The following is a 66,966-nucleotide window of genomic DNA, read 5'->3' on the forward strand; positions in this document are numbered from 1 at the left end:
ATTATTTAAACAAAGAGTGTTCATTGCAAGACTCTAAAGCCAAATAGTTTCTGACAGGCAGACTGAAGGTATCACTTCTGACCTCGTGTGGCTTTGGTCTTCATGACAGATCAGTCCTGTAACCACTTCTATTCATTCAATATTTCTCTGATCTTGATCAAAATGTTTTGTCCTCTGATATAAACGGGAATCTTGACTGATGACACAATTTGTGGGGCTAAAATTTAAGATAAAGTTAAGTTACTTTACGATAAAATTATATTCACCCTCCATGGATGGAAAAAAAAAGAAATGTAGTTCCTACTATTATTGTATGGGCCAGTAAGATTTACCAGGAGCCCAAACTGAGATTACTCATTTGTGTGTGTAGGCTAGAATCTTGCACAAGGGGCTGAACCAAGGTTTGTGGGTGATTTGCTAAGAGTAATCAAATCAAATCAAATCAAATCAAACTTTATTTATATAGCACTATTCGTGCTTAAAAACAATACAAAGTGCTTTACATTATAAAACAATTTACATCAAAATAGATAAAAATAGATAAAACACTAACACACATACACATCCCCTTTCACCCACCCACAACCACCCTCACCCATGCCCTATTTGCCCTGTAACAGTTAAAAGAAGTTGAATGGCCAGGTGCATTTGCACCAGATGTGCACCAGATAAGGAAACGATATTCTCAGGGAGCCTCTACACAAAGGGCTACCCCCAACCAAGACTACCCAGGCCATCACCATGGGGGCCACCCGGGTCCGGGCAGACAGGACCCACGCCACAACCGTAAGGCTGCAGCGCTGGATCCCAACCCACCAGACAGGGACAGCCCCCACTGCAACACCCAAGCAGTCAGAGCAGGTGCAGCCCTTGGTGAAGAGGACCCCAATGAGGAGAGAGCTGGAGTGAAAACAAAAATAAAATCCATTTAAAAAAAAAAAAAAAAAAAAAAAAAAAAAAAAAAAAAATATATATATATATATATATATATATATATATATATATATATATATATATATATATATAAAAATATAAAATAAAATCAATACTAATATGTAAATAAATATATAAATAAATCAAATTAACTAAAAAGATGTAAATCAATATATAAAATATGTAAATAAATAAAATTAACTAAAAATAAGAATAAATATGGGTTAATATAAGAATGTTAAAACTTAGTTATAAGCTAAACTAAAAAGGTAGGTCTTGAGCGTTTTTTTAAAAACATCAACAGTCTCTGCAGCCCTGAGGCCCTCAGGATGGCTGTTCCATAGGCGAGGCCCGTAATACTGAAATGTGGCCTCGCCATATGTTTTGGTACGAACTTTAGGAAGAACTAAAAGGCCGGTACCTGAGGACCTCAGGGTCCGCGAGGGTTCATACCTTAAAAACAGATCAGATAAATAAGAAGGCCCAAGACCATTAAGACATTTATAAACCACTAAAAGAACCTTAAAATCAATCCTGAAATGCACGGGGAGCCAGTGCAGCGACTTTAAAACTGGTGTAATGTGTTCCCGCCCCCTGGTCCTTGTCAGAACTCGTGCCCCCGAGTTCTGCAGTAATTGCATAAATTGGCGACAAGTGCCAATGTGTTGGAGACATTATGTTTACACCAGGCTTTTACACTGAAGAAAATGAAGAAAACAAATAGATAATATATATAAATACAATATATATATTTAAGTTTAAGTTTTAAGTTTCCGATATGGGAGCCGATAACCTTTAAAAAAGCTCACCGATACCGATAAAAGAAGTGGCTGTTTAAACGGAAGCGAAAGAGAGGAGAGAAATGCATGTTTAATAAGAAGTAAGCCTTGTATGGACACATTCTTCATCAAATCGAGAGAGAAAAATGAGGTTGAACGAGTAGTTAAAGATGACGTGGAAGTTAAGATGGGTCTGGATCTGGAGGAGGCTACTGCTAGCCCTACAACAGAACCTGACACTAGCGGCAGCAGCGGGAACTCGCAGTGGATTTATCAGGTCTCTGACCCGGCTTTGTGGGGGACAATCAATGAAAATGCTTGCACTGTCCTTATTGATTACCAAGTTGCTGTCTTTCCCAGCAGGGCAAGCAAATATCCAGCTTCAACCTGTGATAGGGCCTTGGGCGGTAAATTACAAATGATCATCAACCAGATGGGAAAAAAGTGTCCAGAGACTGGATTATCTATTCACCATCCACTGGTAAGATTTTCTGTTTCCCCTGCATGTTATTTGCATCAAACAAAAAACCGTTTATTGGTGGATTCTCTGACTGGAAACATCCTGAACGTGTGCATCTTCACGAGAAAAGCTAACTGCAACAGAATGCTAGCTTTACTTCGGCGCTCATCAACCACCGGGAGTGGAAATGTCGATGCTAAACCGATGCAAGGAGAGAAGCAGTATTTGTGGGAAGTGCTCAGATGGGTTGCTGCTGTCATTCAGGTTTTAAGTGAGAGAGGCCTGCCTTTCCGTGGTGATTTTGAATTACTTGGATCACCACACAATGGCAACTTTCTTGGTGTTCTGGAAGTTATTTCTCCATGTGAGACTTTTCTGGCTGAGCACATAAATAAGTATGGACAGAAGGGCAGGGGCAGGACATCCTACCTACCATCCACCATTTGTGAGGAACTAATTCAATAAATGGGCAACAAAGTGAAAGCAATAGCTGCAGAGATGCAGCAAGCAAAGTACTTTTCTGGGATTGTCGACGCTACCCCTGATCTGTCACAGACTGGCCAGCTGACATTCATCTTTAGATTTGTGAGTAAAAAGGGAAAATAATTGATAATAATTTGCTGGCTTTGAATCAGTTGAAAGTCACACATGGCAGAGTCTGGCTTATACAGTATACTGGCTATGCTTGATGGTTTAGGTTTAGATATTGCACACTGCAGTGGCCAGATATGACAATGCTTGCAATAGCAATATGTTGGAGTGCTATAACGGGCTGCATTCTCATCAGAAGAAGAAGAGTCCATTAATTCATTATATACCCTATGCAGCACATTCTCTCAATCTGACCCTGATGGACATTAAAACAGTGTAGAAAGCTGTCAAGATGTAAGTAATTTTTTTGACCTGGTGCAGTCGTTATACGTCTTTTGTGCGAGTTCCACTCACAGATGGAACGGATTCTTTAATAGTGCAAACATTTAGGTAGACATGACAATGAAATCCCTTTCTTCTGCACACTGGAGATGCATGCAAAGCCCTTTGCAGGAATTATGCTCAAATAAGATAAGTACTCAAGAGCATATCATGTGATCCTCGAGACAAAAATGGAAAGAAGGAATGAGGCCTCAGCACTTTGCACAAAATTGGCCAGTCTGGAGATGTAATTTATGGCACAGTTTTGGTACTGTGTCTTTAAGCAGATTCAAAACAACGAGTGAAGCATTACAAAAGGCAGACATTGATCTTATGACTGGTATTTGTCTGTTTAAATCTTTTTGCTATTAATTCGAGACCAATTTGACCATTTTGAAAAATCTTCAATGAATGTTTCTGGTGTGTGCCAGTTGTACAGAGATGAACTGCAGTGGACCAAGAAACCCAAAGGATATCCTGATGAATCTACACTGCATAAAGATCAGGAACACTGAAAGATCAGGAAGAACACCTGGTAGAAACATGTAACGACAGCCTCGTTAACAGCTTAGAGAAAAGAATGAATGTGTACAACAGCATTAATGAAACGTTTGGAGTTTTCCTGAACATGAATCTGAGCACATTTAACTCTGTTACTGTTCACAAACAAGCTGATGCACTCTGTGCTTTGTATTCTTCCGACTTAGATCAAAACCTGGCAGGTAAAACTATCCAGTTTAGACGTTTCATACAATCATAGAAAGTGGACTGAAACATAGTTTTCAGTCCACTTTCACTAATGTGTTGGTGGCCCTGTGCATTTTTCTGACTCTGCAAGTTGAATCTCAGCTTGTCAGAAACTTGAACTTTGATGACATTGTGAATGACTTCGCTATAGGGAAACCAGGAAAAAGTCTTTCTGAAGGAACATGAACAGAGGCGAGTGACAGATATGGGAAAGAAAGTAAGGAGAAAGGAGAAGCAACACAAGCACCGAGAGACATAGAAGTCAGAGGATAGACACAGGAATGAAACTTGAATAAGTGTGAGAGTGTGTTTGGGATTGAGTCATGGAAAATCTGAAACGTGTACTGTCCTGATGGACATTAAAACAAATATACATAAAAGCCAGATAGTGAAACCACAGTGTCTAGTGTACTGCTATTGGTACCACTGGCTGAGAGATGTTAGAAATGTCTTTTCACAGTGTATCATGGAGTGTAGTGAAAATTATGGAATAAATCGAAATATAAAATTCAAACAAATGAATAATATCACGCAGTTCAAAACTTCCTACAAAAACATTTGATTAATAAGTATACTAGATTAATATTGCACATATTTGTTCATTATATTATGCTGTATAGTATTATGCATTATTATGTATTATTATTATTATTATCAGATATATAGTAGTACTGTTATTATTGTTGGTATGTATTAATATGTAATTGGAGATTATCACAGTATTTTATAGATGTTGTGGTGTATGTGCCTGTAGAAGTATACATATTGTCGCATATAGATAAAATGTAATAAGGTGCATTTATTGCTATCAATGCTGTCATCTATCTTGCTGTGCTGCTGGCATAGGGGTGGTTTTTTAATCAATTGTGGTGGTGAGCACACATGAGTGTAATGTGGCTCAGGTTGGCCCCTCCCTGCTAATCAGCAGGTACCTATAAAAGACACCTGCTGATTTTCTTTTGTCTGCTGGCTGATTCTGCGTTGGTGGTGGTGACTGGCTGCCCTCTGTACTCTTCCTCCTGGCTTGGTTTTACTTTCAGGGTGGTGAGTAGAAACAGGAACTTGAAATGAAAACTAATTTTGTAGTTTTACTAATTGTGTTTTCTGTTTTATAGATCCACCTGCTGCTGTTTTTATTGGCATAATTTTATTGTAGTGTTTCTTTTAATCAGTTTTGTTTGCTTATTTTGCTTTAGTTAAGTTTGTAACTCGACCTTAGTTTTCTTATGTTTGAATTGTTTCCTTTAGGCAGCTGGGAACCATTTGGTGGATGGGCTAGGCACTCATGGTTGGGGACCCTCATGTTTGTTTTTGGTTTGGTTTGATGCACTGGGCATAGGAGCACAGTCATAGTTTGCAGTGAAGTGTGGTTGCCTTTATAAGGTGAGAGGTAGCAACACTCCTTCCCTGTAGGCTGCCCTCCACTGGTGGTCCCAGCTGGCCTGGTTTCTTTAGTTTATATAGTTATTTGGTTTTAAATTGGTCTCAGTGGGTTTTATACCCAAGTAATCTTAGCCTTAAATTTTTGTATTTAATAGTTTAAACTCCCTCACGCGTCTCTTCTTATTCAACAGGAGCGACCCTGCATTTATTTCCTGGAGCCTTATGCCCCAGGTGGCGTTGTCTGGCATTAGTATTAAATAAAAGTTAACTTTCTCATTTTACCTTTTGCTGTTCAGTTATTTTTAAGGCCTTACCACTCTACCACTCAATCAATTTACATGTTTGTGTGGAAGGGGGCCTCTGGGACACTCTGGGGCTCTGCTTATGTGGGTTCTGATGTGAGGACCAACAGGAATATTGGACAGGTGGACTGGAGGCTCAGAGCATTTCACTCTAACTGTTTAACTTTTATCTTTATCACTAAAAAGAAAAAGTGTACAGGGAGATATTCACTTTGGCTAGAATTTTAATCTAATTTTAGACGCACATCCAGCCACTGGGTCACATTTTAGTGAAGGGAGTGAAAATACATTGTATTCAACAGGGAATGTGTTAGTCAAGTACTGATACAGTATTAAAATGGCAATTTACTGAATGTTACATCCAATGTATTTTAATTGAACTAAATAAAAATGTATGATACAAATGAGAAAAATAATACAATCTCCATAAATAATTTTAATGTATATTTGTAAAATGTGGAGACTCAGTGCAACAAATATGAATCCTGCCAGTCAGACACAGGCATCATTAAACAGATGCTAAAGGACAAATCAAGTCAGATTTCTGCATACTAACAGATAAATAACGTATAGATGTAGCTCTGTCATAGCATGAATGCAGTCATAAACAGGGGAAAGAACATCACCTGTCCTCAGACGGTCTTTGTATCAGATGGCTTTAGCATCGATAGATGTGATTCACTGGTGAAACTAGTGGTCTCCATTTTCAGCTCTCGGGGTCTATTGTCCAAAATGATTTAGATGGCCCAAAAAATAGGGTCTATGTCAGGGTGGCCAAGCTCTCGCTTACAGAGGGTGAGAAGCCTGGTCATCCAGGAGAGGCAGAGTAAAGTCACTGCTCCTCCACACTGAGAGGAGCCAGATGAGGTAGCTTGGGCATCTAGTTACGATACCTCCTGGATGCCTCCCTGGTGAGGTCTTCTCGGCATAGTCCTCTGGGAGGAGACCCTGAGGAAGATCCAGGACTCACTGGAGGTATCACGTCTCTCAGCTGGCCTGGAAATGCCTCACGATCCCCAAGGATGAGCTGGCAGATGTGGCAGGGGAGAGGGAAGCCTTATGCACCTGGCCCTGCAAACCAACCAGGATAAATGTAAAAAAAAAAAAAAAAAAATGGATGGATTGGTGGATCCACACTTAATTACAACAGACACACTACCAATTTTTTTTCAATGGTGATAAATATGTTTATGGATTTTTTTTTTTATGCTTTTGAAGAAATAAAAAAAGCTGCAAAAATGAACAATTTTGTCTTTATTTAATCATACTTTGGTTCACTTTTAAATAAAAAAAACAAACTACAATTGTTACAGTACTTGTTACAATGTAGTTTCAGCACATTTGCTTAGATGATTTTCAGCTGTATCTTTAGCAGTCACGTGGCAGACGAGGTACAGCAAATAAACAAGTCCAAAGGTTAATAGACAGAAGTGAATCAGATAACAAATAACATACACTCCAGTTACAACCTCTTTATTGGTCCTGTGAGTTATTTGCTATAAAAGGATCGATATGATTCTGCATCTAAATGAAATGAAATGAAAAATACTTTATTAATCCCAAAAGGGAAATTCAATATTGTAGTATAAAATTAATTTGAGAAGGTCTTGTTCCGGAGGCTGATGGCTGCTGGCAGGAATGATCTCCTGCATCTTTCAGTCTTGCATCGGACCTGAAGAAGCCTCTCGTTGAACACACTTTGTTTCATCACTGGAGAGGGCGTGAAGAATCCTCCATCTTCATCAGCTTGTGCAGCATTCTTCTTTGGACAATCAGCTCCAGCGGCTCCAGAGTTACTCCAAGCACAGAACCAGCTTTCTTGATCAGTTTGTTGATTCTCTTCAAGTCTCTGGTTCTGATGCTTCTACCCCAGCGGATTGCTGCAAAGCTGATTGCACTCTCCACAACAGACTTATAGAAGATGTGCAAACGTTAAAAGATCTTAACTTCCTTAAGAAGTAGAGTCTGCTCTGACCTTTCTAGTAGATCTAGTCAGTATTGCATTTCCAGTCCAGTTTGTTGTCCAGCTGAACTCCAAGATACTTGTATTCCTCCACCACCTCCACCTCCTCTCCCAGGATGGAAACAGTGCTTGGTTTATTCTTGTTCCTCCTAAATTCAACAATCATCTCTTCTGTTTTGCTGGTATTTAATATGAGATGATTGTCACCGCACCATTTAACAAACTGACTGACCAGTTCTCTGTACTCTGCTTCTGCTTCTTGTCTATCACTGATACACCCCACAACTGCAGAGTCATCAGAGTATTTCTGCAGATGACAGGACTCAGAGTTGTACTGGAAGTCTGAGGTGTACAGTGTGAAGAGGAATGGCGAGAGTACAGTTCCTTGTGGTGCACCAGTGCTGCTGACCTCCATCTCAGACACACAACCTTCCAGTCTCACAAACTGGGGTCTGTTTGTGAGGTAGTCATAGATCCAGGTGGTTGTGGAGGTATCCACCTGGAATTTATGGAGCTTCTCACATAACAAAGCAGGCTGAATGGTATTAAAAGTACTTGAGAAATTAAAGAACATGACCCTCAGGGTGCTGCCTGAATGGTCCAGATGAGAGTGTGCTCTCTGGAGCAGGTATATGATGGCATCTTCAACCCCAAGTTCATTACGATATGCAAACTGTAATGGGTAATGAAAGGTGTTTACTTGCTTGTTGAGGTGAGCCAGTAAGAGTCTCTCCAGGACTTTCATGATGTGAGATGTCAGGGCAACTGGTCTGTAGTCACTTGGTTCAACTGGTTGTGTTTTTTTAGGCACTGGAACAAGGCAGGAGGTTTTCCACAGCACTGGGACTCTATTTTGTCTCAGACTGGTGTTGAAAAGGTGCTGGAGAATCGGACATAGTTGTTTTGAGCAGGTCTTGAGAACTCTGGGACTGACACCATCTGGACCTGCAGCCTTGTTCTGGTTCAGTTTCTCAAGTTGCTTCATGACCTGATTGCAGGACACAAACAAGGTGGAGGTCTCAGGATGTCCTGATGTGGAGGGAGATGAAGCTGTGCTCTGGTCCATGACTGAGCTACAGGGTGACAGATTGGAGGCGTGACAGGAAAGCAGTGGATTTATGGAGGGTGTGTGGTCTGTTGGGCTGGAGGTAGGGGGTGAACTGAACCTGTTGAAGAATATGTTCAGCTCATTAGCTCTGTCGAGACCTCCATCAGGCTGGTCCCCCTTTAACTTCAAGCCGGTGATCTTCTTCACACCAGACCACCCATCCCTCACGTTATTCTGCTGGAGCTGACTTTCTAACTTCTTCATGTAGTCATCTTTGCACTTCTTAGTTTGTGTTTTAAGTTGATTTTGTGTTGCCCTCAATAACTCCCTGTCTCCATCCCTGAAGGCTTTCTTTTTGATGTTCAGCAGCTTTTTCAGGTCACTGGTGATCCAGGGTTTGTTATTGGGGAAGCACCTCACTGTTCTTGTTGGGACGATGCTGTCCACACAGAAGTTTATGTAATCTGTCACACAGTCATGGCGTTGATATCGTCTCCATGAGGTTCACAGAGGACGTTCTAGTCTGTAGCCTTGAAGCCTCCTCTAAGAGCATCTTTAGCTTCAGCAGACCAGATTTTAAAAGTCTTTGTTATGACTGGTTGCTGCTGAACAATGGGCTTGTAGGTGGAGGTGAGAAGAACCAGATTATGGTCAGATCTTCCTAAAGGAGGCATGGCAGAACAACTGTATCCATTATTCATATTTGCATAAAATAAGTCCAACATCTTATTTTCTCTGGTGCAGCAGCTGACAAACTGCTGGAATGTTGGTAGAGTTGCAGAGAGGGAGACGTTGTTGAAGTCTCCGGAGATTACCATGAATGAGTTTGGACGCTGTGTTTGTAGCCGAGCAACAACGGAGCTGATGACGTCACAGGCTGTGTCTGGTGCGGTACCAGGTATTATATAAACCGCTACCAGAATAACACAGGTAAACTCTCTGGGTAAATAATATGGACAATAGCTTACACCTAACAGTTCGATGCTCCTTGTGCGTATCTTCTCCTTGACAGTAAAATGTCCAGGATGACACCAATGCTGGTTAACCAGCACTGCAATTCCACCACCCTTTAGCTTTCCGCTGTGTTGTCTACTGCGGTCTGCACAAACCGTTTTAAAGCCCGGTACAGACACATTACAGTCAGGGATGTGTCCATGCAGCCATGTCTCAGTGAAGCACTTAATACTGCACTCTCTGTATTCTTTCTGAGACCTTGTTAGCATCTTGAGCTCGTCCGTTTTGTTAGTTAGCGATCTCACATTACCCATTAAGACGGTTGGGAGAAATGATTTAAATCTCCATCTCCATTTGCTCTTTGTCTCACTCCTGCTCTGCAACATCTTCTCTTTCTTTTCAACTCCATCGGGATTTGGTGTGTTGTTTCACTGATAATCCTGATTTGGGAGAGGCTATTCAGTTGATCCTGATTGTAAACAGGTCTTTCGTCGCCATGGAGACTCATCATAACAAGTCTTGAAAGATCCAAAAATATGTAGAAAAATCTTCCTTGCAGCACACCCTTGGCATGAAATCCTCAGAAAAAAAATACCTAATTTGAGGTAATATCTATGTGAGAAGAGTTTGTACTTCTAAAAAAATCAAGATAGCAAGTTAGAGCCACTACAATTTGCTGCCAACAAACGGCGCAATCTAGAATGCAAAAAAAACCCAAAATAATTATGAAAAGCAGCTACAACTGCTACAAATACTTCTTTCTATTTCCAGTGAAAATGTAAGACACCATTGTGAATCAAGTGGCAGAATTTAGGCCACATGTGACTTTTCACATGCTCTATCGCCATATTACTATTACACATACACATGCCCATACACACAGACCTGTACTTATTTGACTGGCATGTTAAAAATGATTCAAATTTCTAACCAGAAAATTTGGATCTTTGTTCATTTTTATTTCTTAATTTCATTTCTAGATTGTAACTGTGTTGTTATATATTGAATGAATTATACTTTATACTAAATAAAATTATACTTTTTATTAATCAGCTCATTTATCAGAAGGACTGATTTAACCCTCAACTAACTTGTATTTAAACCCTATGGATAATGGAGATATTATTTTATAAGGGTTTGTTTTACACCTTTACTCTTTTGAACTAGTTTTCCTCTCTCTTTATCTTAACAAGCTGGAATTTCATTTTTCTACTCAATGTTACCTTAATGAGTACTTTGCTGAAGGTTATTTTAAGAATAGGCAATTGAAGCACAATTTAGCACTAAGTCACAAACTGTACATGACATATTTCTATTAATGTGTAGAAACATGTACACAGCCAAAGACCATTTCTACCTACAGCCATGGCATGAGATTCACAGTTTAATGGTTCTGCACAGTGTTTAAATATCGCAAAAGAAAGGCCTGATACAGTGTGCACAAATTAAAGGGAAATTGTAAAACGTAAATTCTTTCTAAAGGGTCCACACTATGTAACAGAAACAACAGGGCAGCAGTGCACATAAGCCCTGCAGTATGCTTAGAGCATAAATAAATCTAGGAAAGAATTATATATTTTACCAGTTGTCTCATTTATACATCGTGTTCATTGTTCATTTGTAATTTAAGAAATCTATTAGAACTGGAAAACTATCAAGACATTGACCTGATTTTCAGTTTTATGTTTATTACAGACAGGGTGCTATAAATAAACAAGTCCAAAGGTGCAAAGGCAAAAGTGAAACATTTTTTTTATAAGAAATACAATGCACTACAAAAACAAACTTCTTATCGCGTCAGTAAATGTGATCTGCTATCAAATGATGCTTGTAAAATAATCATGGATTTTCTTTCATCTTCGCAATGACAGTACCCAAAACACCACCACTTGCTGCAAATATTTTCGTCACATTCCAGCTGAAAACCAAACACGACTGTAAATCAAGTGGCATATTTATGCTACATGCAACCTCTTTACTACACCAGCCGTTCTGCTACTTATACAAACACCATGTAAGACTGTATCTGTTAAACCACCATATTTCTCCACAGAAAAAACAAGAAACATTTTTTTCTCCATTTCCATCTTTATTTCTTGACTTCATCATTAGATATAACAGTGTTGTTAACTTTGCCCTAGTTCCTTGAACTATAATCCCTATGTTTTGCACATTTACAGGAATTACCAGGAAGCATTCGCGGCAAGGTTACAAACACAGCCAATCAGGATCACGGTTCAAAAACAGCCACAGTATAAAACTCACAGTCAGATGCAGCTATGCATTGAATCCAGACACAACTTTCAAGGTAGGAAAGGAAATAAATTGCAAGAAGAAACTGAAAAAGTTGCATATCTTGTTTGTTTTTACCTGCAACATATATCATATCTTCTTTAGGTCACAGTATGTTTTTGTGTAGTCTAATAGTGGTAATGAAAAAAGTGCTAATAATCCTTTTTTGCAACTGTCTTTGTATCAGATGAAGTTATTGCTTCTGCTGGTGGTGCTGACATCATACACTGCAATTCCTCAAAGTAAGAAAAACAAAATGTCTACTCTATCTATCTATCTATCTATCTATCTATCTATCTATCTATCTATCTATCTATCTATACAGCATCTAGAGCCTTCAGAAGGGTGTGTGTGTGTGTGTGTGTGTGTGTGTGTGTGTGTGTGTGTGTGTGTGTGTGTGTGTGTGTGTGTGTGTGTGTGTGTGTGTGTGTATGTATGTGTGTATCCACATATCTATATTTTAGATCTGGTAAACAGGATGTTCACATTCCCACAACAAACCAACACCGCTCATGTGCGGCTCACTACATCTAAACAAGATCTGAGAGCTGTGACTGTCTGTCTTAGGTAATATAATAAAGTAATTTATTTTTTCACAGTGAACATTTTATTTTTTTCTTTAGTATGTCTTTGTGCTTCCTGCAGGACGTTCACAGACATCAAAAGGGAACAAGCATTCTTTTCTTTGGCAACACCCAGTATATTCAATGACTTCCTGATTTTCAAGAAAGGTGGAGGTGATGGGTTTGACCTATACATCAGGGACAAATCTGCTTTGAAGGGCATGAGTGGAAACTGAACACATGGCACTCAGTCTGTGTCACATGGGACGCTGCATCTGGTCTGATTCAACTGTGGCTAGATGGAAAACCTTCGAGTAGATTGTTTATCACCTCTGGATCTCATATACATGGACCTATTATAATTGTTTTGGGGCAGGTATGTTTTAAGCAACACACTTCATAAATCTTTTGCCTTTAGGTGAAACACACAGTGTTTTTCACTAACATAAGAGAGAGATGACCAACATAGATCCTACCAGCACATTTTATGCTCAGTGTGAACATTTTCTGCTGCAGGTTGACTCAATTTTTCATTGACCAGTCAGGTAGTATATTCCGTAAGAAACATCTGTGACCCTTCTCTCAATGGGCAGCTACAAGAAGAATCAGGGGTGCGTCTGCTGCTGCTTTGTCACACCTATTTGTTTTGGGGAAGCCAGACTAATTTTTTCCAAAGCGAGTAAATATTTTGTCCAATTAATTAACGTTCAATAAACAGATCTCAGACAATTCCTTTTGTTTTGGGGATGGAATATTGGTAAGAATTGAAGGTTCCTTTGTCCATTCATTTTTGTAAGCTACATTATAAATTATGCTGCCTGAATCTACTGTACCTTAACTAAAGTTGCCTGCACCTTTTCAGGATCAAGACTCCTATGGTGGTGGTTTTGACATAAAGCAATCGTTTGTTGGCATGATGACTGATGTCCACATGTGGGACCACACCCTTTCCCCCTGTGAGATCCAGCGCTACATGGATGATATCAATTTCAACTTCGGAAATGTGCTCAACTGGGAGTCACTGGAATTTCAGATCAACGGAAAAGTGCTTATTGAAGAAAAACAAAGCTTATGTTATTAGAATGTCTAAAATTAAAATTCTGAGAAGTTAAGGAACTGAGTTCTCATTTTGTTAAAGATATTAATGATGTAAAAATTGAATTCTGGTTTATTTTCTTATCTTTATAGATACAATGTTTCTTTATGCTGTGAATAATTTTAATCCATTATTTCCCTCATTTTATAGCATCTCAGCAGCAGCAATTGTACCTCTTTATGTACTGTGAGCAATTTAAAAAAAAAAAAGAAAGAAAAAGCCACAAATACATTTAAGTGAAAATAAGTCACAAATGTAATATTCTGCCACGGTTTGCTGTTTTTTTTTAAGGTAGAACTCATGGTATTTAGACAAGAAGAGACTAAACTACTTATCTTTGAGGACTTATACTGAATGGATTATACAATTTCTAATAATCAGCTCATTTATCAGAAGGACTGAATTAACTTGATGACACTATATTGTGAAACCAGAGACCATCAGTTGTTTGCTCTTGAAGACACTTTTTTGTTGGATTCACAGCTGATCTCAGCCATGTGAGTTGTCATTTTTTATATTTACATATAAAATATAATCAAAAGGGAAATTATTGTACTTTAATCTCTATTTTTTTGTCTTGTATTTTAAAAGGTAATCTCTCTATTATTCCCAACGACAGTAAATACTACTGTTTTAATAAAAGCCCTTGTACTCTTTTCTCATTCTTGAGTCACAAACACAGTCTCCATCAACAAATGGTAGAATAACAAGTTATTTGTACCAAAGTATAATATCTGATGCATGGTTTAACCACTCATTTCCCTAATTTCATTTCTTGGGTTTTTTTTTTTTGGTTTTTTTTTTGTGCAAACATCCTGCAAAAATAAAATGCATCTGCAACAAGGAGGTGGTAGAAGTCATGTCTATTTGTTTAAACTTTACACAAAAACTATTAGGCTGACTTTCTTTTTCTTTTTGAGAGTGGGTCTTAGTCTACTTGGATTTAAAAAAAATTATAAGTTCAAATGTGTTTTAAAAGTGTCTTATCCTTCCCAGGTCTCTTACCAACCAACCATGACTTATCCTGTCTGGAGACTCGGTCAGACTGCCAGTTTTTTCCCTGTTCTGTATGCTGTCACGACTAGCACTCAATGAGATCTAATCCCTCCCCAGGGTTCATACCAGAGGCTGGTCCAATGCCATTCTCAACAAAATTATGAAGCTGCACGTCCTCTGCAAATAAATGATCATATCAGAACGTGAAGGTGCAGATCAGCCTTTCATGTTTTGCTTCAGCAGGACATTGTAGATGTTTAAGTGCAAAATGTAAATTGTATTTCACAACAGTTTTTAAGTGTATGTTAAAAGCCCCATGTCTTGTCTTGTCTTGTCTTGTTTAGTTTAGCTTTTCTTGTCTTGTTTAGTAAGTTTTCTCCTGTGTTTTCTTTCACAGTCTGCTTCTTGTCATTAGTTCAGCAAACTCCTGTTTCTTGTTAGTTGTTCTCGGTTTTCAGTTTTTCCTTGGCCAATCATTGTTTTGTTTCCATTCCACGTATCAAGTTCACGTCTATAAATTTTTCAAGTACTGTTTGGATTTTGTTAAGATTAAACCTTAGATTCCTGCCTCATGCGCCTGCATTTGGGACCAAATTCGATACCACTGAAGTCATGACTTTACTAAGGAAACCAATGGATTGCATCAAATCTTCTATTTGATTCAATCATCTATCCTAAACGTGTACAAATTGTCCACAGTGGACATGAAAAAGCATTTCTTTCAACAGAAAAAATATTTTCTGTCCACCTTGAACAGCTGAAGATGGAGAGGCAGCATAGGCCACTGGATAAGCACCACCAGTGTAAGCCGTTGATACCTGCTTATTTCTCAATTGTGCCCTATCAGATGCTGTTCCTAATTAAAATAAAATCTAAAACAAAAGTTATGAATCTTTATTTTATTTTCCCCTTGTATCTCTTATTCCACCAAAAATGTTGCTGCTTTGCTTATTCTGCTGTTAAAGTTGCCCAGATAGCATCTGAATGGCTCAGCAAACTTTAGTTTCTCTAGTAACCAGAACAGAAACACTGTTTACATGCAAAGCAGAAATGTGCAAGACCCAATATTAACTGTAAACCTTTGAACCTATATGCTTCAACTGCAGTAGTAATAATAAACCGCCTTAGATTCAAAGTAAAAACATTACAAACCGCAAATCTTATTCATTACCAACTTCCGTAATAGCAATGGGCCTCCCTTACCAATGTTACTTTGGTTTTTTTTTTTGTTTTTTTTCCTGCAATAGTTATCAAGAGCTTAGTCTCCATGCAGAATTGCTGAATTCTTTGGAAATGTTGGTTTTTTTTCTCGTAATTTTCATATCTTAAAAATACATTATCTGGGATCAACATCCCAAAAATCTTCATTAAAAAAAAAGAAATACTAAGAACTTTGACTGGCCAAACAAAAATGTAAATACAGTGCCACAAACAAGTCAGTTGTGGACTTTCTCCGGGGCATCTTCCCAGTCTGGTAATAAAATAATTAATTGGATTAGAAGATGTAATTTATTGCTGTTGCTGCAAAATATGATTACTCATAAATGTGAAGTAATGAGTTATGTTTCGGCAGCAGTTCTTTATCCAAGGCACAAACTCACAGAACTAAATATAGTCATTCACAGTAACAGTAAAATTTAAAGGTCTTTCTTGGGTTTTCAGATGGACTGACTTATGGAGGGTTTTTTTTTATGACATATGGAGTCAGCAAAGGGTATAAATGTGCATGTGGCTCATTGCACTGATAATGCCAGGCATCCATCTGTTGTCCAGACTACTACTGATGCGGTACTGAAGCAATGACCGAAATTGTGCAAACTTTCCTTAATTAATCTGTCTCATATTGTAATCTTTGAAAATTGCTTAGCTTTCATGGTTCACATCTTGTATAATCTCTAGCATGCCAAACCCTGATGCAGCTGTCAGGGCTACTGGGTAACCACTGGTTGTAGAAACTAAAATACCTGTCGTCTGATCATTATCTCCCTATATGAGTAAATTGTACCTCACTTTGATTGGATATATGTATGTGTCATACTGCTTGAATTTTTGCATTAGTATGCTAAAATACAGCTATTCTTGCAAAAGAAAAGGAACAAAAACAGAGGAAAGATAACATAACTTTATTTGATTGCATTTTATGTATAGGTGAAGTTATTCTCATGTGACACATGAGTATAAACCCCTAAAACCAAAGCTATATATATTTATCATAATGATGTTATCTTCAGTCCAGAATCACATGAAAATAAGAATTTCCAGAGTTTTTGTTTCCTTAGAACAAATCATCAGTTCTGCAGGTCATCCTCATTCTTAAGTAAAGCACTTTGAATTGTCTTATTCATGAAATATGTTATTAAAATAAACTTGCTTTTACTACGGCAGCCTTAAAGCAACAAACAGTAGCTTTTTATTGGGCCTTTCCCTTTAATTGTAGGTGAGACTGTTGTGATTTAATATTTGACGCCGCAAGTGTTGTGACCAGGTAAGCTGGATCTGTTGAAAATGTTTATATTTATTTATTCATTTATTTGTTTATTTATTCATTATAGTAGTCTAGAAAATGTAAACTAAGTAAATGATTGTCTAAAAGTGTTGGAAAAATCCACAATGTTTGATCAAAACATTTTCTAGACTTTGAGGTTTAAGTTTTTATGTTTACCAATGTGCTATGCTCCTTTGTTATTTTTATTATTCTCACATAAACTTAATTACTGATTGTCTGAGATTTGAACACTTACCTTGCAGAACACTACAGGATATTAAATTACATAAATTTTCAAAAGCCACCATATGTCTTTAAACATGTCGGTTAAAAGACCCAGGTTGAAATAAAGCTTAACTTAATCCAACATTATAGCATCACTCTGCTTAATGTCTGTCAAGCTAAACAATGTAATGTTTTACTTTTTAATACTTTGCAAGATGGGCTTTAAAATTCTTGATAATTTTGTGGAAAATAATCATGGTAACTACTCATTCATTATAATGATTTTCATATCAGACAGATCAGCTTTATAAGGAAGTTGAGCACTTGCTCAAACCGTAGCATAAGTAATAATGTGGACAAGTTACAAACATCCAGGGACTTCCACAATAAATTAGTCTGCATGACAGGAGCTGCAGTGGCAACACTACTCACCTCATAACACCTCTCTTTTGACACTCCAGCTGAATGAATTAAGCTCTGTGTGCTGCGTGAGAACCCAGAAAAAGACTCTTGTGATCAGAAAGCTGCTTCCTGATGTAATGGAGGGCAACTTTTATCTCAGCTCTCTGAGAGACTGAAAAAACTGTAATGGTTTAATTCAACAGACAATGAGAAATACTTGCTTGAGATTCAGGAAGCATTCAGACGTTTGACTGCATATACCCATGATTCTAAAAAAAAAAAATCCTAAATGCCCAGCTGAGGTTTAAAATGTGGACATTTCCTTCATGTACAAAGAAAGAAATGAAAGGTTAACCAACAGTTGCCTTTAATCTACTAATACTTTTGCTTTTAGTAAATGCTTTTGGTTGTAGTCATAAACGCTGTGTACACTCTTTTAAGGTAGTGTGTAGCTCATTTAACTTTTATTAGCAAAAATTACTTTTATAAATACATATTTTACCAAAGTCAAATCACAATTACATCCATATGAAAGTGTTCTTGTAGCTTAGAATGAGTTATTTATAAATACATAGGTGGCAGCTCACCCAACAGAAGGATGCCATGTTGCATTGCCATCTTTGACCAGTGTAGCCAAAAGAGAACAAACTTGTTAGCCGAACACGTTTTAGCTGTGAGTCCCACGTGTTTTTGGGGAAGTAGAATAAAACAAAGATGGCCATGGATCATTCAACCAGGCTTTTTTCCATTGCAGTGCAGGACTGCCCATACTGCCCATATATGTATAGGAATAAAAAAAAAATGCCAAGAAAATAAAAAGGAATGATAACCAAGAGAAAAGGGGAGTCCACAGTGGTTTACCAGAATTTACCAGCTGGAGACTATCTATGAGGGAGAGGGATTTTCAAAATGATGAGGAGGTTGCATCTTTCTGCTGAACAGGTAAGTTAATGCAATCTAACTGTGAAGTTTTTAGTAACAGGGCAGGGTAGTCCAGCAATTACTTTATTCTCCCATTTAAGTCAGATAATTCACCATTACTTGCTGTATAAAACAGCGGAGACGGCTTATTTGTTTGTTAGCCTTCAGTGAAAAGCTCTGTTGCAGCAGTGATCAGTTGTTATGTATCATTCGGTACATCATCACCTGACATGACAATTCAACCTTAGCAAGATGTTGACATGTTCACATTTATGACTCTTTGACAGTGGTAATAATGGACTTGAACAGCAAGGCACCAGAGAGCACTACTCGGTTGCTTGAATTCAATCAGTGGACCACTAAATGAGTGAAATTCTTACACACTGGAGCTTTAAAGCCCTGAACACAGCACCCTCTGTGAACATAAGTGTGTACACCTTGTTGTTTTTAACTCTTGATGCCATTTGGAGACAAAGCTGGTTAATACCCACGACTGCAGTCAACTGATGTGGAACTGAAATCCACCAAACTATGCACAAAAGCAAGTTATCAGGTTTTTTGTTTTTCTTTTTGCTTCATTTTTTTTAACCATTTAAAAGGGATTTACTTTCTTTTCAGAAGAAAATTGTTCTTTTAAGATAAGAGAACAGTTTATAATTGCTATATTGGGATGAAACTCTGGATATTCAAAATCTTCTCAAACATATGAATCTAAACTGAAACTCACACTTGTGTTTCTGATCTTAGATAGCTTGTAGCTTGTATGAATGCCTTGCTCTACATTTAAAGGAATCTTGTGATCAATGAAACAAATCACAAGATTCTTCTTTATGTACATGTGGAGATTTGGAGTAGATGTGGAGAATGCTGTGCTGATTGCTGCGTTGATAAGGTAACGTCTTTGGGTTGGGACATTGTGACGATGTGGGACGGCATTTCCTTCACTCAAAAAACAAGGTTTTATTATTATTGTAAGTATTGTTGTTGCTGTCATTATTTTTCTGATTACTGGAGGCACTCTCAATGCAAAGAGACATTGAAATGAGATTCCACAGGCAGTGGTCACCCCATTTCTCCACAGTCTGGGATCCTCCAGGGGGACAATGCCTGCCCCCACAGAAAAGAGTTTATTAGAAATTACACCCAGAATTTGGTAATGAACCTGCTGGCAGTTCTGATGTCAACCCTGGGATGAGCTTGGTGATGATCCCGCCAGTGGCCAAGACAACCAAACTGGCTGACTTGTGACAAATACTGGTTGAATAAAAGAATGCCATCCCGCAGCGGTCTTCCATGCTGTTGAACGGTATGAGGAGAAGGTGCCAGGCTGTTTTGTGTATGGTTCTTACACATGCAACTTAGACCCCCATTTGCTAAATTAACAAACTGTTTAATTTCCAATATGAATTGTTTTTAAGGCAAGTCATATTGGCAATGATCACTATCTAATGCAGTTAAAAGCGCTTTACACAACACTGCTACAAAATAAATAAATAAGCTATATACCCCTCTTGCGCCATTTGTGAGTGTTGAATGTCTAGGTTTGAAGTATATGTAAGGTTTTAAAGGTTTTTACATTGTTGTCCATCCATCTATCCCTCCATCTTCTACCGCTTATCTGGGGTCGGTTCGTAGGGGCAGGGAAGCCCAGACATCCCTCTCCCCAGCTACATTTGTCAACTCTGCAGAAGGGGTCCCAGGGCGTTCCTAGGCCAGCCGAGAGATTCAATCCCTCTAGCATGTCCTGGGTCTCCCGCGGGGTCTCCTACCGGAGGGACGTGCCTCACCAGGGAGGCGTCCAGGAGGCATCCTGACCAGATGCCCAAGCCATCACAACTGTCTCCTCTCTATGCGGAGGAGTCGCGGCTCTACTCTGAGCCCCTCCTGGATGATCGAGCTCCTCGCCCCATCTCTAATGGAGACCCCGGCCACCCTGCAGTGGAAACTCATTTCATCAGCCTGTAGGGGGCGCATGCCCTCCAATCACTCCCCTCCAGATCTTTATGTCATTGCTCAAGCAATGAAGTCCCCCAGCAGAACAAGGGAGTCCTCAGAGGGTGCACCCTCCATCACTCCCTCCAAGGACTCCAGAAAGGGTGGGTACTCTGCACTGCTGTTCGGTGCATAAACACAGACAACAGTCAGGACCTGTTACCCCACCTGAAGGCGGAGGGAAACTACCCTTTCTTCCACCAGGGTAAACCCCAACATACAGGCATCAAACCAGGGGCTAATGAGAATGCCCACCCATGCTCGGCGCTTCTCACCATGAGCAACTCCAGAATGGAAGAAGGTCCAGCCCATATCGAGGGTACTGGTTCCAGAGCCCAAGCAATGCGTCGAGGTGAGTCCAACTATATCTAGCTGGAAAAGCTCAACCACTCACACAAGCTCAGGCTCCTTCCCCACCAGAGAGGGGATATTCCACATCCCTAGACTCAGTTTCTGCAGCCGAGGATCGGACCGCCAGGGTCCCCGCCCCTTGCTGCGGCCTAGCTCACATTGCACCCAACCCCTACAGGTCCTCCCATAGATGGTGAGCCCACGGGAGGTGGGGCCCATGTAACCCTTTTGGGCTGAGTCCGACCGGGCCCCACGGACAAAGGCCCGGCCCCCAGACGCTTGCTCTCGTTACATTGATACATTATTTTATTAAGGTTTTATAACATTTCTTTAACCTGTACAGAAGATAAAACATGGCATTTCATACATTACGCATAGTTAGTCATAAAAAATCTGTCAGATTTCTCCAAACATCTTTATTTATATATATATATATATATATATATATTTTTTTTTTTTTTTTTAAGCGTCCTGAAAATATATACATTTTCTCTCTACTTTACACTTTACACTTCACAATATTGTGATTATTTTGGTCCACAGTAAATGACATTAAACTCTCCAGGTATAAAGATGGTCAGAGAGATTCCACATAACTGTAAATTTTGTTGAACAGCGTTAAACATCTGTCTCCACATATTACTGATGAATCTTATGTAAACTCATTAAATGCTGTTTATTTATACTCATACAGAGCTGAGCCGTAATGGTTGGTCACACATAAAGTTATTAAAGGTTTCCAGGCTGTCAAGAAGTGTAGAGTCAAATGTGAGAGGAAATAGAATATGTAAGTGAGCTTGTTTCACAGCTTTTCTGTGTGTTGCTACATTTTAATTCTTTCCCAGGGCAATACTGGAATACTTTACACACCAAACCCACACAGCTGAATGCAGTGGGCTAAAATCAACAGCAATTCTTCAGTAATAGGAGCATAACACAAAGTGAGAGGGTGTAAGGGATTACAGATTGTGTGTGCAGATAATGATTTTAGATGCAAGATAACAGGATGTCTGACTAAATGTTCTGCTCTGGGCATGACAGGGAAGGCGAATTTCTCATTTACAGAAGCACCACACTCTGTCACAGTGACAGCTACTCCATCTTCCTCTTTTTCCTCAACCCTCTCTGTGGATCATTAATGTTGGACATACAAACCTTTCCTTATCATTTTGCACCTTTTTCTCCAGCCACTGTGATAGAGTTTCCCTCCTCTGCTCGTCACCTATCAGGTTCAACCTCATCTGCCTACTCAGCTACTCCACTGACAATTGTTGTATATTTATGGCAGCCTCCATGTGCTGTTGCTACCTGCTGGCTTCACACCTGCAAATAAAGTGGCGATTTAAACACCACATTACACCTGTAGGAGTAACTTTTGTGTCTGTGAAACAAGCTTTGCCTTTCAAGTCATTCTTTTCATGCTGAATCTGCTAAGCACCTTCCAATGGTTTGTTTTGTTGCTCTGGTATGCATCTTTCTGTGAATATATGCTGATTCTGCCTATATAAAAAGAGTATTATGAGCTTAACCATTATGCTATAGCTGTGTGAGTGCACAGCAATCATCTGGGTTTATGTGTATGTTTGCATGTCCTTGAGAAGGAAGCCAGATTGGGAAATGTGGTATTTGTGTTGGAAAACAAGGAGATCAATAACATCCGGGGGGAAAAAAGTAGTCAGATACAATTGCACCACTTGAGGGGAAAAAAAGTGGAAAAACTGCTGCTTTAGTTTATCAAAGCAATAAATCAGTGGGGGGTATTTGTCTGATTTTAATACCTTTGGTGAAATAAAAAAAAAGTAAAATTTTAAATGCTGAAATAACAAATAGAAATATCCACAGAAAGAAACCAGTTCATTTTGCTGATAGGAACCAGACTGTGCAGACAAGCTCCATTTAAAGATCAGAGCTCACAGGTTGGTGGCCTTCATCTCACTCATCTCCTCCCTTGGCTGGTTCCTCTCCCAGCCTTGCCGAATGCGGGTGAGGTCCACACAGGGGAGAAGTAGGAGCAGCTTGAGCACCAGAGTCACAGAAGGCACAATCAGACAGAGCATGTAGCCCGGAGGGGTGTACCATTTGTAGGTAGAGGGAAGAAGAAATTTATTCCAGCCATAAACGTAACCATGTGCAGTGCATATGAACAGAGTCAGATCGCCCAGCTTAGACTGAAAAATAAAAACAACACATGCATGAAATGAAAACATTTGCAGAATAAACATTTTTGGGAAAATGACCTTTTCTCCCACATACTGATATTAGATGGCAGAGTTCTCATCTTTTTGGCCTATAAGGTCCCAACACCTGCAGGGTGTTCAAAAGAATAAGGGACAGTATCTCATGTATGAATTCAGGAGTATTTCTCAGTGTATTTCTTTAATACAATTGGCAAATTAATGCTAATTTGCACTTGACCAAAACATGTTAGTTCAGGATATTTTCCTAACCAATCAACAAGCAGAATACAATACTGACAAAGTTGATCCAATTGATTTGTTATTTTGTACATGTCTTCATAAACCAACCTGATGGATAACATTTCTAAAGGAAAGTTAAAAGGACAGCAACAATGACTTCAGATTGGTGTGTGCAGCAGCAACATGTGAGGGAATGGAGAGTTCTGCTCTGTTTGTGCAGCCTCTGGCCTCTCTCAGCTGTCTGGGTTGAACCACAACAAATCCGTAATGACATGGCGCAATGTGCTGCAGCTCTCCAATCATCAGAAACTAATTTCCTGTGGTCTGTATGGACTCCTGTATCCTAAATGCTGCGCTGCTTTTCCTGATTGGTTTTAAAAACTACATTCATTTGATTCTGATTGGAAGGAAGGCTGTACTTGTATTTAGGCTAATCGCCATGACTACATTACAAACAGTAAAATCATGATTTCATGGTGATGGGTCATGGGATAGAGGGATATCCCATGGGATAGAGGGATATAATACCGACACTACCTGTCATCATTACCTCTTGGCATTAGCTTGCAGTCTGGCTAGCTAAATAGAAGCCACTCAGGAGTTATAGAAATAATGAACAGCATACAATCTGCATTCTGGTTTGTTGGCTTCCATGGCATCTTCCATGGCTACTAAAAACATGTAACATCTCATTAACACAGGTTACTAAGGATACAGATAACTGGAATGTTTCATCTGTTCCCTAGTTGTAGATTCAACTTAGATAACTGGAGCCAGCGAACCCTAATGAGACAACACAAACTGCTCTTAGAAGACAGTTAATGTTGTTATGGTGGATATGAATAAACAATTCATAACATTAGTAGGTTATGCAAATGTTAATCCAAAGTCTAAGTTACAAAACATGAAATTGAGCGTGCGACCTGTGTAACAAGAGTGTGCTTGTATTGAGCAGCTGGCAGACTATTTTTGGCTGAGTCATGTGATGTCCTCCAATTATACAAGTTATTTGCCTCCACAATCATCAACTCAATAAATGATTCAGTTTGTTTTACATGATCTGTTTGTGTCTGCAGGTGTTTATCTGTGGGATGCTTATTGGTAATGCACAAAGTTATATTTCCTACAATATGCAAACTTCTTCGCAACATCATGACACCTTTTTTCATGTGCCGTGATGTTGTTGCCTCCTCTTCACAAATGTTGCAACTCTAAGTTCGATCTGGAAGCTTATATTTTTAGTTGCCTAAAGATAGAACATGATATATGAGTCTTACCATGAAAAATAAAATGCCGAGCTGAAATGAAAGTAAAATAACAAAACATTGGGCAGATTTTTTCTTCTGATTGACCCAATTCTTCGAGCCATGACTGATACATGATATATTTCAGCTGTCTCACATGGCCGAGTGTTAGATGGAATAAACCCTCCTTCCTACATTTGAAATTAGTTTTCAGTGAAGTGAAAGATTAGTTGACACATACTGTTGACGAATACTGGGCATAGAAAAAAATTACTTTTCCAAGAAATCGGTGTTGCTTTATTTGAGTGTATCTGTCGATCACGGATAACATGTGTAACCTTAAAGCTGTTTGATTTTTTTTATTTTTTTTTAAATATACAGCGGCTCTGAACAGAAACTACTATTTAGTAGAATAAACATTTTGGCTGTGTTTTTCTGATAGATGTGGATTTGAACATTTTCTTTTGTGCTTGTAGATTCCTCAAGTGTTTTCCAATGAGCTAAAAATACAAATTGCTCCAGCGCCATTCCAGAATAATTGGTTTTGTAGCACACCAGTAGCCTTTGAGGCTCAGTTATTGTTAATTACTTGGATAATGCACTTTCATTTACATATTTAGCATTCAGCTGCTGATGTTAACATCCACAGTGACTTACATTTAGCCCAAACAACACAATAAAGAAGCATTCATGGTAATGTGGCACAGTATTAACTGCCCCGATAATGATAATTAGGTGCTCCTGTTTAACCAGTTTGGAACGGAAAATTTGTCATGTTTGAGCACAGATTCTTCTGTAAAAAGAATAGTCACATTTACAATAAAAAAGTGATCCATATGAATTTATACCAGTTTTTTTTATTTTTTTTTGTTTTTTTTTTGTCTTTTTAAAACTCTTCTTAAATCATGAGAATTATCTTGACCTAAAACTCCATTTCTAAATCCCATTTTTCATCCGAGGTCTACCTATGGATCTGACCTTTACACAAATGGGCCTGTGACCTGTATTAACAACCTTCCTACTGGGAGTTATACCAGGTATCATAATTCTATTTAATGAATAACTTAACATTTAAAATCCTGGGCAAAAGTCCTCCAGGCTTTCACTCCATGTGCCTGTGTCAGGCAGTTAGTTAACTTGGCTCCTGGGAGATGAGTGCCCGTGACATACTGCTACTGGAACATTTTAATAACTATGATAAAAACTTGGAAAGTCCAAATATAGATTACTACCAAGGCCCTAATAGATGTTTCAGTGATGGTTTTACTGCACATGACTGATAATGTGTACAAGCTTTAAAGGTTAACTCAGACAAACACATTCACGCACATGCACACAAAACACTACCTTTTTCCAAGCGAGCTCTGACCTGAATGAAGCTGAATTCTCTCCAGCTGAGAGTGGCTCCCACCGAGGGCAGGGATGTTAGTCCAAGCAGGACAAAAAGAAAGAAACCCACTATTCCCAGGGCTACGAATGAGTCCGTACCCCACGCCTCAGTCTTATCAAAGTCAAATGGGGTTGTTTTATTATTCTTCATCTAGAAAAAGAGAAAGAAAGAGAGGGGAGGGGAGGGTGATAAGCAATGATTGCTACATATATGTTTTTTACAAGTATGTTCTTTATACATAGTTGTAGAAGTACTGCACCTGGAAAATAAGTACAGCATCTGCTTTGGACTAGCTTTATGTACCTCATTGACAACCGTAGATATAAGTTTGTGCCTGACAGCATAGCGAATAGGAATGATGAATGTATGGATGGCATGCAGAAAGCCATAGCCCAGTGCAACCAGACCCAGCTGCTTCCTGCACAGCATCCAGCGATCCAGCCAGTTAGGGAAGCGCCTGGAACATGCAAACATGTATTAGCCACCTTGAACATAGGCATAATAAGGCATCTAATAGCAATCATGGAATAAAGGGATTTTTATTTCGTTTTCTTTTTTGGCAAAGTTCGTGGTCCAACCTGTATTTGGTTCCTCTGTAAAGTTGAATGAAACCCGCTATAGCACCAGGCAGGTAACAAAGAGACAGCATGATGAGTGACACAATTGGAAACACCTGAAAAATAAACAAACAAAAGGAATATAGATCACACATTTGAGAACATATAACCACAACAAACAATTATAAATCATCATAAAATTGTGTAATAAAATAAAATAGATCCTAACCTTGTTGGCCAGGGAAATAATTCGGTAGGAAATGTCAGTCCCTTTTTTAACGTAAGTGTAGATGACGTCTCTGATGAGCAGGTAGAAGAAGAAGGCGGTGAGGCCAACAGCTATGCATAAAGGAAGTCTCCATTCTGGGAACAGTTTCAGTGGAAAGTCCTCCAGCTCGCCAGCTGCTGATAGAGACCCTTTATCCAGAACAGTGAGGCTTGGTTGCCATCTGTGCAACTGCCTGCTTTGCTTCTGCATTGTCCCCACACAGGTACACCTGCATCATGAGAATCTTAGTTTATTCACAAAATATGCTGCAGTTAAAACATTCAATAATTGTTACTTTTTAAAGAATACGAGAAAAAACAAAAACTGAAAGTAAGTTTTTAGTTTGCCAATCACTTACATTTCTCTTTGGTATTTCTTTAAAAGCTAAAATGTTTGTAAAGTTTATAGGCCTTGCAGACTTTATCCAAAATTACTTATTTCATGAGTCTTTTCTCAAGATAAATCCCATTTTATCGGGAATTTTTTTCTAGCAATCAGATTCTCATTCTGATTCCAGGTTATCAGTTTCTGTGTCTTCAAACAACACAGTTGGTTTTTGTGTTTTTTTGCTCATTTTGGGGTTAAATGCGTCACAGAGGGCAAAGCAACAAAGAGGGAACTAAAGTGTGACGTTTCAACACATTTTTTTTAAGTCATTTACAGCCTTTATTTGCATAAAAAATAAACAAATTAATCAATTCAAATTGGTTCAGTTGAAGGGTGTAAAAGGGTGCAGATCAGTGTGTCCAGATGAAACTGCATAAAGCTGAACAGCTACATAACTATATCTAGAAAAAGTTTGCACAGCAAAATAAAAAATCAACAGGACTTCCATTCAATAAAACAGCTATAAAGTACAACTGGTGAATGAAGGGTGAAGGAATTAGATGCAGGATAGTTAAAAAAAAAAAAAGTAATAATATTTTCTATGACTGACTTCTTTTCACATGATGTTTACTTTTATTTTCACTTTGTGTCTGGTTACAGTGAAGACAAAAACATTTTTAATCATATCTTAGAAAGTGTTATCTTTCAGGTAGCTATGGTGACACATGATATTTTGTAGTCCCTTTTCTAAATGGCCACAAGAAGTATTTTTTTTTATTTTTCTAATGTATCAATAGAATGCAGTCGCATCCTATTCAAACTACCAATACTATTTTCATGGGAAAAAAAAGTGTCAAAACACACGGTCAACTTCATAATATAGCAGACATGAAAACACATTCAAAAGACTAGTTTGCATTGGCATCAGCATTTTTAACAATACTGGGACAACCTGGTGGATATGATGTTTAACAGGAAGAGAAGCCGACATGTTTTGTTACAGCAAATGAAACCTAAAATGTCACACGGGTAGACTATTATTTCCTTTTTTCTTTAAAAAAAACCTTCAGTATATGACTAAAAAAGGCCAACACATATCCCTGTCTGCATTTCCACAAGCCGTTCCCTTGCTAATAACTGCTCTAAAGTTGTTGTTGGATGAGTCCTGTTAGGAATATCTGGTGCATGACCGCATGGTTTACGTCTGCAAAGTAAACTCCTCTGTTTATCTCCCTGTGATGTCTCAGTAATTTCTCAGATGCAACTCATGGAAGGTTTTGGCTTCATAAAGACACATGCCCACTCTATAAGCATATGCTCAATATGTAATCCCATTTCAAGATCTCACCATGCTGGACCTTATTACCATGCTCACAGCTCTTGTGATAAGACAATTAAGTTGTTTGTGAAAGAAGAGGGATACTGAGAGCGTTAGAGGGGGCAGTTTGACAGGCATATAGGGGAGTTGGTGGGATTGAGCAGTTTTCCCCAGGTGTGTGTATAAGTGGACTGGGCAGCCAGCCATGTCTCCCTACATTACTGCACCAGTAACAGCAGGGGATGGCCGACAAACTAAATCTCCATCTGAATGTAAATGTGACAGAGCCACAGCCCCGCTGTGGATCTAATCAAATTGCTGGCCAGGGAATCGCACACGTACAAGTGTGTGTGTGTGTGTGTGTGTGTGTGTGTGTGTGTGTGTGTGTGTGTGTGTGTGTGTGTGTGTGTGTGTGTGCGTGTGTGTGTGTGTGTGTGTGTGTGTGTGTATGTATGACTATATACTGTACACATGCACTGAGAAAGACATGCTTTCAGACACACTACTCCTGTTCTTTCCCTGTTTTGTAAAGAAACAGAGCACTGCCGTGGTGTGAGTGTGTGTATGTGTGTGTGTGTGTGTGTGTGTGTGTGTGTGTGTGTGTGTGTGTGTGTGTGTGTGTGTGTGTGTGTGTGTGTGTGAAAGAGGATGTAAGTGTCTGTTTGTGCGTCTATGAGAGCTTGTTTGTGTTGAAGAGGATTTGAGGCAGATTCAGGTTTGGTCTCCAGAGGTTCCAGCATGTTTGTGTTTCTCTTTGTAGCAGTGAAATGAAGGCAGCAATAAACACCGGTCTTTTAACTTTGTAACATCATAAAGTTTGTTTGTTTGTGTATTTCTGTAAACACTGTCCTCATTTTCTCATGCCTTGTTACGGAAACATGGCAAAATCAATAATCAGCGAGACAATCAAATATACACTTTTCATAAATTTTGTATGGAGAAAGTCCCCTTTTGTTAGAGTTTAAGAGGCTTTTTTCCCCATCATATGAGAGATGTTTAAAGTGGTTTTTTGCTTCCTGATTTGATGCTAAATTCTTTTCATCTTGAACAAATCAAGCTGGTAATCTTCCCTCCTGTTTCTGATCTGTCTTTGTGTCTTTTCTCTTGTCAGCCAAATTCTTACTTAATGCTTGGAAGCTTCCTGCCGTCGGTTCACCCTGATCCAACTGACATCCTCTAATAGGTTACTTACTTCTTCTTGTCTCCCACCTGTTTTCCAGCCAGAAGTCCATTCTGCAGAGCCCAGGCAGACAGCGTGTTAAGGCCTTTCACCACAGACGCTTTGGGGACCAGCCTGGGGAGCACACAAGGACTTAACTTGATATTTTCTCCAACTACAAACACAGAATGAGGAAGTAAAGGGCTCAAGACGATGAGAATCAATGTTTTCAACTTTAACAGAAAAGATTGGCACAGCAGGCCATCTTGCTAAGGGAGCTGCAGCCCTGCACATTCTTTTCATTTGTTCTGGTTTCAGCAGACACTTTTTATGTCTCTTTCTATAAATGGCATCCTCAGATGTATGAGCAATCCTGAGTTTGTGGTGGACATTTCTGAAAGAGTGAATCAAATTTGACAAAAGAACTAAGATTTGGGTAGAAGCAGGTTTTCTTCTTACGTACATTGTGAATATAAAATCTAATCTTCAGGTAAAAAGCTTATTTTTGAATGATGCAATTATTAATAGTTTTCAGTGTTTCCATATGAGTTGTTTACCCCTGCAAGTAGACAGCATTGGCTTCTGGATACATGCTTTTCTTCAGGTTGTTACTGAGGTCCACCAGCACCTTGAAAGTGGCACGTCAGCGTAGAATAAAGGGGAAGAAAAAAAACATAAAGCAATAACATTTATTTATTTATTCATTCATTCATTCATTATACGAACCGCATAGTCCAGTGAAGAGTCACGGGGAAGCTGGAGCCTATCCCAGCAGTCATTGGGCGAAAGGCAGGGTACACCCTGGACAGGTCGCTAGTCCATCACAGGGCCAACATTTATTTATCAGTTTTGTAATTCAGTTTGTTTTGTGTTTTTTTGTTTTTAAACATTTTAATACAAAAACAAGAGCTCATAGTCTGCTTTTACACACACACACGCACACACCCACACATGTATAATATATTGTGATATGATATATTTCAACCTTACATAAGAAAAAGTACAACGTGCAGGATGTAGCATTATTTATTACATATTATTATGTAGTACTATTTATTGTATTCAGTGCTTCACACTGCTACCAACAGGATCCTCCCCACCTATCCTGAACATGCACTGGGTACACTCTCAAGCATGGTGGTACGAGCAGATGAAGTGGCAGCCTTTAGATTTGGTAAAAGATTTTGTCCATTATTCATAATCGGATGTCTACATATTGTCTGAAGCACTATTCAACACCGCAATTTTGCATATATATATATATATATATATATATATATATATATATATATATATATATATATATATATATATATATATATATATATATATGTATGATATAGATACTTAATATCTATTTATTTACACTGTTTATGTTCTTGTTTGTGGTATTTCATAAACAAGTCGTGCTAATTTATGAGCCACTGGTTTTTAATCTCAGCAAGGTCTTATCTGGTTACCTTTTTTGGATGCCGATGACGCTGACGTTTTAAATTGAACATTTCCTTAAAAATTAGGAAAAGAAAATCATAGAAAGAAATACACACTTATTTACATCAACCGTTAAAGCAAATGCATCATCACATGGAACCTGTGATTATGACGGGTTGTAAAAGCCTTTTACCACATCTGAAATGATCCTCTCTATATGCACTTTTGACTGTTTTGGTTCAGGGTTGCAAACATAAAAATATGCATGTAGTTACAAAAAAGATTTGCATGTCTGCTAACTGAATGCCTGAAAAATGAACAGTGTGCCATCATTAATTTGATCTTCATTAGAGCGAAGCCTTACAATAGAACAGGATAAAGAGACTAATAAAGGTAACAAGACTCATTTAGAATAAGTATTCATGGATTTACTTTGATTTCTAGAACAAAAATCTGAACACTGAGGAAAGTCAACTGAAAAATTCTCCTTATTTTTTGACATATTAGAGTAAAAATGACTAAAATTGGGATATATCCATTTAAATTAAATATTTAGTAAGACAAGCTATAAATCATTGATAAAAAAAAAATCTCCTCATTATAACAAGAAAAGAAATATAAAACTTTCTCGCTCAGAGTGACAAAAATCAGTATGGAGAATTACTTTGATAGATACAGAGCATACTGTTAAATACTGCAGTTCTACTGTTGTATTTTTCTTCTTGTTGACACAGCAGATGTTTAAAAAGAAAACTTCTTGTGGTGTAACTTGCTTGGAAGCAAATATCAATCAATCAACCAATCAATCAATAAATAGTGATTCTTGTGTTTTGCTGCTGCTGATGACAAAATGAAGAATAACCTATAAAATCTTCTCCACAAGTTTTATCTGAATATACAAGCCGAGCATTAAAGAGGCTGAAAAACCTTGAGTCTGACAAGTTAAAAGAAAAAGTCTTGATATCATTTAAAAACACACCACTAGCTTGGAACTTGGATTTAACTTTGTCATAAAGCTTTAAAGGTTTATGAAAAGGCAAATGACTTCCAGGAAATGAGATTCTGTGAAAACTTAAAATGAATGAACTTGTAATAAATGACATAAAACATATCTGGAGGCATTTCTGGCTGTTTAGCTTCTGATGGTTTGATTTTAAACTGTCTTCTTGATCTTGATACTTTACCTTCCCCTGGAAATGACTTTCCATTTTCTCCATGAAGTCATAATGATCTCTGTGAACACAAATAAAGATCAGACTGGCGGACTGGGCTGCTGCCGCGAGGGTCATCACCTGCACACAAAACACACATTCACATCAATATGACAAATTAACTTGTGTGACCAAATTCCTTTTGTCTTTCTTTCTTTTGTCTTTTTTTTTTAAATAAAAATTATGTCTTCAGTGTCATGCCATGTGATCTACCTGTGCTCCCTGACCTGTACATCGTCCCTCCCTCCTTGTCTTTGATCTTCTTCACTGGTTAGTGTAAGAGTCAGTGTGTGTGTGTGATAAAGATAATGTGTGAGGAGTGGTGTATTTGTTTATACCACCTGTTACAGCTGATAGCATGTGTGTTGGAGTGTGTAGAATTATATAACGTGATTTTATATTTTTCACTGTGAGCCATCCCCCCACCCAACAAATAGATAAATAAATAACGGAATAAAAAGGCTTGTCTTTGTACTTCAGCCAGAATTTGACTTTCATATTTGACTGATAAAAAAGAAGTTCTTCCTATGGTTCCTATGGTTGTCTTTGTTTTAAATTTTTTCTTTATTTCTTCTTGTCTTGGCTTTTGTGCAATATTCTGAGTAAATGCTTTAAATTTTAGCAGCAAACAGTGTATTACAATTTCAGTACCTAGAAAGGTTATTCTTTATTTTCCTTTAAAATACACAGAGACACAAATTCCCATAGCAGAAAGACTAAATACCAGTCTTAGTCCTACTGAGGTAAGAATCTGCATGTCTTTGTGTGGGTGTCTATGTGTGTTGAGGTGGAAGTCATTAGTCATGTTGTTTATCACACTGTTGTTAACAGCTGAGCTCAAATGTGTTAAACTGTTTAGACACTGTATCATTTTCTGTTTCCTCTTAGTCCAGTTCAGGGTCGGAGGGGCACTGTATCAGTCACATTTAAAAAGCTACACTTTAACTGAAAAGCAGTATTTTAAAAAGTGTAACTTTATTGCATTCAGAGAAATAATAAAAGAAAAAAAACTAAGGAGCAACCAGATGCTGATCATAAAATGCATTTTTCATTCATCTGTGACAAAGTGCATTTAGCAGTGAACACATCTGTAGCAGCTCATGTGTATGATAGCACAAATCCAAGAAGGTTAGATGGCAGAATATTTCTTTTGAAAAATTATACTGAATTAATAATGACAAGAAGTGAGATTAATCACAAGTACTTAACTTAATATAGCAGTTAAATAGATCATCTCACAACTCTTTTATGCACTGGTCCATATTTTCAAAAATGTATCCCGGGGGTCTCACCCAGCCAGGTGGGCCCTAATATATATAATATATATATATATATATATATATATATATATATATAATATATATATATATATATATATATTTATATATATGTTCCTGTACCTTTTGTATGGTGATTATGTTGGTTGGTTAGGACTTGAGCACCCTACTCAGACAGCAGGCAGTGGAGACGGTACTAATCCCTGGGAGAGTAGTTTCAATGATGTTCGTCCTCTAACAATGAGATATTTTTACGCTGCAGGTTTTGTGGTTCAAGATCGGAGAACACAGCTGAACCCAGTGTCATGGTTCTGGTCTGCCTCCCTGACTCATGCCTTATTTGGGCATGCTTCATGCTGACTGCAATTGTCATCTAATTAACTCAATCCATTTCCCCTGTTCCACTCCTCTGGCCCCCTTCTGGATTGATTCTGACCGGTTCTGAACCTGGATGTGACTCTGACCCTGATCTCTGCCTCTGGCTCCCTCCTAGATTGAGCTGACCAGCTCTGGACCCTGACTCATTGGTCCCAGGCAATTCAACGTAAGTTAAATCTAAGTTTTTGGAAGTGTCATTCTTAAGAATATGTTAATGATTATGTTTTTCTCCTAGACCCAGTCACACTGACATCCATTCTTCTCCATTTGGTGGCTGCCCTGGTATTGTTCCCTTCCCAGATTTCATTGTCATTTCCACCATTAAATATATTTACTTTCAATCTGTTTATCACTGGCCTTTGCTTTGAGTCCAAACATCCATTCATATCTCACACCAGGGATGCTGGATGATACCTTGCATATGCAGCATTCGCACAATCAAATGAATAAAGACCTCAAATGGCAAAATAACAAACTATAGGTGGGTAATCTAGTGGTTGAGAGTGAAATTATGCAAGTTAAAAAATAAAATAAAATCAAGATCTGCCTAAAGTAAACCTTAAAATATATTTACTGTGTTGTTGACTTTTCCTTTTCCTTCAACATAAATAAAAACGATGACAAGACAATATTAATCACATTAAGAACAAATACAGAAAAATAATGTAATGAAGGAACAGGCGTATATTTACAATAAATGTGTAAATGTTCAGGTCGGGTCAGGTCCAGATTTCAATACGAGATATGAACGGGTCCAGTTTAATCATTGTAATGGGTTTGGGTTGGTGCAGGACAGTGAAACTGCACTCAGACAGGACTCTGGTCTTGGGGTTTCTAGTTTCTCTGGTATGCAGAAGATAGTCTCTTTTTTTTTTTAACACAAGCTGTTGCCTTTGTTTTTTTCTCCTATCCAAACATCTGCATAACTTCCTTGTTCTTCTATATGCTTTATGGCAGCTGGCATGGTCACTTTAGTTTTGGTAGCTGAATAGTCCACTTGCAAGTGAACTGAGGCCCCTGACTTTCAAGCAGACCAAAGTCCACTTCTTTTGATCAGAGTGTGATTGGTGTTCATATTGCACCAGATGAATTGTACTATCCCAGGAAGCCGACCACGGTTTGTTTAAAGTGGACCAAACTTTGCAGACAGACATCCACCGGCAGCTCTGTACTGTACGCTCTTGTTCACTTGCAGACCATGTAGGGCCGACATCAACTTTAAAATTGCGTTAAGTTTTACATTTTCAGAGCATTTCCGAGCTCATCTTTGCTGAAACATTGCCACACACTTTGAAATAAGAAACACGAGGTTTGGATGGAAAATGAAAATGTCTATAAAACTGCTTGTCATTGTATCTAGAGAGCCATAGATGGTTAACGACATCAGTCACAGCATTAGGTAAAGCCGGCGTTGCCATTTCAGTTCCATGATGTTTGTTGGAGTCCCATTCAATAACTACCAGTCGGAGCTTTGGACACCTGACATGTGAAAACAAGAAAAAAAGAAAACCTTGTAATGTTTGTTCTTGTATAAATTTCAGGATGTAAATTGAGGGAGCAAAAGCAGTCCTGTCTCCTAGTATTGGGTCATGAAAATTGGCTTCCCATATTGATCACTGGCTAAAGCTGATCAAAAAGCATCAGCCTTCAAACATGCATAACTGCATTACTTACATTATGAATTACTTTGATCGATCCATAATCTTTAACTTATCAGATATAAAAAGAAACTGCAATGCATTGAACTGTAAATTGGCAGCATGGGGCTTGCTTTTCCATCTTTATAGATGTAATGTTATCCCCACATTCACATGTTTCAACATTTTATCATTTCTTAGATGCACAGACTGCCTTATCTTTCTTGATTTTGACTTTCGCATTTGACATGAAAAAAAAAATAAGTCTTGCTGATGCTTTCCAGGGTTGCTGTCTTTTTCTATTTTCTCTGTTTTCATATAAGACATGATGCCATGTGGGAGATCCTGGCCCACATACTCATTATCATTTCAAAACCTGCTGCTCCATCCAAACAACTAGAAAGAGAATTTGTGCAAATTTTGTGTCGACGTCCTCATGGCTAAAACATCTGCAAAGTTGTGACACAAACAGATTCAACAGAGCAGAAATGATTCTTTGTGTGTGGCTGCTGTGCAACATATTTGTGGCATTGCATGTAGGTTTTTGGTAGTATATGTGCATGATTGTGTGCTGAAATGGGAACGATCAGAGCTGAATGTGTCTCGGCTTTGATGTGCAGCACCTGGGGAGTTGGCTCTACAGACAGGGTGACAACCTGGCTGTTGAAATGACACACAGCATCACATCAAGTTTACTGACTATTTGCACAAAAATACTCTTCTCTCCATAAAAGCGGCCTCGTTGAAATCACAATATACATATACATAGCTACCAATATTTATGGCAGACGAGCAGCATGTCACATCAGGAGCTTTTACAGCCAAGTCCATAACTAAGGCATTAATGTCTACCTGGGGGAATATGGCAGCAAAATGAGAAATCATTTTATGCCTAACTTTCAGGGCGACCATTCTGTTGTAGTGCCGTTAGAATTGACTTGATAGCAGATTCAGTCTGATGACTCGTTTACTTGCTCTGCCTCTGGGATAGCTCTCTTCTCTTGTTCTTTTCTTTTCTGTCCCTTCCTTACCTCACTCTTTTTCTCTGTGCTGTTACATCAACACTTCTCCAGATCTTTTTTTTGTTTGTTTTTTGCTATTTTGCTCATTTTGTATTCAGCTAAGTTCCAAGTGTTCTCTCACCTATTATAGAATTTCCTCAAGTTAATAACTATTGAATCTACTATGTTCACTGGAGGTTCAGCTGAAGCTGGTTGTATTGATTTCATTCAAGGCCTCATCCTTTATCTCTTTAATGGAAAAAGCTAGCTAAAGTAAAAGAGCACCTCTTAAAAGAATTCTTATCTTTTTATGCTGCTTTTTATCAACATAAACACAACCTCAAACCAAATGAGTAATTTTCACTTCCCTCATCCCTCCCTGGTCTCTTTAGGCTCATTCTTTACATTTAAGTAAGTTTACCTTACAAGTAACCATAATTACATGTTTGTCTTGTATTTCAAGTACAGGGAGGAACAAATATGCCTTAAGCTGCTAATCAAAATCTAGTGACACTTCGTCGTATGATAAATGAATCTAATATAAAATGTGAAAATTTACAGTTTATCGTTAAACACCAATTTTGAAAAAAAAGACTTTGGATACTGTAAAAAAAAGTATTTAAAAGCAAAATGAAATCATTTAGAAAGCATATAACTACTCCTTATTTATATACATTTACATATATATATATATATATATTATACATGTTATGTGCTTTCTAAATTAATATATATACATTTAGATATATAATATATAAAAAGAATATTTCAGAGAGGAAGTGCTTAGAGGATGTAAAAATGGACGACTGATCAACTTGTGATAAATTCCATCTAAATTTGTGGATCCCACCATCTATGGATAGAATGTCATAAAAAGATTCAGAGAATTAGGAAGAAAATTACAGGACTGGACAAGACTGAAGGTCATAATTAATGCTTATGATAGTTGGATCCTCAGCAACACTACATGAAAACCAGAAATGACTCTTTACTATAAATCGCTGTATGGGTTCAGGATCACATCTAGAAAAAACTGTTTCTCAACAAAGTTCACTGTCAGAAACTGACTCTGTGGCGGTGGTATGACGGTCCAATATTCATAAGTAGGGCCTGTACTCAGGGCCCAACACCATGCAGCCTGATTGGCATTTGCCAGAGAACAGCAGGATTTGCAGATGGCTATTGATGCTCTGCGCTCTTCGTGCATGTCAGCAGGTTCACATTGAGAACATGTGACAGATGTGAGAGTCGGGAGACACCATGGAGAACTTTTTGCTGTCTATTATCCGTTTGGCAGTGGGTCAGTGATTGTCTGGAGAGGTATATCCTTGGAGGGCTGTGCAGACCTCCATGTTCCAGTCAGAAGGACCCTGACTGCTGTTAGGTACTGGGATCTGGTCCTCAGATCCATTGTTAGACCATGCTGCTGCAGTGGGACCTGGGTTCCATTTGATGAATAACAATGCTCGACCTCACATGTCTGAAGTGTGTCAGCAGTTGCTGCATGGTGAAGGCATGATGCGACTGTCCTGCTAACTCTCCAGACCAGAATCCAAGCAAGCAATGACAGGATATAATGTCTTGTTCCATCCACCGCTGACCACTGACTGTCCAAGGGTTGACTGATGCCCCGATCCAGGTGTGGGGGAAGATTCCCCAGGAAAACATCTGTCATCTCATCAGAAGCATGTCCAGATGAGGGAGTCCAGGGAGTGCATAGAGGCACGTAGAGGGCACACACACTACCAAACCTCATTTTACATTGTCTTGAGGAATTTTCATAGAAGTTGGGCAGACCTTAGATCTGACCTTTCCACCTACTGTATATTTTGACTGATTCTAAATGCAGACATCAATGGGTAAATGATTTTGGTTTCCACTGATTTGATTCCATTGATTTTCACTGAAAATTGACATTGTGTCACTTTATTCCACGAAACGAATAAATTTTCATGATTTTTGAGACATGTTGTTTCAGTGTTCCCTTCATTGTTTTGAGCAGTGGATACGATCCATGAAAATAGTCATGACCAAAATCATTTTTTAGATGATGTAAGAAAGAATAAGACAGAGAAACCAAAGAGAAGCTACTTATAGAGAAATTTGAATTTTTAGAACTGAAAAATGGGCATGATGTTATATTTTATTTCAGTGTCTTTAGCTCTTTATGAAAATCTTCTAAACTTTTTTTCATGTGAATTATTGGTCGACTAAAAAGTGTAAGATATAGTACAACAATTTCTTGGAAATTTTAATTATTAATTTGCTTCATTAAAGATACAAATTAGCATACAATGAATCACATCTCCTGCCTTTAAATAAAAATAAACAACATAAAAGAGGTCTGACTCACTTGAGCATTTACTATGATTAAATGAGACCAGCTGGGATTCATATGCTGTGTGATGGAATGGCACTAAAAAAGTTTTTAATAAATTATCACCTGAAGCAGATTGGTGTCTAAACATTAGGTTCAGTTTTTATTTATTATTCATTTATTTGTGTTTTGTCTGAAAAGGACAAGGGAAATGAGAAAAGAAAAAGCTTTGCAACTGGAGAAGCACTTGAAAAGTTCCTTCCATCAAAACCTGAAAATCTTTTTCCAATATTTGTGGGAAGTTTTGTGTTTGTGTTGTAACGTTGGTTTTTGGAAACACCTTACAAGCAACCCATATTTTTTGTCACTTAGCAGAACACCACTGTCACTAAAAATTATTATTTTTTTTTTTTCTAATTTTCTTTTTTTTTTCTTCGTTTTTCTTAACAGGTAGCATGAGTAGGGAATTGAGTTTCTGCAGACTTCCAACCAGGAGCTGCATTGGAAAGGCCAGAGGTCCCAATGGACCCTAAACACATCTTGCATGTGCAGGCAGTTTCAACACTGCCACAGGTGGAAGCAGGCAGTCAGAAAATAGCCTGTATGTCCCACCATGATAACATCTCATTGTGTAGCTAGCTATTATCATATTAACAAATGTGTTCATAAATGCAATTTATTATAAAATTAAGAAACAGATAAACACAAAGGCTAAGGCTAAGAGTAAAAACAATGTAAAACTTTGTTCTCAAACTGTAGTATGGAGACCAAAACTGGCTTTTTGCAGGCGCAATGCCCCAGAGGTGCCCCTTGCGCTGGTCATCTGAGCAGGCAAGTCATTGCTGACTGTTCGCAACATCACAGCCAGTGGTGGCTTCAATGTCCTGGACCCACAGGAGTTTACTATACGTAGCAAACTGCCTCCATTAAGGCCATCTCCTCCTCCCACTTGTCCCACAACACTGGCTGGGGCAGCAGTGCAAGTTATTCTCCAGAAACTCCCAGCACTGCTGTGCTCTCTCTCAGCCTCCACCAGTCAAGTTATTGTGCACATAGGGACATATGGTGTAACTTGCCAACAATCTGAACCAAGCAGAGTCTGACCAAGATGGATTTTGTGAACTTTTTAACCTTTTAAAAACTGTGAAAAGTCTGTTCTTACCACTAGTGTTGTACCCACTCTCAGTCGAAGTGCACAGCATTGTAGCAGACTTGTGATTCCAAAACGAGTTAACCTTTAGTCGGGCCCGGGTACCAGGTGCTTCTCTTCTGCCACTGTTGGTAGCTGTGGAGGTCTCAGGATGTAGTCTGGTGATCTCCAGAGGGAAGGAACACATGGCAGGCAGGTGCAATACTCCAGTTTAAATTTAAGGAGGGGTTCAGTTGATTGTACTGGAGCAAATAGGTATCAAAACACAGCAAAAATACAGAATATCACCAATAAAATTCTCCCAGTTAACAGAGCTCCAAGCCGCTGTGTCTGTGCTACACTTTCACCAACCATCAAGTAGACAGGGAATGAAAGAGACATGAAAGAAAGCAAAGGTAGCTGTCTGTTAAGCTAAAGCTAAGGACAAATACAAATTTTCTTTAGAGGTAATGTTGGAACCTTGTTGTCTTCAGATGAACATTTTGTTCCATTCTCCACGATTTTACTTTGAAAATATGTGATGCCATTGCTTGCTTCTACAGGGAGCAACGGCCGAGGGCTGCAAGAAGAGAGAGGAGGCAGCGATTTACATGAATGTAGATAAACCAGCTAATTGAGATCAACGCACAGAGACGGTGTGGGATTTCATACCATACTCCAGGTGAAATTACACTTTTAGTTCTTCTCATACCAATTTTTTTCAAATCTTTCTATTCAGAAATGATGAATTTCTGCTTATTGCCCCTTGTAACTTGAGGAAAACATGAGCAGACATTTCTAATTGATTTTGCCTGTTTTCTGTTTTGGTTGTTTATTTGTTTTATTTGTTTTCACTTGGTGATGGCATTGACTTGGTGGTAACATTAAAATCGTTTGAAATGATTGCCAATGATCTGAAATCATTGTAACAATTAGAACAATAAGTTACAATTTACAACCTGCCACATTTAACAGAAATACCAACAATGCATCCAAAACCACATGTGTCAGAAATGTTGAGAGCTCACAGTTGTGGCATTCCTTGAATGTTACTAAACAAAGTATCCTGAAATTTAGCTTTTTTTTTTTTTTTATCATGGCAGATTTGGATGTTGTGGTCCAAGCCAACGATGTAATCAGTTAGCTACAGTCCCAGACCAAGCTGTTGTCACAGTTTTAAGTCAGCATTTGCTTGCAAATGATTGAAAATGTCACTGAGTGTGCTTATAAAGGAACATCTGCATGCAAGCAAATCCTTTTTAAATTGTAATCTTGTTTTCTGTGCAGTTTTAAGAGATAAATCTTGTGAGATCAAAACTATTTACTGCCCCCTAGCTGCATACAAAGCTCTGAGATGGTATTTCACAGCATCTTATCAGTGCAGAGGCTGAATTGAAATAATTGTGCAAGCCATATATTCTTAAATGTAAATAACTGTGGCAATGAACTGCCATGATCACATGTTGTACAGATACATGTTGTTTTGCACTTGTATTGCAAAACTTGAATGGGTGTTTTAGATGAAAGTCGTGCTCCTGCAGAGAAGATTTTAAAATATATGTAACTTTTTTGCTTATCCAAAAACCTCTTGCAACATTTAACAATGGTGCACTCAGGGACTGTTGACATCAAACTGATGCCATGTTAGAAATGTCAGAGGGGAGTTGCCGTTAACAACTCAACCAAGCTCAGATCTTTGACAATTTTAAATTGTGTCAGCCTGCAGAACATTGAGAACACGAATTCACCAGTGAACATGAAAAAAGAAAGAAAAAAAAAACTCATTTGGCAACACTTTCTGATAACTCTACAGTGCATGCACTGGAGGGTAGGAGTGCAAGGCTACAGAAATTCAGTCCCTGACAGGAGTTGTTTGGGAGATTCCAGCTGTTTTTAGTTTTCAAAGGGCATACATAAAGACATGAACTGTAGCTGTTTAGACAGTTTTTATTCAAAACATGCTTTTGTGCATTGTGTCATGCTGCTAGAGTCATGTAAAAAAGCAGCCTGCACCATTAATGGATTCTGAAGGATTTTTTTTGCATGATTACCACTATGGTAATGCATTACATATGAGCTTTAGATTGAAGTTCTGACTAAGCTCAAGTTATGAGGTGGTTGAAAAATCAAAATGAGAGAAACAAAAGATACTTGATATACACTGGGATGCAAAAGGAAAGATTGAGAATACTAAAGAGACTCACATAAAATGAGAAATGCAACCTAGAGAGGAAAGAAATTGTCCCTCAGCAGAACAAAGACATTTATTATAATCAGAGTTTCCCATAAGCATTCCCGGAAACATTCTATAAATATTCCATTAGCAGCTTTCCAGATAGACACACTCGGGATGTTTATTATGAAACATTTTGAATCGGTTTAAGGAGAAAGAGAAACAATTAGATAAAAGCTTCATCTTGTTCCTCAAACACGTCTTTGAGGAAAATACTGATTTACGGTTGATTAGATAAATTAATGGGTCATCATGCATGTGCACATTTACCTCGAAGTGTCCTGTCTATTGTATATTTAGTATAAAAATGTATTTGTGGATATATTTTTAGAAAACAACTGTATGACCATATGCAAGTCAATGTACCATGCAGAGACATCTCAACTTAGAGGCTTATCCTCTACTGCTGCTTTAACAGGAATAGCACTGACTGCATGTTTGAAGTTGAGAATTTTATCTGGCAAGCCAAGCGGCAGAAATCAGAGGCAGGGAGGAGCTGCATGGATCTGCAGATTTAGAGATATTCCTCCTTTGTCTGACACACAACACTGCTGAATTATATGTCCATACTTTTTATCCAAATTCAGCCTTTTTAACAACAGTGGGGACTGGGAATATATGGAAATGTGTCACAGAGACAATGCTTGCTTGGGATTGCCTTATCCTCTTCTTGGAAAGCAGCCTTTGATAATCTTTTTGCTTCATCTGACTCCCCCCACCCCTAACACCCAACGTCACTCTGTGTATGATCTAAGAAAGATGAAACTGAACAGAATCCGTTTTTGTTTCCATGCTGAGAAAGTTGAGATTAAAATCTGTGATGTATCTGTGTCATTCCATATAATCATATCTTTGACAAACAGCTGTGGTCTGCAAATAGCATGTGTGCACGCAGCTCCTCCCTCGTGCCACCACAGCCCATTATGAGGGTGAAATATGCCTAAAGAATGTTTCGCCTCATCTCCTCAGCCATACCAATCAAGTGAAAGAGCTGACAAGGTAAGAAAATGCTGACACTGAAGTTTAATTCTAGGCATTAAAAGCTCACACTCATCAGAGTTGCAATTTCCCAGTTCATATTTGTCTTGTTTTTGAAAGGCTGAAAAGGTGAGAGGTAAGAGAGCGCAGGTCAGACACCATGTGATGCGCACAAGCTTGGTGTGTAATATGATGATTAATTATAATTAATAACGATGAGATAAACTAATCTTAGTGGGGAAATTTTGCTCCAAATTTAAATTTAACAGAGAAAAAAGCCAAGGATGCCATTTGTTCTCCTTTCCCCTGAAACACCCCTCTCAGCTATAATACTTAATTGAGGCTACTCATTCAATGATTAGTGAAAATAATCACGAGCCAGCAGGCATGTTAGATTAGCAGCATGGTAACCAAGTTTAATGGAGACCCCGAGTGTCAGTTTAGTTGAATAAGTATCTCCGTCTTTGCTGTCGATCTATAACTGATTATAAATATTGAATGTATTGTTGTAAATAAAAAAGTTAAAAGTTTTAATGTGCCCTGCACTTTTAAATCAGTGCCTATATGCATTATATAGTTGACACACAGAGCTGGAAATGACATATTCTTGGTCAATATTTAAATGTTTCATTGTCAAAGACAATGGCTTGCAGGGATTTCTAACCATCATTCCATGCCGAATTCCCTGATACTGTAAGCTTGTGGAAGATTACGTTTATTCTGCCTCCATGTGATTCAAATATTTACTTTGACTTTTCTTTTTCTTTTTTTTTAAATTTCCAGTTTTTCTCATTTCAGTCACCTTTTTGTTCCCTTGCTGTTAAATTGATTTTGCTCCTTCCATTTTTTTTTTAAATTTCTTTTTATTTCTTTTAAATCTTGTGTTTGCACCTCATCTCATCGGTGATAGCTGATATTTCTGTCCTGGTGCAGCTATCCAGACATTACTGTAAACAGCCATTACTTACTCTGTATTCACAATCCCAGGTTTCTCTCATTCTTTGCCAGATTGTCTCAGTTCTTTTGTTATTCCAGAAGTTATCCAAGTGTTTTCCTGGTGAGTGTACCGCATTCAACTCAACCTGCTTTTTGCTTGTTTTCCTTTTCCCTGGCAATCATTACCTGTGCCTGGTCAAGTGATTGACTGTGCTTCACCTCTGTATGTAAAATTGATGTTCATAAGTGATGTATTAGAATCCAAACCCCGTGCATATATGGGTCCCCGAGATGAAAGTCCTAAACATATCCATCTCACTTCTGTATGTGGTTTTAGTTGGCCTTCATTAACAGAACTTGCTATGTCTCCCTCATGCAGTCCCATAACATTGCCATTGCTTTGGTGTGAGGAGTAAAGCTGTCTCTTGCTGAGGCCATTTAGGCAACTGCCTAAGGAGCCGTCCTCTGGGATGCCTGGGTTGTTTCAACAAGCCCCTTAAAAAGAAAAGATTATAATTTGCCTGACTGCCACATTTTCTTCAAGATTTGTTTAATTTGTACCAGCTAGACACTAACCAAGATGAAATACTTCAAGGTACACACCAAGTAGGCTTGTAGTCTGTCTATTTCAGATATATATTTTGCTCACCGTTTATTTTAAAGTAAAAGGTGAATCTACCCTACATCTGTCCTGGACTTTTAAAAAACAATCCTCTAGAAGAGCTTGCCGAGGGTCTGTTCCCCACATCTTCACCATTCACAGAAGAACGTTCAGATTTGTAGTCTCTGATATTGCTGTTGGGAACAGCATGTTGCCATTATAGTTGTATTTTCATTACAGTCATTGTATTATTATTATTGTTATGAGTACTCAATGTTACGCTTAATTTAGTCACCAAGTTAAGTAAATATAAATCAATGCTTCTATACAGTATATGAAGAAAAATGAGACAAGAAAACAGACTCAATGCAGTGATGTAACAGCATGGATGTACTGCATGTCTGAGTACACCTACAAGTGAGACGATAAGCAGCTGAAGAGCAAGTTAGACACAACTTGGTGCAGGTACGTTCTGTAACTCTGCTGTAGCAACAATCGTGCTTTTACTGTTGATGTGAATGAATCCAAACACATCTAAGGTGCACTTCTATCAAATATTCACAAATATTCTTGAACAATATTCCCATTAGTCACACAGAAAACTCATCCAGGCCTGTTAAATCCTTAGGTCAGTTATGCAGCTGCTGTCCACTGATGTTTGGCTTGATTTGTGTGTGTGAAGGGATGGGGGCTAGAGTGGCTCTGGTTAGGAGAGTCTGCTTCTGGAAAACTCTGATCATATTACAGCTGAATTATCTGTCCAGTGCACATTATTCTAAAATGCCTTTTTACTTCCAATGAGATGTCATGGCAGATTGAGCATCCAATCTGATAAATTTCTGTGCTACTGGCTCTTTTTTTCAGTTAAATGCTGATATTATAAATATCTATGACCTCTAGAATTAGAAAATAACGAGATGTAACTTTGAGACTCGATGGACTGGCGAGCTGTCCAGGGTGTACCCCGCCTTTCACCCGAAGACAGCAGGGATAGGCTCCAGCTTCCCCGCGACCCTTCATCGGACTAAGCGGTTAGGATAATGAATGAATGAATGAACTTTCAGACTGGGCTGTGTAATGGTACCAATAAATAATTTCTTTCCCTGTGCTCTTTTTTTCTGCCTTTCATCTTTCTGACATTGTCCTGTTTCCTGCTTTCACACAAAGAATACAACTACACATACTGTCAGTGCTGATAAGACACTCCAGACTACTATGTATGCTGCCGTCTCAAGAAGGTTTTTAATGGGGGAAGGAATTATTCATTGTCCTCTACACAAATCTGTTAACCTCACTTCTGTTTGCCATTCGATGTGTTTCTATCATATTCTATTGTGCCGAACATTGCAGCGCTTTCAGTGAACATTGTGTTTCCAAATAGCAGATGGCATGCTTGTAGCGATAAGAAAAAGGCATTAAACGAATGAATTAATAAATAGATATTATGATTGGAAGTAGTGTCTAATATTCATATATTTCCAAGCTGCCATAACAGAAAAACAGCCTTTTTCTTCGAAACCCCTTTTATTTAAAAGATAATGGGGAAAATGTTATTAAATGAACTACTGAATCTGAGTGAAAGCATTTAAGGCTGACCAAATTTGGAACCAAATAATTGTTAATATTCCAAGTAAGAAAGTATTTAAATATATATATTAAAGCAGAATAAATGTCTTTCTTCAGCTTTGTCAACAGGTAAATACATGAGCCATGGCTGGTTTCCAGCTGTGCATGAGCATGGTGGTTCTGCTTTGAGGGAGAAAGAATGTGTTGGCCTAAATTCTTGTCAAGCAGGTAAATTAAAAAAAAAAATTGAGAGACACAGTTAATTTACAATCAGCAGAGAAAAAAATATTCAAGTACTTAAACACGATAGTTGAGTTTGAATGTGGTTTGTGTGTGTTTGGGTGTGTGTGTGTAAGTGTGTCTCATTAGAAGATGGGTGAAAAATGCAGAAAAATACAAACATGAAATGGCAGGTGTCTGTAAAAATATGTAAAAATCCCTAATTGGATGGTAGGCCTACATTGTCCCACTGTTTGAACTCCATGTGTATTCTAGACATTAAAATATACACTGTGAAAAAAGAACTTTCGTATTTGAAGGTTTTTCAGAAAATCTTGGATTTTTGAAGTATATGAGACAAAAAAAAAAAAAAAGATTGGGGGGATTAATTAGTGGTAAAATAACATGTAGAGAAAAGCTCAAAAAGGTGTGTGTCTGAAGAGCAACACTTTCAGAAACACTCTGATTGTCAGTGATCAGATAACAATTGAATTGTGAATGTTTGTGTTGAAAATGTGTTATTGTCAGTCTACATGTCAGTCTATATGTTCCTTATCATATCACAACACAACTACAATCTACGACAACCTACAACTACAAGCTACGACTACAACCTGCGACTACTTTCTCAATACTCTTAACATTTATGTTCCACTTGGAATAGGGCACAAGTCTGACTCAGCAGTCACATTAACAAACAGCCATACAGAATTGTAATTGGTTGTTCTGAACCATACACATTTGGTCATTAAACAAAAAAAATACAAACACTGCTGCCCAAACTCTTTGCAGCGTTGTTGCTCTTTCATAGTATCTGAGTGAAATGAATGACATTGAAAATGAAGTACTTAATTACTTAAAGCTTAAGCTGTAGGTTGAGATCTTTGTCTGAAAACTAGCTACATTATTGACTTCTGCATTCAGCAGAATTTATTTGGCACGATTCAGTGCTTGTAAAGTTGACAAGAAAATGGGCGTTATTATAAGTATCAATATATTTAGTTCATTTCTTAGATGAGCTATAACTTTTTATCTCAAGCCATTGATGTCAAGGTGACCAGCATCTGAGGAGGACTTTAGATTAACGTAGGTGAACTACCAAATAAATTATCAAAAGTTGTATGAAACTGAAAGTTATTTACAGCTTTAATGAGATATTTAAAAAAATATATACTTCTATGTACTCTAAAATTATATATATATAAGTTTTTGTAAACTGTTTTTCATTACAGATGTGGCCCAGTGACGCACTGATGCCCTGTCCAGTGTATGCCCCAGATCTCACCTGATGGGAGGTGAGAAAGACTCCAGCCTCCTAGGTGCAGCTACTGATATGGAAAATGTTATATTGCAGTCTGAAATTACTAGCATGGCCAGTCGTGTCTGGCAGAAGCATAGTTATTTTCTCTGATGTGACTGCAAATGAACTTAAACTCGGCTTATCAAAGTACCACAGATACTGTGGCAAAAGCAGGTTGGATTTTATTCATTATTAAAATGTTACACAGCTACTTAACCTGGCCACTTAGCTAGCTAATATATTAAATGAACCATTGATGTCACTATGAAATTACAGTTTCATGCTTTCATCTTTTTTTTTCCAAATCAATGGATCATATACACAATATTTACACGATGAATAACAGTTTTGGTTCTATTTTATTATACTGAAACTGAGTTTCATCATAATGTTCGGAATAAACAGGAATGATGGATGGATGGATGGATGGGTGGGTGGGTGGGTGGATGGATGGATGGATGGATGGATGATATGGATCATTTAATTGTCAGTCACATGTCATCATTCTCCACTAAATACTGGTGTACTAAAGAATACACTAAATGTGATTCATACCATGATATAAAATATCTGTTTTTAGCTATAACTGGTCTATCCACAACTATCCCATTTTTAGGTATTTGTTCATTTCCATTTTTAACTTTATTCATTTGTATATACCATTTTTTACAATGTAGGATGCAGATAATATCCTTTGTAACAAAGGAAATGAATTCTTATTATGTTTTGCCCTAAACTTTATTTTCTCCAGATCTTTTCACATCAGTATCTAAATAACTATGCTAGAATATTCCAGAAAAATTGACCACATTTTTAAGGACTTTTAAGGAAATGGTGGAAAGTGAGACGTGCTGTTCAAACATGCATCATTTGCACTTTATTCGTGTGTGTGTGTGTGAGAGAGTTTGAGAGAGATAGAACAAGAGTGAGGAGCAGCAGCAGTTTGTACAGTAAGTGTAGGTTAATTGCTCTGTGACCGCAGTGAGAGCAGTGAACTCCGACCTGTCAACGGTCAGGGAAGGTTTTTATGATTGGCTTGCAAAAGAAAAATGTATAATTAGTGCGAACAGCCTTGCTGATGACCTTCATATTCACAGGAACACATTCCACATTCGCATAATAAGATAGTAAAAGTCATACCAGAACAGACTCTGGTATGTCTTATCATTTAAAAAAAACACAAACAAATGAAAATCATAATAATAATGATAACAATGACAGATAGTGTTTTCCTAAATAATTAGTCTCCTTCCAGCTGCTTCCCTTTCCAAAAGAATACTTTAATGAAGCATGTGGTTAGATTAGAGTGAGAAAAAAACTGTGATTAGTGACTCAAAATTCTTATTGATCTTGGACTCAATGACAAATTTTTTTATACAAGGCATAGTTTAACAGTGTGTGTGGATGTATGTGGATGTGTGTGTGCATGCTTGAGTGAGTGTTAATGAGGACATTAATCCCTCCTGCTCTGTCCAGGTCACGTATCCTGTCAAGTAGCCATGGAGATTCAAAGAAAGAGTCAATGGAATGTTTTTGTGTCAGCAGAAGACTATAATTAGTCTCTGACTCCCTGAGTCAAACACTGACATTCAAGTGTCATTAACGCATGGTGGATGTGTGTTTGTGTGATTGTCATCCTACAAATTTGTTTGGATTATCTTTTTTTGGGCCAACACATACAAGTTGTATTGTGTTTGCACATGCTGTGCACAAACACACACTATACAAAGCCTTGGGCTCTGATTCACCCTCTCTATGTCATATCTGAAGCTGGACATAATCTTACTTGACAAGTTATGACAGAAACCATGAGATGATATCATCATGGCAGAGACAGGCTGACTGCACTCTCTACTAAATGGATGAGGAGGTCCGTGTTATGCAGTGAATCTTATAATAATGAATGGTGATGTTCTGTGTTGAGCAGAGTTGCATTGTACCACATCATGTCATTGCCTGGCAATGCTTCGTATTTTGTGAGCTTATGTGCTGTGCCTTTTGGAAGATTGTTTTGTACTGTGTTGTGTTTTCCATTGTATGTCCATGCAACCAATTTACTTGAGGCCATCTGACATGTCCTGGGGACTGACACTACGTTAGAGAGTGTCCATATTTCATTGTGTAAGTTTTGCATGCTTTTTCTCGTCGTGTGTGGTTGTGTTCCTCTTTCAGCGTAACTGTCATGGAGGAATTTGTGAGAACTATCAGAGAACAACAGGTTCCTAAAATAGACTTTCCCATGGGAGACACAGGGTAAAAACCCAGAAAGGAAATGAAGATGATGGGATAACAATAGCTTTTAAACACGCCAATGATTAATTATAGATCACACATTATGATAAAGCGCAAACATGTGCACAAAAACACACACACAGATCTCCCAGTTTGCAAATATCTAAAGAAAAAATAAGAACTCTTGTAAGTTTCTGAACCTCTCATGTGAGACTAGAGGAAACAAACATTAAGCTAATCTTCTGATCTTGTGGTGCTCCTGTGCTGCTCGGTTTATACAAAGTAGGTGAAATATAACAAAAGTTGTGCAATAGATTTCTGTCATTTTGCATGGCACAGTTTGCCTGGAAAAAGCGCAATAAGGTCGAGGAAACCGAGAAGAGCTATACCTCTTTAGAAATAATCCAAAAACAAAAAAAGACACACAGAAATATCATTAATTCATCTTTTTTCCTAAATTGTTTAGTCATGTCATAACAGACTACAGACACCTGTATCCTGTTAATTTAACATTTATCCCTCTTCTGTAGCAACTTAATCCAGTTCAGCGTCTTTGGGGAGTGGAGCATCCCCGCTGCAATTAGTCAAGAGGTGGCTGCATCCCGGATAGGTCACCAATAAAGGTGAGCTGATTCACTATAATCAATTTATCATTATGTGACATGTACTGATTCAATATCGATTTGTAAGTGGTCAAAAATGATTGTTTTTCATAATATCTTAATGACAGGATTACAGCTGTGGAGTGTGTCAGGAACATAAAAATCAAGCAGACACTTATGGGAAGCGTAACAGGAGCGATAGCGAGATGACTGCATTAACCTTTCAGCCACAGTTACTGAGGGTGAGATTTCCTCACTGGGCTTGAAAACTAGCATTTGGAAACAGTTTGGAAGTGTTTTGCAGGTATATAATGATATTTATTTGTGGGGGAAAAAGCTGATTTTGTTGTTGCGTATAAAGTTGTTTTTTATAACATACATTTTTCCTACAAATTCCATGACAAAATTTGGTTTAAATAAAATATTATCAAGACTAATTTGACTGGCTATGTAAATATAGATACTGATAGATACTAATAGATACTGAATGGATTTAATAGTATAAAGAAGCCACATAGTGAAAAAAAACCTGAATAGGTAAAAAAAAAAAAAAAAGATCCTATGAAAATTGTAATAATCATTGAATAATCAAGTCATGGCACCCTGAAATGTGATGAAATTTGTTGCCACAAGGCTTCAAAAGACACACTCTGGACACCAGTTCAACCAGCTGAGCCACCCACTGCTATGTGTTTAACAACTAGCTTGGAAAAAGGAATCTAACTAATCCACCATGCACTTTAAAGCTAGTTGCTTCAAGAACTCAACCTTTACTAAACTTTAAAGAGACTAAAAGGAGTGTTCAATAGACTTGTGGTATTATGATGCTGGCTACATACTGAATGAGTCATTTTAATAAGCTTCCAAGATCCTGTATTGATATTAGAAAATACAAGCAATTTATCATCATGATTATCTTTTACTGTAGGTGTGAAGGCATGTATGTGTGCAGCATTTAAATCCAAGACAAATTATTCCAACAGAAGTGTAGCAAAGTATTCCATGTAATATTCGCTCCAGACTGGATCTTATGCATATCTATGAACATTAATTGACATTAGGAGAGTCACCCAACATACTGCCACTCACTGAAGAAGAAACAACTATAGTGTAAATTTTCATATATACAAGTACATGTAATTACCAACTTTACCTCAGTAATAAACAGGACAAGAAATGATACCAGTTCATTTTTACAGAATATTTCTATTATATCAATTTCACAATTTTTTATTTGATAAATATTTCTATAGAATAGATCAGAACAGAATAAATAAACTGAACAAAAAGTCAAGTAATATTAAAGACACAGGTAAATGTCTCTGTACATGTCTGTATTAGTAAAATATTGCATGTGAAAAAATCTGGCATTGTTTTTTAATATTTCATGAGGGTTGATGTCATAAGTTATATAAGAAGTTAGAAAGAAACAAATGGTGCTTGGTTCAAGAAAGGAGAAAATCACAATTCTATGAAAAAAAAATATTATACTGAGGCTGATTTGTGAATCTCTTCAAAATACATCTGATGTGTTTTAAAAGCTGCAGTGAGATTGATCTGCAACTATTGAAAGTCTGGGTCAGTGATTGTTGGAACAACATTCTGATGCTTAACCATGATTGAAAGGGATTTTTGTATGATGCAATTCTCAGTTGCAAAAATGAGCTCTTGCATAGTCATGATTGATTTATAACTATTCCATTTCACTGGGTCTTCACACATTTTGAGATTCATAAAGAAAGTTTTTTCGACATCTTACATTTTCATTTTTGGGTGGTTAACTGTGATATTAGGCTCTAATGTGAGATAGCTTTGCCTGAAATGAACTAATAAGCAATAATGTTGATGCTAGATGAATTATGTAGGAATACTAATTCTTATTAAATGAGATTCGGGGAATTTTGGTGACAATGCATTAGAAAAAGAAATGTCGGAAATTTGCATGATGATCTTCATGTTATCATGGCAACACATGGAGCTCTGAACGGATCAGATCAGTCTTGTAAATTGCATGTTTTATTTGCCAAAAGCTTTTGTCTAGAGCATGGCGTATATGTCTTTTCAGAAAACAATTAGCCAGGGAGAAGTGCTAATACAAAGTCAGGCACCTCCTTCTGGTTCCATCCCAACCTCTTTTATTCAAGAAACTTTAACCAACTGCAAATAATTTAAGTGAGTCAGGCCGTGGAAATATATTTTGATTGCACATAAATTATCAATGGGCATCAGGTAGAAAAATATCAGAAAAATATCATAGTTTGATATTTTACTTGTTTTAATCAGAAAGGATCTCTGTAATTAAGGCTTGATTGCACACACTATTAATAGATTACAGAGACATGAACAGGCAAGCCAGTAAGATGAACAATATAAGGGATTTTAGAGGTCTGATTAAATTTGTAATTGCTTTGACATCTTGAACAGTTTTTCTGGAAAATTTATTTTTACTGGTAAATTATTTAACAACACAGACTTTAATAATATTGTCACTACTACCTCTACTACTACTAATAATAATCATAGTTTTTGGGCTTTCTAGTGTAAAAAAAATTCTTAAAAACATTATGTTTTTTGTTTTTCATTTAGTCTTTTAAATTTTTTTAAGCTGTTTCCAAGTAGAATATCTACAATTATCATTAATAACACCCTTAAAACTAAATCAGTGCTACATTACCGAGCACTTTCCTCCATCCCCTAATGTTTTCATTTGTACCTTCAGGGCCGGGAAATACAACAACCCAGGTTACAAAATGACTGTCTTGGAACCAATAGCTTTATGTAATACACAGCATCTAAATCATTTGGTAACAAACACCCTAAAAAAAATAATCACTGACTAATTTCACTTATCTTTCACCTTTTATTCATTCTGATTTAGCAATGCGCTTTACAAAACAGATGCACAATGATCAAATTAAGACAAAGTAATTGCCACAAAGTGAGCCTGTGGGAGCAGTTGTACAATTTGCTCGAAGCAAACATTGGTTTCACTTCAATCAACTGGCAGACAGGAAACTTTCTTGAGTTGTGTCCTGTAATCCATCACAGTAAACACTAATTCAGCACTATTTTTAATTTATGTGGGGGAATGCATTGCTGACTGTTCTAGATTTATTTGCATATAAATGACATTAACAATGACTTTGATAAAAATGTACAGTGACCTGATGTTAGCTAAAAACGGGTCAGATAACAAGTTCCATAAAATCCTTTAAACTATATGGAGATGTTTTCTGATGAAAGCATTGTTTCTGGAAAGAGAAATCTTTTCTACTTTTAAACAGTGATAACTGGTTTGATCTTTCTCACTGTGATGTTATTGTAGAACTGAGGAGGTTATGTTGGCCCTGGCTTATTCACAAGTTACCTGTAAATTAGATTTTACATTATAAATATTTAGGTTTGTATATTCATGTTTTTTTTATTTGCATGGTCATATTGATACTCTTCGCTCCAGGCTCTGCTGAGAAAACATCAGGTTTTTTTTTAATATGCAGGTCTGTCTGGGGCATAATCTTAAACGTATTTTTCAAACGAGCAGGAAGAAGAAGAAGAAGACAAGAAAACAGTTGTCTTTACTCATTATTTGAAAAGTTGGCTCTTGCTGAGGTAGAAGACTTGGGATCCCAGTATGAAAGTTAAAAGAGTACAAGTATCCACATGACTTTCAGATCATAAATATTCACAAATAATTCTTATAATGAGTGGGATGGATGATGATGTACTTCCTTTGGCAAATTCAGCATGTTTTCTTTTAATAATAGCAAAAACATGTTATTGATGAGGTTTTTTTCTTTGTTTTGTTTTGGGGTTTTTTTTTGTTTGTTTTTTTTTTTTGTAGTGTAGCATTTTAGCTTTAGACAAATCTCCCTGCAGCAGCAATAAGGAACATTTTTATCATTTACATCTAAGTCCATACATATGCTGCATGATCTTAGAGATTAAAAAGATCACCAGCAAGATTTTATACAAGTTTATGTGGGATGTGAAACAGCAACTATCACTTTTAACAGGTCTGACTGAGGCACACCTTAGTTTACAATGGCACAGTGAACAAGCTGCACTGGCTCATGGGTCAAGGTAAATATCCAGCTGCTGCAAGTGATTCATGGTTTAATGACACATTTCATAATGCTTCCCTTCAATGTATCCTTGTAAAAGAGATTCACTTGATTATATATTGTATATTGAAGGGACATTCTGGATCTGTCTCGCTGATTTAATTTCGTTGTTTGGGCATTTTCTTTCTCCCTCACACCCATTTGAAAACTTCTCCCCGAGGGAGTCGCAAGAATGTCAAAGATTCAGGTCATGTTATTCTCTACCACTATGAATTCCAGTGTCATACTGTAAATATCCAGTATGCAAAATGGACCGTGCAGTTGTTTGGGTGAGATGAAGCAGAGACAAGAGCTGAGAAACTCTTTTAAAACAACAAAGCCATATTATTCCTCTATTATAGCATCAGGCAGAAGAAAGAATGACGTGTAGGTGTGTGAAGGAGAGAGAAAAGGAAAAAGAGAGGATCCAATCTCTAAATTATCATGCACTTCTATCAGGTAGCTGATGATGGAATATAAGCCTCCTGCTATCTCTGCCTTTCCATACCAACACTCTTCTCTCCATACAGGAGTGCTGGTTAATTAAAAGATAAAGCGATAGTACAGAGGGCCGCTGAGACCTCAACTCTGTTCTCCCTGCTCTGACATAATTAATATAGAGACTTTATGAAATCATCTGCATGATTTAACCAACTGCACTGTTTCCCCTTTCTTCCCAGGCTTACCTAAGCCATCAACAAAATAATCATCTACAGAGGTGATGACTCTGCAACATCCCCAAAAAGGAGAGAACCTCTTAAAGACAACATTTTTTACAGACACAATCATGGCGGCCGATTAATTGCTTCAGGCAGACACTTGAGAGTATTGCTGTTTTATGTCTCAATTTAACCAAAGCAAACTCCTCGGGCAAGTAATTAGTTGTTATTAACTGTACTGCTGTAATTATGACCACTATAATTAGCATTTCTGTTGCTTTTAAACAGATAAACGTTGGAGTCCCACCACAGAAATGTCAACCTTTTTTGTGTTATAGTTGGAATAAAACTGATTAAATACAGTAGTGTTCAACTTTCTTTAGGGCATAAATTTGCATGTTAACAAACACCTTTTACTGTAGATTATGCATGTTTGTCTTTTTCTTCCTCCTCTCTGTGCTGGAGGCCTAATCCAGGTGGTGATTCTTATTTTATAGGTCATTCTAATAATGTGGCCGTCTATTTGCATTTAATTTTGAAGAATGATATTGTCACAGTAACACTGTATTTGTCATTGCAGTGGCAAATAAAAAAAAAGTTGGAAGGGCACATAGACTTTAGCTAAAACCAGTAATCTTTTCACATGCAAATCCACAACCAAATCCCACATAAACAGATGGATATTTTCCAGGTCCATTTGGAATATGAGCAGAATTTATTGGCTTCACATATGCATGCTCCACCTCTCCACCTCTCCAAGGCATAAAAATCTGCCTTGCAGTTTTTGGGTTATTTTGCCAGGGGTGCAAACAATATTTAAAACATTTTAAATAGAAGCACAAATAGAAGAATATGCTCATTTACAATTAAAAACATCGCAGGAAAATCTCAGTTAAAGTGATTTTTTTTACATTATGAAATTAAAGTAAGCAGCACTTACAAACACAGAAAACACCAAAAACTGTATTTTAGGTTCAACCTTTTAAACAACTTAGTGAACTCTTTTTCTTGAACTGAATGGACCAGTTTGAACTATCTGTTAGGAAAATTTTACCGAAGAATTTGCCGTATTCAATAGAGGGAAAGCTGGCACTCGCTTGCTCCGAACACACACCACATTTGTGCTCATACAGCAAGATCAGCTTGTGACAGCAGAGGTGTTATGAGCTGGAAATAGCAGGCACAGCAGGGAGAAAGTCTGCTTGCTCTGGTGAGAACATCAATGCACTGCTAAATTTCTATCTATCAAGCAGCTGTTGGCTTGCTGTAAAAGCAGACCAATTCACCACTGATATGTTGGAACTGTAGGTAAATAAAAGTAACAACAGGTAAATTTAGTTAAAATATTAAAGTAATCGTAACAGTACTGCTTTGGTCCCTCTGATTTATCATGACTTTGAGTGTGTCATTAACCCTTTAATATTCACAATAGAAGGAATAATATGGAATAATGTGTCTGTGTTATTTTGCTTCCTTGTGACATTAATAATAAAGATCTGAGATAATAGTTCATAAATCATAACAATGGTCACAGTGTGGAATAGTGATCAGAAAAGAAACACTTACTTTTGGTGTTACAAACCCAAATGAAATGATAAAGAGAGCTTAGGTATATTCCACAAATTTCTAATTAAAGGTGGAGTATGTAAGATTTTCAAAATTTTCAAAATGAATTAACTAATAAGATAACTACAATCATAATTAGATAGTTTTTTTAACATGTAGGTTCCAGTCTGTTCATATTTGATGTGTTATTAAATTACAAGTTTAATTAATGACAAATGACAAAAAATCACATTTTTTTTACTGGCAGACAAACATTTAAGAAGGGTCTTTGTCATTAATTAAACTTATAATTTAATAACAAATCAAATATGGACAGACTGGAAACTGCATGTTTAAAAAAAACTATCTAATTATTATTTTTAGTTGATTTTTTTTTTTTTTAAATATTGAAAATCTTACATACTCCACCTTTAATGTTTTAGTCACTGTTGAAGACTGAAGGTTCAGATGACAGTGTAGCAGCATGTTACTGCTACAACTAAAGGTCCTGCTAGTGTGAATAAATTCTCACACAGGTGCATGTATGTATGTATGGTTACGACAGAAAAACCAGGTTGGCAGGTAATTAATGAGAAAAATCTATTTTAAAAATTACAGGTTCTCAAATTAATTTTTTGTACCTGTATATTAATTTAATAAGAGAGAAAATGTAAAAATTCAAACAGAAACTTCTGCTCGACGGGAAAACACCAAGCAACTCCCCGGTGACTTCATCTACTCCTGTATAAACAAGAGGTGCTGCAGCAGACGGTTTAGCTATAAAAGTCGTTGCAGTTTTTACAAGTCAGCACAGATTTCTTTTTATCAACAATAAAATCTTGGCAATCGTACCTCAATCCAACTGAGGTAAGTCTATTTGTATTACAGCAGAGAGATCTAAAGCAGTATATGACTGATGCCAGGTGCTGTTTCCAAGGTCAGTAATTAACTTCAGGGATCATAGCGATTCAAAGTTCCTGCAAGGCTTCATCTGCTCAGCAAGGTCAAGTGAAAAACTATTCAGCAAAAATTTAGATTACATTCCTTTGCTAATCACGTTGTAAAAAACACTTGTCTGGACTTGCGGGTTGTTTTGGCCTCCGTCACTTGGAAGATAGTACATTTTATTGCTATGGAAGTGGTGGTGGTGGTTGGGAGGTCAGGTACATCGATGGCACTGTGGGAATAGCTTAGTTGCCATTTTTGTTTGTTTTTCTGTTTGTTTTTCTTCTTCTAAACCCACTGACCATCCCTGGTCTCCTTGTCTGCCTGTCCTCAGCCTCAGAGATAGACAGATCAATAGTCTCTGAAACTTAGCTCTCACCATGTCTTTTGTGAGCACCTTCATAGCTACTTTTCCTTTTCCTGTCATCCCGCTACTATCCCTGGTGTACCCTATTGAAATCCCTCTCCGGCTCTCATTTGCTCATTCTGCTTATTTTCCACTCTCTTTCTCTTTGGGTGTACAGCCTCCGTTAGCCTTAAGGTGCATGTTGTGTGTGGATGAGAGTGTGTGAGGAGGAGAAAGGGAAAGAGAGAGCCCTACCAGAGCTTTTCTAAATCCCAGGTAAGAGCGGAGATTTTCTGAGGGAGAATTTCATTTCAACACCTCTCATCTCACACAGAGAGCAGGCGGATAGGACTCTCCCAGTTATGAATCCAATAACCATTGTATGTGTGCCTCAGGTGTGTGTGTGCGTTGTTGTTGTTGTGTGTGTGCATACGGGGGGGGGGGGGGGACTAGAATGTGCCACATTTATAGGATTGGAGGTTCTGCCCATAAACCTAAAATGAAGGTCAAAAAGAAGAAGGAAGAAAAAGACAGATGGAGAGAGCGAATGCGATATGTGTCATTTGCTTTTGTGTGAACACATTTATGTGAATGAGGTCACCAGCCCACTCTCAAAAGAAAAATGTATAAAAGGTACAATCGAGCACATCAGCTCTTCGTTGTGATGAATTGTAAGGCAGTGACATGAAGGTTAGGTGTCTGTAGTGTAATGTCCACGTGACATGACAGGAATTACAACCCATGGATATTAAATTGTGTAACCTCAAATAATGTACATTTTACTCCCCTGAGTTGTGTGTCTTGAAGTTCTACAGGCATCGGTGAGAGGAAACACAGAAAGACAAAAGGACTGAAAAAGGACCAAATGGGTCTCAAAATCAGAACATGTTGTATGGAAATCAGCATATCAGTGCCTCTCATCGTCTCCTCCTTTTTCTCTCATGAGGGGTTTAAACCAAATTAACCCTTTCATGCATCATGGCCATATAGTGGATGCCTTTTTACAAGCTTTTTTCTTGCATATTTATGAATGACGATGGTATTTTTGTAAATAAACCACTTCAGTGGATGTTAATGAGTCGTCCAATACGTTTCCGCTCACTGGAGAATAAATAGATGATATAACTGAACGTAATGCGATTACACAAGTTTGCCTTTGCGATAAATAGGAAAAGAAAATGATACAGCTATGTTTCATAGATTTACATGATATAATTATCGTTATATGTTATTTTGTAAATATTTAATAGAATATATTTTAAAAAATCATAAATCTTGATAAATTCTCAAAATTACTTATCAACCAAATAAGTATTATTGCATGTGTCTGTAGAGGTAACAATACTGTATTTTTTTTTTTTTTTAAATGTTACATTGTTTTTTAATAAATCATAAATGAAAGGGTTAACATTGGTTTTGTTTCTTTGTTTTTATTTTTCATTTTCTATTTGGATTAAAATAGTTGCTTGTTTGGTCATCATACCAGCTTAGGGTCACAGAGTGAGTGTATAAAGGGCAATGTCAAGCCAGCATCACTAGATGCTACCACATCCTCTGTGCCTGTATGTTAATCAGGTAGTATTGACACATAAACAAGCTTACCCTTACACACACATTTATATACACACGTAAGCATCTTGCAGCTGAGTGGAAAAGAGTGTATTGAGTTAGAGAGCTGAGGTCAGCTCTAAATCATTACAGGTCACTGTGGCAGGCCTGGCTACCAGATTAGATTAAAGTCTAGTTGATAGACCCAGCCAAGCACATTAAAACACACACACACACACACACACACACACACACACACACACACTTGGGCATGAAATAAACACAAAAGTGTATACCCCAGCGCATTAATCACAGTGAGCCTGGATGTAATGTGCTCTGATGGAGCTTCGGTTTCTTGTTTGCTGACCCCTGATCAGTAAACAGCCATGCAACAGATAAAAGCAGCAGCAGTCCCAGCGGAGCAGACTGTTGGGAAATCAGCCTATTAGGAAGTTCAAGAGACTGATTAGATTAAAGCAGCTGGAGACGGGTCACCGTACTGGTCCTCTGGCTCTAAACCCTCTCGCCACCAGGGCGACACACACCACTGCTGAGCTGCAGAGTCTCTACTCGCCTGTGCTTAATTCTCCAGGAAATACAATACTTTGCGGAGATTAAAAGATATTTGTGTGCAGCTGGATGGAAGAGAGGATGAAATGAATGGAAAGGCAGCTTCTGTTTATCTGCTCGGCATCTCTTGTTTCAAGCACAAGAGCAACGCCATAAAGGTTCCTTGGTGGGCTATACGTTACCGCAAGCAAAGTCACCCTTATATTCCATTCTCTGCATCACTCGCACTTCTCCCTCTCTGTGGTTAAGAACAACAATGGAGTGAAAGATGGAAGATTTTTATCTCTGTCCCACCACCGCCTCCCCACCCCCCCCCTTCTCCCTTTTTTTTTCCAGTCTCTTTCTAACTCAGCAGCACGCTGCCTATCTCTCTCTGTAAGGTGATGTACGTGTGACCTTCAGTGGTAAGTGGATCTTTAACTGCTTCCATGATTCGCATGACCTCACCTCCTCTGACCCTGCTAGGCACTGCTCAGCATGGCTGGCAGCCAAGAGAACAGGGGCACAGAGCCAGTCCAGATAAGGGCTCCTCCAAATCAGTGTGGAGCATTATGATAGCTCTCCTTTCAATCTCTTCAGCGCTCCTCTTCCTCCACCATCGCTGATGTAGGGTTGCACAGTCTCCAAGCTCTCTAACACCATATTTAATCTTAACTGCCATTGCTTTTGAAGTACAATAACTGTGGATGTGAGGACTTTTGAGTGTGCTCCTCTGTTTGATTGGAATTGGCTGAGCGTGTTTCCCAGTGTCCTCCGGGATGAACCAGAGTCTCCGTACACAGACCTTATCTATTATTTACACTCCAGTGATATTCTAATAAATAAGCTAACTGTCATTCTAAACAACTTCCTGTTTTCACAAGCAACAGAAACATAATTATATTCTTCCGTGACCCAGACACGGCGGAGTCTTTTGATGAAGTAAGAAGTATTTTAAACAAAATATGTTGACTGAGGCTGTAAAAGCTCTTTCCTTTATGTTTTTGATCATTTGGATTGGTTTAATATAAGAAATTTTAGTAATTAGCATCTTATGCGGTAGAATTACTAAGCAGTGTTTGGCAATGAGCCAGGTGACCTTTTCAGTGACTTCCACAGTGAAAATGAAATATTTAAGCTAAGGTAGATATTCACAGGAAAGCATGATGATTAACAGCAGTGGATCATCCTGATAGACACAGTGAATTCTTAGAAAACTGGGTGAAACTAGATGGATGAGGAGCGATCTAGACATGCTAATGGCTACAAGAGATGTTTAGTTAGCAGTAAACAAATATTTTGCCACAGATTATCTGGAAAAATTTGGTAACATTGTGTAAAAACTGAGAAACATACGAAAACAAACAAAAACTATGAATAAAAAAAGAAATAATATAAATATATCAACATGCTTTACTGTCAGTTGTCACCTGTTTGTGCAATTCCCACACTGAAAATAACAACATAAACTTGCAAAATATATATTCACCCGAAATACAAAAATCAGCATGGGTGTGAATAATTTTTGGCTTAACAAGTAGACACACACTATATGACAAATGATGATCTGTTCTGGTGGTGGCTCCAAGGGCCATTACTTCCATCTTCAGCAGGATATATGCTGATTAGTTTCCAGAGAGTGAGTCAAGGGAGGTTATAGGGTGCAGAGAGGTGTGGGGGCACAAGAGGGAGGCCCAAGCAGATGCAGAGTTTTGAGATATGTGAAATGAATTTTTGTTAAAATGCATTAAAACTTAATCTCGAATGGCTCTTCTGGGATGTTTCAGAGGAAATTTAGATGCAAACAAAGAGAAAATATGGATTTTTTTTCTGCATATGCATGAGTGAGTGTTGCAATGTCATTGTTAATGTTTGAACATCAGCCAACCAAAGTGATCTCTATCTTGATACCGCTGCACTTTTTACTGCAGGCCCGGCAGGGTTCACATCAGGACGGAGCGTGTCCATATATCAAAGGTATATCTGAACACCTCACCAAAGACTGACTAATTCACCACACCCCAAGGAAAAAGGTGCTCATCTGAAGCCAGCTCTAGGAGGCTGGTCCTCACAGGCCTCTGTGGTCTCTCCATGCTCTCAACATCATGCCCGAGAGTTATAATATTCAGTACCGAGGATACTCCACTCATGTTCTTTACAATTCTGTCCTCTTTCCAGTTTCCTCTCACTTTGCAGTCTGCACTCACACCACTCCACCGTGTAACCATAACCAAATATAAATCATTCTTTCTTTTACTCTTTCATTCTGATGGGCATGCCACACTCTCATTTGTTCTCTTTATTTTGTCCTCGACCCCTCGCCGCCCCCCCTCCCACTCTTCTCTTTCCTGTCTGTCATATTCTCTCTTGCTTGCTCTCCACCTTACACAAACACAGCTCTAATAAATCGTGCACTGGTAATTACATAGAACCCACCGGTAAATTTCACTTCCATTTACATTTAGATTAAAGAATATTTTATTCCCATCAATCTGCAGTGCAAGACTACCGTGTGGATGGCTTCGCCTATATGCAGACACAACCATTCATGGCATTTTTTATATTCTCACCGGTGCATGTACACACACCCACACACATGGAAATCAGCTTGGGGTGGGCACTCAAATATACATGAATGCAAAGTGCAAAAGAAGGCACGCATGTTGGTAAGTTTGATACAAAATGGCTCACACTCGTGCTTAGAAACAGATGCAGATTGAGAAGTAAATGGAGAGCTTACCAGCACACATATTAACCCAGAGTTAACTGAGCACATGCTTGTATGGTGCTGTGGAGACAAATGTGTTATGTCTGTAAATTGGATGCTGTTCTGAAAAGGAGCTCCAATGTACCTTGAACCATGCAGTGTTTATTTGTTAAAGAAATCCCCCCTCCCCCCCTTTAACAACCCTTCCTTGTTGTTGATATGAGTGGCAAAGAAATGTTTTGGTTTTTTTTCTGAGACGTGCATTCATCTTCAGCCAAAACTCACAAATTCTTGTCATAGTATTTTCACAGCCATGCCACAGTGGGTCTGAGAAGGAAACACATTTTCAGCGTCCCTCATGCAGACACACACACACGCACACACACAAGCTTACCTTTTTCTGGATCATAATACATTCAGAACCAATCTCATTCAGGGCGCATAAAGACAGCAATATGCGCACAAACCTAACTGTAATATTTCAAGGCTTTATAAGGAGAGAAGAGAGACAGAAAAAAGACCCAGAGGCAGCAACTGGGAAAAACAGATACCACCAAGATTTTTGCCTTCCCTCCCGCCTTTTCTTTCTCTCTCTTAGTGTCTGCCTCTAGTTCCCACTCTCCCACCCACCCCCTCCATCCCCTCTGTATTACTGCATCATTTCCAACAGTAATGAGTGCACCAGGAGCAGGAGAGAGAGCAAGGGAGAGGGGAGGTACTTCAGGGAATTAGAGTGTTTAAAATATACACAACGGTTTTCCTCTAGTGGATGATCAGTGCAAATAACACCCCCTTACTACACACACTCAGGAAACCCAGCAGGTACTGAGGCAGTGCAGTACCCAGCTACATACCACATGTTGTTAGATCCCTGATGTGATTACAGCATAATTAACAAAGGAGCTTTTTTTCCATCAGGATTATGGGGTTGTAAGTGATGGTGCCATTGTCTTACGCATTAGCAGGTCGTCCAGAATACAGTATTTCCTCTCAGTGGAACTCGAGATCATGCAAAAAAAAACAAAAAAAAAACCACACAATCTATCAATGCTTAGGGGTATTAGTCATCAAGCAAAACATTTGCAAGATGATGGTTTGAATGTCATTTGCTGTGTGAAACTGTTTGCAGTCTTCTTGTGAGAGGAAGGCAAATCTCCACTCTGCAAAGCAGCTAACAAAAAGCACAGCTTGCTTCCATCAGACGGACATCTGACAGTGCACATACATGTGTCTGCAGGCTTTTGCATATGTGTGCAGAATTTCTTGTTGTGCAATCAGCTGCACAGCCATTGCAGAGATGTTTTGTTATAATTTGTGAAGGTTTGGGCCAGTGGCTGTGGGGGGAAATCATGACAACAGCATGATGTTATAGAGTTTAGACTGCAGAGCAGTGGGGCATCAACAAGCTCACAATGTTGAACCATGGAAACAACACGCATACGTACATGCACAAACACACACACACACCATCCACCCCAGTGTAACTGTTAAAAAATGGTTGGCTTGGCACACAACCAATCCCTTGAAACAGCCTGGTCTGAGTGAACACAAAATAAAACTTGTGAGTCTAATGAAATGGTCTCCTGGTAAATCAAGAAATGAAACATAGAAATGGTAATTAACCATCTCAGTTGGTATTTAACAAGAAGTTTATTTTATACCTGTACTATGATTCTTTTCAGCTGTTCATGCGAGGACTTAACCTGTGGTGTGACTGGTGCAATCTACAGCTGACTGGAAGGCAGCACAAAAGGTTTATCTAGGAGTTAGGAATCTATCTCATTATTAATGCAACCAACTAAACTTTCCTATGAAAAGAAAACAGTTAATCCATTGTGCTTGCATGAATGAATGCATGGTGGATTCAGTGTTAAATGAACAGAGAGCCAGAATTAGTTTGAAGCCTGTGGAGTAAAAAAAAGACCTGAGTTTCCTCCCCCAGAGGAATCCTCCTCTTGCAAGCATAATACACTAGCAAGTATGTGAACAATTATGTTTATGATGGAGCCAGTAGGCTACACAACCTTATACTGGGTACACTGGACCCAGATGTTTTCAATACATTCCATAGGTGCCTACAACACAAAGCAGAAGACAAAGTCAAGAAGATTCCAAAAGAAAACACCGATAGCAGCAAGATCCTGCCCAGATGCCATCTTAAAATGAGATTACAGGTCAGATCACAGGGTCATGGAAAAGCTTGTCCTCTATCTCATTTTCTGACCCTTTAATGTTTTTCATCTCCAAACATTATGTCTGAGGTGTGATAGATCACATGATTAGACTTTGATTAGGACAATGGAGCTTTGTTGGTATACATTTAAAGAAAAATACTATTACCTTTTCAATACCTTGTCACGTGGTTTTGGCATCTAAATTTAACCAAACATCAAGTTTTTTTGTTTGTTTGTTTTGTTGTTGTTGTTGTTTTTAAAGAAAAAGAATAAAAATCTACACGCAAAGATTCAAGAAGTTGAAAGTAGCATTGTATTAGTGTTGTTACCGTCACCCTCTTTCCTCTTCATGGGGAAATTATTCCTCCCAAACCAGTTCTGATGTGTGCTTTTACCTGTATCAGCATCCTGAAACCTGAATGGAAATTATAAACTGTGACTTTTTTCTTGGCCTCAAAATAGAATACATCCAAATGCAAAAGCAATTATTTTAAGATATTTGGCTTTATGTAAATAATTGACTTTACCTTTAGTTTTATTGATATAATTATTTGTAATCCACTCAGAAATAGATAGAATATCACACAAGAATGCAAATGAATGGAATATAGTTATCTTTTACATTACGAACACCTATAAAAGTGAACAAAATGCACACAAAATGGCAATTATTCTCAATTACAGTAACCTGTGTGGTCTGATTAAAACATACATTGCTAACTTCATAAGTTAAAAAAAAAACTATCGTTTTGAGCTTTTTTGATAATTTGTTTCCCTCTGTGATAAATCTTTGAGCTTTGACAGCTTAGTTAGAGAATAGGGAAAATTTAATCCTTAATTTTATTTAAACAGATCTAATCTTAATAAAGCCTAAAATCCACAACATTCCTCAAGGACAGCATTTTAACCTCTGCAATACAGTTTGGCACAAAAACATGGAGGATACAGTTTTAGATTATTTAAAAAAAAAAAAAAAAAAAGATGTTACGCGGATAGAAGACATTCATCCTTCCATTCTCCAAAGAGCTTAGTCCATTTGAGTTTCGTGGTACAGCAGCAGAGGGAATAGATAAAAACCAAGTAATATCTGTCTCCAGCAGTGTCCTCCAGCTCTTCCTCAGTAATCCTCAGCGGCGCTCAGGGCAGCTGGGAGATATAATCCCTACAGTGACTCCCAAGTCAATCCAAGCCTCCCAACAGCTGGCTGTGTCCTGTTAACCTCTAGAGAGAAGTTCCCAAGAGTGGCATCTATAATAGGTGCATATTTTATTTTTATACACACACACACACACACACACACACACACACACACACACACACACACACACACACACACACACACATATATATATATATATATATAAATATATATATATATATATAAATATATATATATATATATATATATATATATATATATATATATATATATATATATATATATATATATATATAAAATATTATATATATATATATATATATATATATATATATATATATATATATATATATATATATATATATTTATATTTATATTTATATTTATATTTATAAACAACAGCAGGTGCCGGCAGGTGCCTTTCTCAACAAAACCCAAAAAACATTTTAAGCTTCACAATTCTCGTTTTATTTAATCCAAAAGTTATGTAACATAATTCCAAGGATGTTTCTCTATTTTAGGTAGTCTTCCTTATTTCATGATTCAATCAGTTGTATAAGACCTGCTGAGATCAGGGTCAGGCTGTCAGGACCTCTATGTAAGAACGCTGTAATATATTTGTAAAAGTGAATCTGTCCCTGAGATGCAGAGCTCTACTTTATTTGTCACAAAATATCTTCTTCTTCTGTAAGCATTACAGCA

At 37.8% G+C, this 66,966-nt stretch overlaps 2 protein-coding genes across 2 annotated transcripts; one reads left to right on the forward strand and one right to left on the reverse strand.

The window, feature by feature from the left end:
- Positions 1-11,960: 11,960 nt before the first annotated feature.
- On the forward strand, positions 11,961-13,417 carry LOC306756369 (serum amyloid P-component-like; the record flags this gene model as incomplete). The annotated part of the gene is given in 5 exon segments (XM_079241098.1): positions 11,961-12,015; positions 12,238-12,340; positions 12,419-12,528; positions 12,531-12,712; positions 13,199-13,417. Coding segments are annotated over 5 exon segments (669 nt in total).
- Positions 13,418-22,714: 9,297 nt separating this feature from the next.
- Positions 22,715-60,675, reverse strand: LOC306756370 (metalloreductase STEAP4-like; the record flags this gene model as incomplete). The annotated part of the gene is given in 12 exon segments (XM_079241099.1): positions 22,715-22,972; positions 25,835-26,005; positions 26,159-26,312; positions 26,434-26,528; positions 26,642-26,849; positions 26,851-26,909; positions 29,535-29,619; positions 30,042-30,112; positions 32,100-32,207; positions 39,992-40,128; positions 60,428-60,483; positions 60,635-60,675. Coding segments are annotated over 12 exon segments (1,443 nt in total).
- Between the last annotated feature and the right edge of the window lie 6,291 nt (positions 60,676-66,966).

The sequence above is a fragment of the Telmatherina bonti genome (assembly GCF_933228915.1).
Source record: "Telmatherina bonti genome assembly, chromosome: 5".
NCBI classification, from domain to species: Eukaryota; Metazoa; Chordata; class Actinopteri; order Atheriniformes; family Telmatherinidae; genus Telmatherina; species Telmatherina bonti.